We start from the raw sequence: 72089 nt of genomic DNA on the forward strand, positions 1-72089 counted from the left end.
ATAAAATAATTTATAAAAAAGAGACATAAATATAAAGACGAATTCTGTACACTACAAAGATATCCTTGTAAATTAATTGTTTGTAAGTTGGTAACGCATTATAAATACAATTTTATGGTTTGTAGCTTTTAACCCTCCAACTGGCGGTCATTTTTTCCTGTAGTGGCGGCATGTTTTCGAGCCTCGTGCAAGGGTTTTTAAAAGAATTTATTAAAAATATAAATTAAAAGTAATATATATAGAAGTATATATTTTTGTGTTCAGAATTAAACATATAATAATATTAGTATTTAAATTTGGCCTTAAAAAAATGTTGACTAAAAATTTTTTTTCCATGAAATTCAAAATTTACATTTTTTTTTTTAAATTTGGGGGGGACCATACCTAGCAAACCAAGTTATAGTAAGAAAACTATAAAAGTGAGAGAGCCATTTTGTGTCAAATTTATTCTAGTTTCAGAAACACATAAGCATTATACAAATTTATGAAACTATAATAACACTATATAACAAAAAGCAGCGATGCGCATAAATTGTGAAATAGGGTGTATATGTAAGAGTTTGCTAATAAAAGTTTTACTAATACAGTTTTACTTCAATACATGTTATATTGCATATTTTATTACTCAGAATGAAGTAAACTATACAGCAGTAGTAAAATAAATTCCATAACTTTTTTTTGAAGAGTCCAAAAAAGTTTCATTTTGTCATTACTCAAAACTTTTGCGACAAATTTTCGAGAAATTTATTTATTCTAAAATATATTTATTTGCACTACTGCAATATTTAACAATTCACCACACACTAAACACAACACTAAAACACAAATAAACCTACTAAAACTTACTAATAAACACGACTCGTCACATCAACAACTCAGACGGCATCGACAACATGGCGGTCACATCTTTTACATTCCAAACTACGAACTAGGTACGTTGTAACTACAATACAAAGAGGAATAAAACTATAGTATTCCTTAGGCTTTTTTTCCCCGAATCCAATGGTGCATGAATCGAATCACGAAATGGTGAATTATGGTGTATTCACGTTGCCGGAATATACTGTAATGAGTGATTATGCAAGGGAATGTTTGTTCATCAAAATTTAGATGAACAACAATCCACAATGGGTTGTGTTTATCAAAATTTTGATGAACAACAGTTGGAGGGTTAATAGTAAAAATAATAATAAGGTAAATATATTCGTTGAAGGTGAAGTAGTAAAAAATGTTAAATAATAAATAGACCAACATCTTTCTTTGAATATATGAAACGTTAATACATATGTAAGCAACGTTTTCATAGAGAGATTCGGATGTACTGCATCCCAGTATAAATATATTTTGACATGTAAATACTTTTCTAATAGCTTTAACATTCATTAAAGGATAGATTTTTATCTTTCATCTCCACGTAAGATACTAAGACTAAAAAAAAAACCTTGGGATCATTTTGGGTTCTGTGTGTTCGTTATATTTCTAACACTCTAGTCGTTAAAACTCTTGTATTTTTTTGGTACAGTTTTTATTATTGCTACTATAAATGCCCTAACATATGATAAAAAGTATTTATGAGTACTACTTAGAACTGTCTCAATCCATTACTTAGTTACATTTCATGCGTTACAATTGATCAATTAGTATTAGAATTCCAGAAACCAGACTTCGATGTAATCAAGGATATAGCCTCGCAGTCATACAGGGTTATCTATAAGATTGGTGAAAGGAAACATTACATTCATTACAGCCCTATAGAAGATACATAAACTATAGAACCCTATTTTCCATACACTATGTACTTTTACAACCTTCAGATTAGATTACAGCCCTATATGACATAGGGACAGATATACATAAGGATAGGGGTCACCTTCCTAAATATAAAATCTCAACTTCAAATAAGGTCAAATTCATACGTGTTTTCAGCCCACAAAACATAAAAAAGTTTAAATTATTTCCCTAGTCTCAGACACGTGACAAAGTATATCAAACCCATTCGGCAAATGATATGTTCATAATTTTTTTCAAACATTTTGATCATATACTTCAATATTTCATCCGCAATTGTCCAAAAAAATAGTATAAAATCCTGTAAGACCTAAATGGATCACTGCGGAAGTTCTTGATAGCCGTTTTAGATTGCAAGATGCTCATATATTGCAGTTGAACGATCCTCCGGAGCTCTGACTCATTACAATCTTCTAAGGACACAACATTGTAACCTCATCCAAGCAGCGTCAAATCTAGGCAGACTGAGGAATCCATATCTAGAAACCGTAAACCAGCGATAAAAACTTATTAACAGCTGCAGACAATACAATAAACCACAAAGTCATTGTGCGAGTGAACTGGAAGTCGATAGGAGGGTTAACGGTGATCTTAAAGAGATAACCTCAATTTTCAATTTCTCCTTTGTCAACGTATCACAGCTTTTATATGAATCAGTTTCATCAAATCCTGCATCTGTTGCACACTATTCCACTGCTGTCTTAAAATACACCCCAGACTCTTACTTTTTTGGAATATTGAGACTTCTGAGATAATAAAATCTATTTAATAATTAAATAACAGCAGTTCAACTGGTATCTTTAGATTTTCATCCTCTATAATTAAAAAAATGTTTTCAGAAAGGCTCCATTACTAACATTTCTTTTAAATTCCTCCATCTCCCAAGGTGTGTTCCTCACAGACTTAATAATAAACAAAGCCACTCCCTTGGTTAAAAATGGCTTTAATACATTTGACATAAATTCGTATAGACCAATCTCTATTTCTCCAATCTTTGCTGAAATATTCTAAAAGATGGTTCATACCAGGCTTTATACTTTCTTATAGAGAAATAATGTCTTAACACCTTTTCAATTTGGATTCGGGCGTAATTGCAACACCTCATCTGCCACAGCATACGCACTAAAGAAAATTCTGTCTTCCCTCGATGCTAGTGAACACACTCTGGGATTATTCTGTGATTTAAGCAAAGCCTTCGACGTGGGCGACCATTGCATCCTCCTAGATAAATTAGAAAGATATGGCAACCGTGGACTCTTTCTGGACTGGTTCCTGTCATACATTTTTGGTACAGTTCAGGTATTCAAATCAGACATTTTGAAAACATTTACCAATCAGACATTGCTGTTATAAAAACTGGAGTACCTCAGGGCTCAGTGTTGAGAACCTTGTTTTTCTTTTGTATATCAATGATCTCGCGGACTATCTCATTAATAATCACAATAAAGTTTCACTTACGTTATCTCTCTTTGCCGATGACACTTGTTTAATTTTTTATTACACCGACTATGATTCTTTTTGCCAGCACTTCTTCACAACCTCATCAAGACTCTCAGATTGGTTCTCCTTTAATAAGCTACATTTAAATCAATCAAAAACGCACATAATTCAATTTGATACTCATAGGATATCGAATTTATACCCGCAAGTTTATCTGAATGTCCATCGTCTTGATTGCATACCTTCAACCAAATTTCTTGGCCTCCTCATTGATTCTGAGATAGGACTCTCACGTAACCAAATTAGTTAAAATGTTGAATTCAACTACATTTGCCCTGGGGTAAATTTCCACGTTTTCATCAAAAGACATTCTCAAACTGGGTTATACTGGCTTATTATTATTCAAAGTTCAAACTGTATTAAATACACGATTTCAGCTCAGTCCAGAACATAACAACATGAATAATTAAAACAAGGTTTGTAGTCTCAAAACTGTCCTTGATGAGGATAATCGTAACGCTGATGCAATGAAGCCATGGAGGCTCCTCTTCAAGAAAGTAGACGAGGCCAAGGTGTTTACTTCTCAGAGAAAACACTTGAGTAAGATCACATCATTGAAACTCGATATTGAAATATTACAAACGTAATCTGTTCCGTCTGACAGACTGAGTTTTAGGATATAATACTTAGAAAATCTTTTATCAATCAATGTAGAACTTATTAGAATATACAAATATTCATTTATTACACTACCTTGCCACAAAATGAGATATTACTTTGTACATTAACAAACTAGTAGGAAATTATTTTGTGAAAGCATCACTTCTGACTATAGTTGTGATTGGGGATTTTAATAGAATAATGGATATTTTCAGTCATTCAAATGATACGTTACTTAAAATTTTACAATATACAAGTGTACTTATCTAATTTCACAAGTTAGTATATACTCGTATCATTGCTATATTTATATAAGTGGTTATTTAATATTACAAAACAAACTGTTGTCAATAAATTAAGGAAAAATTAGGCCAATAATTTCCAACTTGACATGATTCAATGTTTTAAGAAGAACTCAAAATAATTGTCATTTATATCGTACCATTGTTCTAATACAAGTCACAAACCCACTTTCAGTCATAACATGTAAAACCACTTAGTATCTATATAGAGTTTTATGGAAGAAAAATAACTTTAGTACATACGAGTATGTTTACCACATAAAACATTTTAAATCATAAATAACCTAAGTTGTAATCTTACCCTTATATAAATAGCCATAGATCACCAAAAGCAGGATAATATGGTTTTGTTCGCATTCTTCCATTCAATACTTCTGTTTAACCCTGCTAAAATATTTTAGAAATAGAACTTGTGACAAACAACATCACTTCATAGAACACTATATTCTGCGTTATTTGCCTCTTTTGCTCATGTAAGGACGGGTCCACAATGTTTAGTAATATCTTGGCAGGAGCGTATCCAAAACTTTATTGGAAGGCGGGGTAACTTTCGGGGTTAAGAACGTATATAGTATATACTACTCAGCCCCACATGAGTACAGTGGAGTAGCATAATTATTAACTTTGTTGCAATTATTTATTATAGACTTCTGGAGCTGAAAGTGTTAAGAATAAAAAAGTAAAAATGATAAGAATATGTATAGCCTACATGTGTATGTGTTATTTTATAGATTTTAATGTTGAATGGTGTTAGTTATATCTGACATACAACTCCCATTAGGAAAACAGAATTTTGAAGGGGGTATCTCCCTAGGTATGATCCTGATTGGTAAAATACAGAACTAAAACTATGATGTCATCTGAATTAAATATTAGAGACACATCGTTTTACTTAGCTCAAAGGAAAAACAAAATACATTCAATTTAACTGTTTTAGTCAATAAATATAAAAAGCCTAGTGAGAGTTCTAAGACACTTTTATATCGTTAAATATTAAAATATACCACAAGCATTTAAAAAAAAACTGCCTCTGTCATTTATCGGATAAAATTATGAATGGTGAGTATAAAAGTCTAAATTTGCTGATTTAAAGACACATATAACTGCTGTGGCACCATAAACTCGCCAACATATGATATAAGTATTAATATTTGAACTAAAACTGTAGCATGAAATTATTCTTAAAGTTCTGAAATGGTAGAATTTGGAGGAGTCAAAAGAATAAATTTTTAAAAACTGTCACACGAATAATTTTAATATTTATTTTTGTTTTTTTATTTATCAGTTAAAATGCAAATTTTAACCGAGTGCTGTTACTTTCTTGGGAACTGTTCATCTGCAGACATAAATAGTATCAATCAAGTTGACTAATAGTCTAATAATACAGCTTGACAACCTACAACAGAGCTGCACTGCCAAGGCAATCCCAAGAATCAGTAGATTATCTCTTGGCTGCTATGTATGTTTTTAGAAGTTTATTTACTTGATTTACACCAAGGCTAGCTTAAAAGGCAGAGTTATTAAATACTAAACATTGGTCCAAACATGCTTTCTTTCAGAGTTTCATTACTAAAGAGTTAGTCTAAAGAAATAAGTTTTTACTGCAGCATACAAACTAATTATAAATACATTAATTCTTCATACAACAGGCTTTTATTTTTGAAGTTAACAGTATATGACTACATCTATAAAAAAAACCAGTATGTAAAGGTGTGTAAGAGCACTTTTATTAATTATATCTTTGTTGCCACAGTTTGTTTGACTTGTTGCTCCGATCAAAAAATTATATACATATACGTATTATCAGGACGTTAGTAGGTCTAGGAAGCCTACTTCTGTCATAAAGCATCTACTTCCTTGTAATATACTTCTGGTGTATATTCTGGTCAAGTAAAAATCCTAACTTCCTGCATCCTTATTATTCAACAGACCAAACTTTGTTGCAAAATATTTCCGCTGTCCATCACACTGTTTTCGAGATAATATGCCGGCAAACCCACCTGAAAGTAAAGCAAGAGCATAGATTTTTAAACACACAAAGAGAACTTTTTAGACCGACCTGAATCAATTGCTTTGTTTAGCTCAGCTAATCAAAGAACATTAACACAATTTCTGAGATAATATAAAGAGCACAATTATATTGTAGGTATAAAAATAACTTTAAGGTAAGAAGTGTATTAATTTGCTCAAAATTAACTTTTATTTGCACTTCATGATATGAGTAAATGTGATTTATGATATAATCACGGGTTTTACAGTTGGATGAGAGCCATATATTAGTTACAATATCCCATAAAATATATATTATTTCTGAGCTCTAGGGAGTGTTTAACTCCCAAATCCCCTCTCCCACTGCACCATCACATAATTCTAAATTTACTTTAATATAGTATTTCACTCTACTACTTCATTTACTCCAAATTCCATAAAACCAAATACAATTAACAACTTTGTTCACTATCAATGAGTTTTTATTTAACTTGGTCATAGCAATAAAATATTAGTTGTATTAGTTGTAGGATTTCAAACATTCAAGTTTAATCATAATATTTTATATAACCAGTCCTCCTTCATCATCTTGTTTATACATATTATAGTATGGATTTGAATGGCTACCAAGTTTATGTACATACAAAAATGCTATTAATTCCCAAAATCATAAGTAAGATTGATCAAAAGTGTGATATGCAGGATCCAGCTCAAGGTCAGAGAGAGGTCAAGAACTACCTCATGATAAGGCACTGACAGAGACAGTCTCTGTATATATAGTCCCATCTTCATCTGGTTGGTTACAGTTACAGTTTGTAGTCTGAACTGAACAACATGAACTCCTCAGTCCTGGTGAGTTCTCACATTTTAATGTAATCAAACACTAAACACTAAAATGTAATGGGTTTTTCTAATATAATTCACTGTTTTAACAGTAAACAATAGTTGTATACAATAAACTCTTTATTTCGTACAGTTATTTTTCTTGTTTTTAAATTGATATAGTACTGTGTTCGATAAAACATAATTCAAATTAATATATTTTATAGATTATACAATATTTATACCAAAATACATAAGTTTGTAATATATAATAACAATGTATTAAAAACACTAAACATCATATTGTAAATTAATAGATAACAAATCATACAACTGATTTTAATTGCTAAATTATTGAACTAAAAGATATTTGCTGTAATTTTTTACAAGGGAACCTTTGATAAAGTTTAATTTTTGTATACAAGTGATTGAGTAAAAACAGAAGTTTAATTTTGTAAAATATTTGTAATATTATTTTATATATAATTGTCCACCAAGATCGATTTGTATTATAGTTGTAGTTTTTAATTTATTATTTAACAATCAATAATATATGCCATAAATACTGACCCCACCCCTCAAATGTAATTTAATCTAATTAAGTAATTAAAAAAGTGATTAAATAATCTCTTCTCGATTGGATAACAGCTATTATTGAAATTACGAAACTCACATTTTTAACCACAAATGACAGGAATAAATATATAAAATGATTTTCCAATATTTTTACATAAATAATAGTTGTGTTACTAAATGACTTTATGTAGGTAATTTATCAACAAAACCTCTTCCCAGTCAGAAAATATCGTCTGTTACAAAACCATAAATCTAAAATTTTGAATTTTACCTCCACCACATACATAGTGCTATTAAATATCCCCTCATTTAATGTTATTTACTACCTATCTGCAGACAATTAAAAATACGATTTTCCACAAGAGTAAAAGTTTTTACAGACATCCTCTGTTTAAGGTTATTTCAGCTCTAGTGGTACTTCTGGCAAGGTCCTCGCTACAGGAGGCCCAGCCAGAAGGAGCCAGGGAGGCGAGAGGTTACCAAGGAGGTGGAGGCAGAGGCCAAGGAGGGTTTGGAGGAGGCCAAGGAGGCAACTCCAGGTATGGTTTCAACATAGTGGATGCTCAGGACAGATACGGGTATGAGGCCAACTACCCTGGTGGCCGTGCCAGCTTCTTCCTCTTGGGACCAAACAGAGCTCCTGGTTAGTCCAATTTAAGTTAAATCCATCACTCTTATTAAGGATTTTTATAAACATATGTAAATTACTCTGAATAAAATATAAAGACTAACTAATTTTTTATACAAAGAGCAATCGTCTACAATGACTATTGAACTGACAGAGCTATAAGTTAAATCAAGCACTTTTCATTTTTTTTAATTTTGTAAAGGTTGAGATGAAATAAAAACAGCTTAGCAAAACTATGTATGATAAAAAAACCTTTTAAAATTTATCAAACAATTTATTTAATAAAAAAAACATAAAACCTACTATGCTATTGACACAATAGTCATATAACATACAAAATATCCTGAAACAAGGAACAAATAAGTTTAATAAAATAACAAGTAATATTTTAATACATAATATGTTAATAAACATAACTTGATAATGAAATGCAATAAAATATATTCTTCAATATATTTTTGTTTTTGAAATATTTGCATAGTTTTTAAAGATATTAATTTTTATTTATTTGCTTTCATCATCACTGCTATATAAACAAATAGCATACGTATCTGAGGAGAAGAATCCATTAACAACTTGTACATATGTTTCTTTTCCAGGCGCCCAGAGAGGAGGATCTCAAGGATCTCAAGGAGGTTACCAGCAAGGTGGTAGCAGCAGGGGTGGCTGGTAAATTGCTGATTACTCATTTGAAAGTTGACAAGTACCTTCAATCTACCACTTCCCACAAGCACAACTGGCACTCAACATCTTTTAATTCTGTGGGTTACAAGCACTTTCCACGCATATTACTCAGTTTTATTAAACGGATTAGTGTAATATTGTAATTATTTAAAATCATGAAAAACATATCTGTGATCAATAAATTGTCCAATTAAAAATAAAACACTGATATTTTTATTTAATAAAATTACCTTATATGAATAGTTGTTTCTGCCTCCATATAAGCCAGTGTTGGTTTCTAGCAAAGGAAACAGCCTCTGGAGTTCTGGAGTGCCAATGTGTCGTGTCTCCTGACACTATGGCGCAGTGTATTATGAACAGAATTTATTGCAAGATAACCGAATCAAGCACCATTGAGCGTTGCTGCTGCTTGGATGGGTGACCACTGAACAATCCTGTCCTTGCAAGCAGCTCACCTTCCCGGCAGTTGATGGTGGTTTGGAAGTCACCTTTAAGCCGTTGGTCCCCAGGTTGTGTTAAAGAGGGCTTCTAACCCTAACTTCATCTGGTAAAATAAGACATCCTTTACCATTACATTTAACCATCTAGGTGTTCCATGTAATGTAACTGTCTTTGGGACAGTTAGGGTTAAATTGACATTCGGAACAATACAGTACAGTTGGTTAGTGTTGAATTGTTGAAAATGCAATGCAATCAAACACTCTGGGTAAACTTTACATTTTGGAATGAAAACGTTTACTTAAAAAAAATGCATTCCAGTTAACTATGTAGATCTATTTTATATATAAAATAAAGTGATATTGTTTTTATGTATTTTTTGCAATACCAAATAAATAGTTAACATTGTAGAAAAAGTGGTGATTTAAAAACATAATAAAATTTATTATGACACATCCAACCCAAATCATACTTGGAAGCTATAATTGGCAGATCATTAGCAAAGAATCATGTGATATCTAAAATGTGACATATTTGCTATACATCTAACCTAATTACACTAACACATACAATGTAAACGTTTATTATTCAAAACTACTATGAAACCCAATGTAATGAACAGAAATGTGAATGTATCATGTGGGGAGATATCTAGAGAAAGTTGTTGATTATAAATTGGGCATGAATCTTCATTTTTACATAGGCAAGAATTAATTCTACGATGGTGCATGTCCATCCATAGAATTTGGCTGAGAATCATTGAAGCCTTGCTACTCAGTAGCCTTGCACAATGTCTCATCTGTCTGCAGGGGGGTGTAAATTTTTCTTTACTGTATGATTGCTATCTGCCTGTGTGTCCTCAGGATATCTTTAGAATGAAATAAGTTATAAATTTGAAATTTTACATGCAACTTCAGCAAAACATGCTATGTGATACATGATGTGGTGAACTCCTACCTTATAATAATAGAACTTATTCATCATTAGCATCAAGTAATGGAGCATAGGTAATTTAATAACTGAAAAGATATTAAATAAAATATGGGTTTCTTGGGAGAGTGACCTATCTCTCTGGTGGATGATCTGCCCTAGGCAATTTCACTACCCAGACACCATTGACCCAATGAATGTCCACCCCACCCGATCATGCAATCTATTGAATCTATTGAACTTATTCCCTCCCTCACAAATCTTGAAGATCTTCTTCACCTGCTTTCCTGCACTAAAGCTCAACTGTGAGCTAGAAGGCATTGTCTGTCCTGCAGGATTATTTCCCAGAAACTCCCTGAAGAGGGGATTAACATCCCTGTCGACCTACCTTGAACCTGAAGAGAAATAAAATATACACAAGTAACACAAGACTAAATAATTTTTTTTCTACTACTTTCAGCGAGCTATATTAGGATTGTTATGATTTAAATATATACATTCCAACAGAAAGCTCTTACATTTTATTTCAAACATGTATATGAATATTAATGAATTAAAATTATGTTAATTGTAACTTGTCAATATCTATTGTAGCTTGGTTATTTGCAACATTATAACAGATTGATATTACGTTGTTCAAATTTCAAACGAGTTTGTGGTAATTGGCAGGCAGATACAGTCAAATCCCTTAATGTAGTGGTTGAATATGACATCTGACATCAAATCACATGTAAACATTAAAATTAATTAATAGCGAAAAGATTAATTAACTTTATATCAAAGTAAACTCAAATTATTAAATTATAACGGTTTTGAAAGAAATTCATGTTTTATGAACAGCATTAACGAGATATTAAAATCTAAGTGTAGTAGTTTAGATCTAAAATTGTAAGTTGAGGGACCTACTTCCATTTAGTTTAGATAGTTTAACAATTGTTATTGGAGTTGGAACCAAATTTAAAGGCATTTCTAAAGAGAACCAATCATAATCAGATTAAGGAAAGTAAATAAGGTTAATGTACTCTTATCCTCTACAATAATATATGGGTCTGTTCAATGATTTTTTATTTTAATTTGATTTTAATTTATTTTTAAATTGATATTTAATTTTAAAAATAAAATTCCCTTTAGTCATAAATGAACAAAATAGTCACTTCCTGAAGCAATAAATTACGTAAAGACTACAACATTTTCAAACTTTTATCTTCCATCATTTTTATTTGGGTATGATTACATTTTCTAAACTTTCTACATTAAATGCCTTCAATTTGACTTGGAATGATACAAAATGTTTTTGCTTTTTTGTATTCAGGGAAGTTATTTTTAAAATCTATGAAATTAACTTAAAAACTCTTTTCAAGCTCGAAATTGATTTCACCACCTTTAATGTCATTACCTTCTAATGTCAGTATAAACTGACTTATTTACTTCTCTTACTTTTTAATCAACTAAACAGTAAAGCTTCACTTTTAAGGTTAAGTTAAATTGTTAATTCTAACCAATTATATTTATACTAAAGCGTTTTATACAAAACATATTATTTTATTAAGAGTGTATTTCTTATATTTTCATCCAATCACCAAAATCTATAAATTTCAATGACAGTTAATTCATTTCAGTGCCCATTCCTTCCAATGTCAACTGGCTTAGTTCAGTGTACAGTATGTATATATACATATAAATTTAATGTAAATAAAAGTCATTTGACAGGTATTAAGTCTTCCGATCATTATGTTAGTTTGGTTATTTAAACGCATATGTGAAAGATATGGCCAAATACAAAATAATTTAATCGTAAAAAGTAAGGGTCTGTGGTGTAATGGTAGCACATTCACCCGGCAAATGAGAGATCCGGGTTCGAGTCCTGGAGCAAGTACTTTTTGTGATTCAATGTTTATTGAAATTATGTGTGTGTGTGACTTGTATTTGGAATGTGTTGAGTACGATTCACAAGACTTGCCACTCTGAGATGCAGCATGTCTGTCCTAGATAATATGAATTACAGGCATGATGTCAGAATAGCATGCTCACACTATAAATAATAAATTATTTAAAGACTATCAATTTAATTTTATTGCTTTCTTGTTCGACAACATATTTTTGATAAATAACTCACATATTGAGAATTGTAAGTTAATATCCTCAAAATATAAGATAATCTTATGCTAGGCTCATTTATTGAACCATGTATAATCTTTAGAGAAAGATAAGCGTTTTGTGCACTGGAACCTATTGTTGTGGACAACAAAGGCTGAGGCAAAGCTCCTGATTACCAACAGCAACAGGTACTGTTTCCTTATGAGTGTATAGACAAGTTTACCAGCACAATGTAGCCAACCAATATCCTCGGGAGGAACAACTTCCAAACTATTGTTAACAACTTCATTAACAACACACTCTTTCACTAACATCACATAAATTATTTAATTATTTTAGGTAAAGTTTGTTGGTATTTTATGAGTATGGAAAAACTGCTTGAATTTCATAAAAGATTTTTAACATATTTCTTAATGTTACGTAATAAAAAATGTAGCCTACATATTATTAATACTGTGTTTTGTAATATTACATAGCATAATTTTGTTATTTTAGTAATAGCTTATACAACTTGCCCTGACTGCTTTGCATCAAAAACGCTTCAGTAATTTTCTCTTATTCGATAAAAATTAATATCTATATTTATATAATTTAGTTTGCTTTCATTATAAAATTTCACGTCATTGTATCTATGATTTGACTCAAATAAGAAGCATAAGAACAATATAAATTAGTATATGTTAAAATAATTTAAATCTATAAATACAATTTGTTTTTAAAATGAACAATGAATTTAGTTATTTCATTCTATGACTTTAAATGCTGTTTAGAAGTAATATTTGTTGTTGATAAGCTAGACTTCTAAAACAGCAACAGGAAGGAACGGGTATATTATTAGTCTGTAGCCTGTAACTTTATAGATTATTTAAACATGTAATAAGCTGTTCAATACAAGACATGATCAACACTGTTCACCACTATTTTTAGAGTATAGAATTCCAAAAGTTTTTTCCATTTATATCTTGCAGTGTTTAACTGTGAAGGGGAAGAGACATAGAATTAGAGATTATTCAAATGTACACATGACATGATTATGAGAAATCACTCCAAATTAATTAACAATTTTTGTTCATAAGGCAAGTCCTACTAGAGTTTTTATGGTGACAGTATTAGATTTTTTAACATTTTATCTACAAAAATAATGGAAATCCCTCTTCATTCATTTAAAAGATACATAAAAAACCTAATAGAAAACTGTTTATACTCCATAAGAGCCTTTTTTTTAATTAACTTATTAATTATTGTTAATTGTTGATTTTTAGTGGTTAATTTTTTTATCCTTTTGCCTTTACCAATGTTAATGCAATATATATTGTTTTTGTTCATATTACGAAAAATGGACTCTTGTGTCTAAACTGTAGTATTAGCATTTATTGTAAAAGGATAGTTTTAGTACAATAACTGTAACTATCTTTAAGAAAAAACATGATGAATGCTTGTACTAAAAATTTGTTTGACAATAAATGATCTGATATGATATGTTGACTACCACTTATTAAAAAATGGAGAAATTTATTTTGTTAGTTTATCCATCATAACATAGTAAATAGGGACATAGATAGGTAGTTTCATATACTATATTAAGTATCTATATTAAGCATCTATATTAAGTAGATGATGGGATCATATAATGGTAGAAGAAACAGTTTTGTTTTCTCAAACCCTTTTATACATTTCTCAACGTTTTAGTCTGCATTTTCCAAAAATTCCGTATGTTTTATGCAGAATGTTCTAAAAGAAAATGCTAATTTAATAAAACTCCCCCTCCCTAATGAAATATGATTTGATGGAGTCGTGCCTTCTCCGAACTCAACCATGATTACGTTATTGAACTAATCAAATATTATTGTCTTTAAGTCTAATCTTGAGATAGAAAAAGAACAAAATTGATAACCTGTAAAAGCTTTGGTTAAAATAACGAAATATTATCTTTTTCTTCCATAGGATAAGAATGAGGTAGAAGCTTAATCTACCAGGGCCTATCAGCCTATCACGGAAGTAGAGCAGGGCTTAATTTCAACCATAGCGGTCCGGAGCACAGCTTCAGCACTTCTCACGGTACGGAGCAGAGCTCCAGTTTCTTTCATTAAATTAAAGAGACCAGTAATTATTAGGACAGCGGAATCATGTAAATATTTTTTAATAATGATTAATTTTAAAAATGAATTTCTATTTTTGTAAAATTAGAATACACAAACTGTAACCTATTCTTTTTTAAGTAGCATTAAATGTTATTATGAATTCAAAAAGGTTCAAAACCAATTGAGATTGAATTAGTGCTGCTTTTTTACAACATAATATCTAATTTAGTTAATCTTCTTGATCTAAGGACAGGGTACTTAGACACTAGTACCTAAGCGCTACTTGCGTCTACAATTTCTTGTAGATTGTGAACCACATATCTTGTGTTATAATATCTGCAGGATGAGCTATCTTTCAAAATGAGTTGTCCAATCTGTGAATATCCGAGTCTGTACTTAAACTTTCTTTCTGAGAAGATTAGTGAGCATCTACGAAATGGCTGAATATTTAATTTGATCTTTCAGGATAGTGGATAATTTATTTTTATTAAAGTTCCGACAGGTCCATCCAAAAATAATGTTATTGTCTATCTCTACATGTAAAAACTTAATTGAAACGTTCTGCAGACTTAAAACTTGTTACGTAGGTTAATTTTGGTCCAAGAAAGAACACTATTGATTTTGGAGTTACAAGGTCAAGATTAGAGACAAAAATAAAGTTCTAAAATCTTTACACTGGGTTATGGGTCACCATTATTCCAAGAAGTTGCAGAATAAACAAATTAGTAGACAAACTGAGCACAATCATATGACATTTTATCGTGTGATTTATTAGTAACGCATGTGAAAAAGTTACTTTGTTGGATTGGTTGGTAAGACTTGTTGGGTTCTATCAGGTTTTTTCTTCTGTACTTTGTTGTTTCAGTTTACTTTTTAATAGTGCTAATTTCAGTATTTAGCTCAAACCACAATACACTTTAAAGAAAGTCCATAAAAACACATACAGACAGGTAAAAAATAAATCATCTCTAACATATTTTTCATTATTTTTTAATTATTTTCATGACCTGAACCAACATGTAAAATATTGGCCACCCTGCGTACCTATATGATAAATGCTATTTACTAGAATGATAAGATGTTATTTTAAAAGGGACTAGTTATGAAACAGTCCTGGAAGTCAAAATGAGACTTACTTCTTATCAACATGTGTCCATAAAAGCTTTCTTTTAAGAGATGCAGGTCTCCCAGAGTTAGTCTAGGGAAGTCATTTTTTTCATTACAGCAACCAAACTAGTAATAAAAATTGCCTACTTTCTTATGTACTAACAAATTCATACAAAATATGTGACAATTAATGCAAAATGGTTTCCTTGCTTGCTGTTACCTTAAAAAAACTTTTGACCCAATGAATTTTTCTGCTACGAGTTAAATTTAGCTGATTTCAGGTGACCCATGACACAACTATAGTTGTATATTAGAAAGCAATAATTTTCTGTTTTATTTTTATGGTTTGTGATGTTTTAAAATGAGTGAGCGTCTATAAAAGGGTTTAATATTGAATTTGACCTTTCTTTCCTTTTTGAGTTGTATAGTTTCTATTCAATTATCTGCTTTAATAAAACTATGTTATGATAATAATATTAAATCTTTTAATTTTTATTCCAAGTTAAGATATACCATGAACTACTGGAGTACTGTGGTATATAGTTATATTGTGGTAATCAAATGTTTTTATTTTAGGTGGAAATGCTTTTAGTTTGCTGGCACATCCAAGAATGTTATATAACAGTAAAACATTTTCAAGTATATTGTGCAATTGTTTGAGTAATACAAGTGTAGTGTCTGGTAACCAAATGCCTTTGGGACATCTCATATTAAATGTATTGAACAATTATAAACATTACTGAGTACAAGTAAAAATGCTACAAATTTTAAATCTAATTGGCTCAAAATCAGAAGTCAGATCAATCAAAGGTTTGATATACCAAAAGCTGATGGCAGGATACAGCTCAAGGTCAGAGAGAGGTCAAGAAGTAGCTCATGATAAGGCACTGACATAGACACTCTCTGTATATATAGTCCCATCTTCACCTAGGAGGTTACAGTCACAGTTTGTAATCTGAACTGAACAACATGAACTCCTCAGTCCTGGTGAGTTATCTCATTTTAAATTAATCACAAACCATGTCTTTTGGGTTTTTCTAATGTAATTCACTGTTTAAACAAATTTTGCACAGTAAACTATGTATTATGTTACAGAAAAGTTATGTTTCTCATTTTAAAACATTGATATTTTACTGTATTGGTAACAAATAATTAAAATTATTGTATTTTGTAATAATACATTATTTATATTAAAATACAGAATGTTATAATAAAAAATAACAATGGACACATCATTCTTAAATTGGTAATTCATTAAAAGATAACAAATCATGAAACTGATTTTAATTATTACTTATTCAGCTAAAAAATAGTTATTTATAATTTTTTACAACATATAAAACTTGAAACTTTATTTGATATACAATTGGTCACCAAGGTCGGTTTTTATTATTGTGGCTAGTTTTTTACATTTATTATGTAATAAATTAATAATACCTACCTTAAATCTGTACCTCTCCTCAAATGAAATTCTCCAAAAAATTAGACAATATCTTTCGTGAAAGGTTTTAACCATAAAGGAATAAATATATAAAATAATGATTTTCCAATACTTTTACATAAATAATAGAAGTTGTGTTACTAAATGACTTCATCTAGGTAATTTATCAACAAAACCTATTCCCAGTCAGAAAATATCTTCTGTTAAAAAACCACAAATCTAAAATTTTGAATGTTAGCTCTACAATGTACATAGTGTTATTGAACAGCCCTTCATTTAATGTTATTTTGTTCTTTACTACCATCCTGCAGACAATTTTTATAAAAATAACTACTAAAAGGGCAAAATCGCTGACACACTTATCCTCTGTTTAAGGTTATTTCAGCTCTAGTGGTACTTCTGGCAAGGTCCTCGCTACAGGAGGCCCAGCCAGAGGGAGCCAGGGAGGCGAGAGGTTACCAAGGAGGTGGAGGCAGAGGCCAAGGAGGGTTTGGAGGAGGCCAAGGAGGCAACTCCAGGTATGGTTTCAACATAGTGGATGCTCAGGACAGATACGGGTATGAGGCCAACTACCCTGGTGGCCGTGCCAGCTTCTTCCTCTTGGGACCAAACAGAGCTCCTGGTTAGTCCAATTTAAGTTAAATCAAGCACTTTTTATTCAAAAATAGAGATGTTTATAAATAATAATGGAAAAAAGTAAAAAAATGTTTTAAATAACTAAGCTTTTTATACAAAGGCTTCTTACTCTACTTACATTACTCAAACTTCTACAATGACTATTGAAACAACAGAGCTATGAAATAAAAATACATTCTGAGACAAATAAATGCCCATTTCATAACATAAAAAGTATTTTTTGTTTACATAATATTATGATGTTATAATGATATTAAGAACTGAATCTCGATAATGAGGTATAATCAAATATATTAATGAAATTCCTGAATTGAAAATATGCAAAATTATTAAAAATAAACAATTATTAAGTGGTAACAACCAAGTTCTGATACACGCACTATTGCAGTATAAAAATACAGAACTATTCTTAAAAAATTATACATTTTTTACATTTTTGAAACGTTTAAAGAATACTTACTTTAAGAAAGTGGTAGAATGAAAATGCATATTTTAAAGAAGAGTTCTTAGCTTTTTGATATTAGTTATTCAAATCTGTTAGTAGATGTTAGTAAACCTTGCATTATTCAACACATTTCAATATTATTTAGTGTTATCCTGTTTATTATTGTTTTATATTTATTTTTAAAATATAAGCAGGTATATGTTTGATCTCTTTAGGGCTGTTATTTAAAGAAACAGCAGCATTTTATCTGTTAAAGAAATCAATAACAACTTGTATGTATGTTTCAAGGGGCCCAGAGAGGAGGTTCCCAAGGATCTCAGGGAGGTTACCAGCAAGGTGGCAGCAATAGGGGTGGCTGGTGAATTGTTGACAACTCTTAGAAAGTTACCATGTAGCCAACCTTCCATCTGTCACTTCCCACAGGCATAACTGGCCACCAACATCTTTAATTCTGTGGGTTACAAGCACTTTCCACACATATCACTCAGTTTTATTAAACTGATTAGTGGATTTGTAATTATTGAAAATCATGATAAATCTTTTTAATTTCAAATTTATATGTGATCAATAAATCTTTGAATTTTTTATTTGATAATATATCATGTATGACTCATTTCGTATACCTGCCTGTAACCCAGTTGTGTGTTATAATTAGTGAATTAGCCTCTAGAATGCCAATATTATATGTCTCCTGGCATATGTACATAAACATTACTGGTATAATTAGAGGTAAGGATAACAATATCTACAAACTTTACAGTTTTTACACAAATTACTTGATATCTACTTCAACCACTTCTTCCTGACCTTCTTTTCACTGAATTTAATCCCTACATAATAATATATAAAATACTGAAATGTTATCAAAATAGCATACCACACCATGAATAATACATTTTTTTACTAATATATTAATTATATTGCTATTTTGCCTGTAACCTTTAGAGATTCAAAAGATTTTATATATATTTTTTAATTGTTGAATTATTGAAAACGTTGAGTCAATATATTTGAAATATATCTTTTGCTACACTCATTTAAGGAACAATGTATAATCTCTAGAGAAAGATAAGCTGTTTGTGCATCTGAACCCATTGTTGTGGACAACAAAGGCTGAAGCCCTGATAACCGACAGGTGCTGTTTCCTTTTGAGTGAATGAACAAGTTTACCAGCACAATGCAGCCAACCAGTATCCTCAGGAGGGATAACTTCCAAACTAGTGTTACCAACTTAACTAGATCAATACCTACAGAGTTAGTTGATATCTGAATGTTTTAATTCCATATGGATTAGTATGTACAAGGAGAGAACTTTGACTCACATAAAATATAGAAGTAGGTATCATATTAAAGAACAAACTCTGAAAAAAAACACACTATTAAAATCTATACAAAATACACTTGATTTATAAAACCTACCTTATTTCAGTTTATTATTAATTGATTTTTAAATTTTATTTATGTTTAAGATACATGAATTATTCATATAATATTTCGTAGAAATAGATTATGAGATAAACTTTTATAAACCAGGAACAGGAAGGAAAACATTCTTTATGGGTTTTTAACATAACTTTATTGATTATAGAATACGATTAACAAGTAAAACGTTTCAAAAAATAACACTGATATATTATTTTGAGCTTTCTTACTACGGGTATACTTTATGCTTAATATACTTTCCCATACCTAAAACCTCTATTAAATTATCATTGTAAGTGTTAATTTATGATAAAATAACTATACTATAAATTAACTATTAAGTATAATACTGATTAAAAACATTTAAAGCACTACAAGTTCTCAGATATATTTATTACTATGATACAATAACAGTCTTCAATAATTCAGAACTACTACTTCAATAAGTCTTCGTTAGTACATTATCTGTTTGGTGCATTGGAAATAATTACTTTCAAGAAGATTCTTCCAATTCAATTTCCTTAATGCTTTTGTCGTTACTGACTGGTTTCAGAGGTTTCAATAAATTATTATTTCAAGATGTTATAATTCTAACATCAAGATGTAATTGGTTTTACAACTTTATGTAATACAGCTTATTCATAGAAGAGATGTATATATTGTATTAGTTAAAATATCTAAAAAGTTTATTATGATATTCTAATAATTGTTACTTGAAAGCTTACCCTCCTTATGAGTACAATTGAACAATCCTAATAATAAAAAATGTTTTCTTTTACTTTAACTTGTCATATAAAATAGGTATACCATCGTAAGATGAATTTAACAGCAAATAGTGGACTGAGTGTTAGCAATGCTTATCACTCAAGAGACTGGACAAATTCCTTATTTGCCTGTCTATTCACACAATAATTTGACAATGTATAACCGAAATGACCAATAGACTTAAAATTTTGAAAGCTTCACTTCTATATAGGCAACGCTGAGTTCGATGATGGTGCATTGCACAACATGGGATTCGGTTGAGCATTATCATATACTTTTACATTGGTAACTATGATGACAACGGGAAATAGCAGAATAGATAAAAGTGTACACAAATTGAGTACAATCATATGAGATTTTGACATGTAAATTTTTTTATGATACTTCATTTCTATAGTTGACAAAAATAAGTTATGTGGTGGTTTGTATCAAGCCACGAAATTTGGCGGAGTGTTGTTGAAACCTATCACTATTACTCATCAGACCGACACAATTTCACTTTTATCTGCCAAAGGGTAAAAAAAATTAATTTTTTGCACGTTTGTAGGTCTGTCTATTTGTCTGCAGGACATCTCAAGAATGAAATGAGCTATAGGTTTGAAATGTTGCATGCAACCTCAGCCAAGCCTGTTACGCAACACATGTGGCGTAGTTATATTGTCAGACAACTAACAACAATTAAATAAATTGGAAGTCACCAATTTCAGGGTGAAATATCATCTGAGAATTTGTGAATTTGAGTGATTTCTTCTTGAGAGTCAGTACTAGCTAGGGTGACTAACATAAACGAGTTTCAGGAATAATTGAAATGAGTCTTTAATACAGGGGCAAAGTTACAATATAGTACAATTAAACATTTTTACTTATATAAGACTAAACAACAATGTTGTGTAAAAATTAGTGACAGTACAACAATTTATTTGTTACTATAATACAGAACAATTTTAAATGCCATATTCAGAAGAACAGTAAAAAATACTGGCATTGTAGAATCCATACAACCACTGGCAGATTAAAATTCTCTGCCACCACTTAGTCTCTGAGATCGTTAAGATTTAAAGGATTTTTCAGAGTATATTTTGGTCTAATTTAATTATTTTAAATAATTATATTGACTAGAATGTACAGAATAAGTAATGAACTTATTAAATGTGGAACTTGGGAAGAACTACTGTTGGAAAAGATTAAGGGAGTGGATGAGTTGATTGGGTTTAGACATCATGAAGAGGATGGGAAACAGGTTGCACAAGAAGACAAGTGAAAATAAATAAAGGGTTAAGGAAGACATGGAAAACGGAGCACTCAGAATGCCCTCTGTGGAATGAGACTCAGGTGGCTCAGGTAATAAATACTTGAATGGTAACAAAGTTACATGACACAGCCCTTACACTAGACCTTAGAACTAAACAAAATAATCCTGTCGACATCAGTTAACTAGCTCTTGATTGTTGCTGTAAAACTAATACGATCAAAGACGCAGTTCAGTAGTGCTGAGTACTGAGGAGTAGAATCACCAGATGGCTACATGACCACACATTTTACCACCCATAGAAGAATTCATGAGATGGAGGGAGTGGAAATTACGTCCGTCTTGCTTCCTCTTACTACTACTTGTTAATACATTGTATTTAATTGTAAACTCTTTTGTAACAGTAACTAATGGAAATTACGTGTTTTGTAACACTCTTTATTGTGTATCTGAGTGAGTGCAAACTGGTCAGTTATTTTGGCAATATGGTAAACATATATCACACCTGACTGCTGTTAAATTACTGCTATGAATTATCAACAAATTGGTTGTACAGTGCTTGATATAATATAGATCTAGTGTAAAATTTAGTGTAAAATATCAAGCAATCTTCAGCTTGGCCTTTTGAGTCAGCAGACACTTATGAGTGGTTTGATGAAAATAATTATCTTTTGGTTGGTGAAACAAGAATTACAGGGATGTACCCATACATTCTCATTCATCCCATCAATGCTCAATTATAGAATCATTGAAAAACGTAAAACTTTAACAAGAAGTGGAAAAAAACAAGAAATAAAAATGGTTAGTCTTTGCAGTAGGCTCGTACTCAGACTGGTTTTTTCGGAAAATTTTACTGAGGCTCAGCCATACGTCTATTTGAATGGACGTGTCGAAGGACAATGTAGTAGTGGGACATAACAGGGCCTGCCAAAGCTTAGTACGGCCCTGCTTTGCAGCTGTTGTGACCAAGTTAGTGTTGGAATTCATTCAGTCACAAAATTTACAAGCAAAATAACTAACAAATACTTCCTAGTTAAGCATTACTTAACCATTAGTATTGTCTGACTCTAATATTCATTGGAACAGAGTACATAATCTTCAATAGAGCATTTCCAATCAGGTTGAAACTTTGCAGGAAATTAATCCATCGGCGTCTCGTTTCTTGTAAAAACGCAAAGCTCTTCTGAGTGCCAGCCTTGTCAGGTTCTGCTTGGGTATCGGAGTTGAGCAGTGTCTGGTTAGTGTAGACGTACATGTAGCAAGATGGCGAGGGGGAAACGGTGTGTACTTTGTGGAACATCTTGGTAGGAATGAGAGTGCTCTCTCCCGGACTAACCGTTTTGTTTGGCCTATTTTCATACTCAACCACCACCTCACCCTCTAGCACAGTCAGGCTTACGTTGGTGAGGTCTTCGTGGATGTAGTTTTCTAGATGCAGACCTGCACAACATATTCCATATGGAGTGAAAAAAATTAATAAATCAAACTTGTTAAAATTCGAAATATTGTTTCTGATAAATATATGAAAATTTACATTTTACTGTCTCAAGCAGCTTATCCAATACCTTTTATAGCTAATCTACATTACTTAAATCAAATTCAAGTCTTGTTTAAGATTTCTGAACTTTTTTATATGCTGTCAAATTTTCCAATAATAATCTGAAAAAACCATAATAGTTTTTTTACGTTAAGTGTCTAATTGTACCAAGAAAAATAGTAGGCTTCGAAATTTTGCACAAAAATTATTTTAATATGTTTTTTCAATGTTTCTCCACAAGAGGTATATAAAATATATATTTACCTCAAAAATTAAGCAGTTGTACACCTAACGGGATACATGATAGTATGAGGTATTTATTTAAGTGCAGAATCAAATTTAACAAACCACCAAGACAGGCAAAGAGTAAAAACGCAATAAAAAAAGTAAAATAAATTTAATAAGGAAATGCATAGCAACGTTTACCCTATCAGCAGCACAACATGCTTTAAGCCAGGTATATATCCGATCGGGTTCACAATAGCAGTTGTGAAGGATAATATGTACCCGATGGGGTACACATCGTCTCACAAACGTGTTAAATTGTTGAGTGTTTCTGAAACACAGGGTTTTAAATTTAAGTTCTCAAAAACATTAATGTAAACATAAATTATATTACAATTTTTTATCTTGAGAACAAGTATTTTATTATTAATTTGTTTTAAAATTAATTATGGCTAAAAACAAAACTAAAAATATGAGTTTGAAGCAAATGGTCAACACATAATTAAAGTAATAAAATAATTTCAAGAATTTTCATTAACTGAGTTTTAAATAACATCTACACAACTCATCAAGGTATTTGATATATAAGACATGATTAATATTTTTAGTGTTTATTTGGCTTGGAACAATAATATTTTTGCCAGCAATTAAATGTCCTATTACAATTTTGCATTTAAACTTTGATTTTATATACAAAATATTTCATGTTTAGCCATTATTTTTAAACTAAAGATTAACTTAAGCTTTGGTTTATCTATAAATAATTTATTTATAAGTAATTAATAAATCAATAATTTAATTGAATTACTAATTTAATGATAAATTTATAACTTATATTTTACCATTTTTGTATATGATACGACTTTGGAATGTGTTTGTTGAACATGATAAGACATACTAACATCTTGAACTTTAAAATTATCTAACATTTAGATTAAGTTAAACATTTTTGTACAGCCACTGTACATTCTACTGTGAGAAATGGTCCTCAAAAGAGTCAATTCCAAATTTTATAACAGTGCACAACTTTTACATGATTGTGTCTTATATGCAGCCTGAGAACTCTCATATTTTACATTCATCAGAGGTACTGATGGAGAGATTCCATACGGGCCCTGGCCTGGCGATGAGCAGTGGTCTACTTGTCATTTCGAGGAGTGGGGGTAACACTTCCTCAGTCTGTATCGCGGAGCTGTGCGGTGCGGACCTTGTTCAACACTCTTCTTGCCTCTGTGATACTTGCACAGTTTTGCCGCCGTTACTGTTTATAGGATTTCCGTGTGATATTTCTGAAATGGCGGGTGTAAACTTCATGAAAAAAGTTAGAAGTGGTAAAGTATATCATAGCAAACCTCGAGAAATCGTAGCAAACGTTTATGAATACATGAAACATGAGAAAGAAAGTGGCACCTCAATAAACATAAACAATCCGTGTAAAAGCTGCAATTGGCGTGCCATTGACAACTATAAAAAAAAATAGTTTCTAACAGGAAAAAAGTAATTCAAGACAATGCAGAATTCAGCACTCCGAAAAAGAATCGAAATCGTACAAAACCTAAAACCGATCTAGACAATTTCGATATAGGTGTTATTAGGAGGACTATAAATAAATTTCACAGAATTCATGGCGAAATACCAACAATAAAATCTCTGCTATCTGTTCTGAAAAGTCTAATTAATTTTAAAGGTAGTTCTTTCTCTCTTCGAAGCATTTTAAAGAAAATGAATTTTAAGTGGAAGAAGACTAGACTAATGACAGAAAAGTATTGGTAGAAAAAATTAACATTCGAGAGAAAAGAGGAATTTTTTCTTTAAATTACTCAGTACAGATCTGAGAACAGACCCATTATTTATATGGATGAAAGTTATATCCATACGACTCATGCAACCCCTAAAGCCTGGACTGACGACAGTTGTAATGAGGGATGTAAAGTATTGGAGGATTTTAATTGTTACTATTGGAAGTATGTTAACTACACTGCCAATGTAAAATTTGTCTAACATGTGTTTAAATAATCGTACGCAGCACGCAGATCCAGCTCACTGACAAGTGACAGTGGCAAGCTTTGTGGCGCGGCGGCAGTCAGCCCCTCCCCTCTTTTGACGGCTTCTCCCACTCCGTACCACACCACTCCCCTGTTGCGCTTCTCAGGGCCCGTATGGAATCTCTCGAAGTATACCTACTCAAAAAATTTAAGAAATTTACAATTTATAAGATGTAAAATTATTGCATATTTGATTTAATGAACCGTCATTTGGATCTAAGAAAGGGATTGGATTACTCTCTGTTAAAAACTAAACATTTCAAGATCTAACAAAATTTAGTGCAGAATCCAGGTTTATTGCCAATAACTATTGCTGACCTTAGAAATGTCTGGACACATCTTGCTGTATAAGATAAGTGTTCATAACTCCTGAATTCACTTATTTCCCAACTGACATTATCACTATAACAATCATTGGTTAATTTTTTTTATTTACCATAATGTCTACTTTAATCAGTATTTAAATAATTCACAGTGCTAAAATTTACTAAACTTATTATTTTTTCTAGTAAGTAATTGTGTGTATAAATCACAGATGATACCTGGGAAATCAGCCACGAAGAGGACGTCAGTATGGTTGGACCAAGAGTACACCTGCTCTTCTAGCTGGGTGATCCGTTGCCGCCAGGGGTTAAATTCTGTGAGCAATGGCATGAGCCAGGATATGGGTCGGAATGGGGACCAGCTGACCGACAACAGGTCCGCCCGGGGATCAAACATACGTTGCTGGAACCTGCGGTTCAGCGAACACCAAACGTCCATGTGTACTGCAAGGTTCCTGATGGTGGGGTGGTCTCGCTGGATGTTGTCTCTCAAGCAGTGAGCGTACTGGTGCATCATGTCTCCATGTTTACTGTACCGTTCTGTATGTGTCCATGCCTTCAACAAATTAGCTAAGTTACATATAGCCTTTTAAACATATACTTTAAAAAGAAATGATTTCATTATTTGAGATGTACAAGATTATGCTTCAATATTAATATTAATTTTTTATAGCTGCACAGACAGCAGGACCAGGATTAGGGGTTGCAGTCCTGAACCATTTTTGTTATCCCGGGAGCTCGAGATTAGAAAAGCAAGACCTGTTTTCCACATTGTATAACGTAAATTTCATAACAAAATATATTCAAAAATTATTTATACTATAAATTACTTTATTCACTATGTAAAATTGTACATATCTGGTGACAATAAATTAATTGGTACTATTTAAAATTATTTTTCGTCAAATTAAATATAATTACATTAGTTTAGTTACAAGTATACCTAAATAACCAATATGTAATATAATATCACAAGGTAAGTCCTTTCTTTAAAAGTAGTAGCACACTTATTGCTTTACTTCTACTTTTAATTTAAGGGTGAAATCTAATGTAGATTAATTTGTATGACAACTATACTTTTATGATACAATGATCAATAATGACTTATTTTTATTCAAATATCCTGACTTTTAAACACAAGATCCCAGAATTGCCATGTTGAGACGCCGCCGGGGTTGTCAGGATTAAAAACCCCCAGGATATCAGGATTCCAAATCTCGGGATTGCAATCTCTAGCCACGACCTAACCCTTCCCTCATACAACTATGAAATGTGTGGCTGTTTTTATGTATATTAACAGTCAAATAGGCTTGTCATAGTAATAAGTTATTCTAAGATGCTAGTTATCTAAAGCAGATTCTGGTGTCCCAATGTTCTATATTTTGTTGGGGAGTATAAGATTTGTTGATCTTGATAAAATCACTCATTAAAGACTCTTGGAGATTTTTCAATTCTTTCTTATTTGGTGTGTGATAATGGTTAATAATAAACTAATATTTGAAGAGTTGTGTTTTTACTAATAGTTTTGAAACGAGCAATAATGATGGTTGAACCAAAGATGATGGTTTCATTGAGAATCTGTATCATCGGTTAATCTTACCCCTATATACTCAACCCACCAGAACGTTTGTGTGACAATAAATAAAATTTCATTCCTATAGCAAATTATTCCATTGATTTCAAGAAAAACTATGTTAGGTTGTTATACAATGCAAATTGGCTTCCTGAATTAACGTTTTATTGTGAAGACTGCTGTAGGCAGAAACAGATTTGTTACAATTTTGCTCTTGGTACGCATGTCTATGAGAACCATATGGCTTCTGGTAATACATCTGAGTCATTAATAAAATAATTAATACTATAAAACAATAATGATTTATAGTAGGGAATAACGATTTCAGCAGGGTCCAAGTAGATTCGAACCCACACACGTGCAGACCCCACTTACACCAGTGCAGGATTAGGACTGGTTGCATTTCCACCCTACTACACCCTCCCTCAATTACACCCAGATTTTATTATTTGTAATGTTCTCCTAAAGTGATTAATATATGAAGATAGTAAACATCAGAAAGAGACAAATGATTTCAAATAACGTATAACACTGACATTGTCACATAATACTGCTTACTATTGAATCTTAAAATTTTACAGCATTACATGGGATGTAAATGATAGGTGTTGCATTAACCCATTGCGGATCGTATTGTTTTGGCGCGCGGGCACGAATTAATTTACGGTCAGCGGCCGCACAAACAGCAATGGTGCGCCACAGTCTCGTTCGCTATCGTATACTAGAAAATTCAGCTGTGAATGTATTCGTTCAGATGGAATATGGGCCTGCTAGGGTATCCGTGATGTAGGAACGATAACACACAAGCAAGGTTCCAGGGTGGCAGGGATGATGTCTAAATCATAGTCTAAATAAAGCGGCTCGGGCGAAGCGATTACAACATCCGGGCCATTGTCTAGACTAAACCCGCCAACATGTATGTCTACGTCTTTTCGTTGTGTCACTAACCTCAAAAGTATTATAATAACAACTGAGGAAAACACCCAATCAGCGCTAAAAAGCAGAGAGTAAACTCATATGAATGATTTTTCAACTTCGACATACAACTGCGATCTGTAGGATAATTATAAAACTTTTGAAAACTCTAAACGTAAACCGTTGTTAAATACTCTTAGTTGACAAGTGAAGACGATCACCCGATCTATCAGACATTAAAAGAACTATTTGGAGGGAAATTTAAAAGCAGACCGCTTTTGCAACCTGAGCTCGTCATCGTGCCGTTAGGCCCAGCCGCTGCGTGACGAGCCCAGCTCGTCAGTGATCCGCAATGGGTTAACCCAACCCTTTATGCTTGTAGAGGTTCGTGCATGCAAGGCCATGACCTGGTCTTCAGCCGCACTCCCTATTTGATAATATCATAATTACAAACCTGAGGATCGAGAAAATGTTCTTCCCCTGTGTCTTTATTAACAACTCTGACCACAATAAGGATGGTCTCCCAACTGTGCACCATCATGTCCCAGGAGTAACCGTACAAGCCATTGGTCCAGTTGTTGTAACCCTAAAACAGGTTACTCTCATAATTTAAAATATTTCAAACTTCCACAACCTAAGTATGAGAACATGGTCTTTAATCAAAGACCAAGAGAGAATGAAATCAATTTTCTTCTGGAACAAACTTTACTCTTATAAAGTGTCAAATATGAAATGTATAATCTTAATACTTTTTTAATGGTACCTAGTATAATTTGTTACTTTTCTAACAGATTTCACAAAGAGATTGTCTGACAAATTGTACAATACATTCACAATTTTACCATTGTCAAAGATGCTACTTAATTTAATTGTATAAAACAATTCTGGGGTTAATGATATACGGGTTTATGAGGTCAATAAATAAGATATTATTTTATGAATAAACAAATCATTATCACTACATTTTCATTTACAGATTTAAAGTGAAGTTTGAGGAGGAGGGTAGAAACTGAGAAGTATTCCACAATAGTTGAGTTGTTTAATTTGGAAAACTACCTCTTTACCTTATTCTCATAGATGTGATGGTAAAAACCCTGCCTGATTACAAACAAGGTGTTTGTCTTACATAAGGATTCTGGGTGAGAGATTCCTTCTCTGAATCTGACAACGACTGAGATATCTTGATCATACAATATTCTCCTATAGGTCTAGAAGTCTTATAAATCTTCCTAGATTCAGTTGCAATGTAATTTTTCTTTTTACGGTTTGATTCAACCTATTTCTGTCAGACTGTGATAATCTGATGCATGGCAAAGTAAATATTCTTGGGCACTTGAAATGTAATTGGACCTTGAGGCCTAAAAGTTGTGGTATTTTACCATCTAGGGGTCAAATATTCTACAATATTGTTCAGTATGATGTTAAAAGTTTCTGTGTGAAAACACAATTTTCAAATATATGTCACTTTGAATGGCACTAGAGGAACATATAGAATATTATTGAAATATAATGATATACAAAATGTAATACTATGAATACCATACTAGGCAATTTATATTTTAGAATATTACAATTAAATATTAGAATGACTTAATATTTAAGAACTGGTAGTAATGATGGTAGTCTTCATTTTAGTCCATAACAACAATGTTAAACTTCAAACACATTTGCACACTTCTTTTTAGTAGAATTATGAGAAATGTTTGAATTAAAGTTATGATGAGAACAGACCCAGCAGCCAGACAAATCTGATGACTAAACCTGGTACTACGATTGACATGTTGACATGATATACAGTGTAACAATAGTAAATTCTTTTGGATGGTCAAACTTAGTAACCATTGACCTTTGTATCTGATGTAAATGGCTCCAGTCATCACTCTCTATATGTACATCAAGTTGTATTTATATTTTCAAAAACATTCATTTGTTAAAATTATTCTATACCTAGCACATTTTGAGGCCAGTTTTACTTTACCAAAAACTAATCATACTAAACTTTTCTAAATAAAAATTCTGTCAATCTGACTGTCTATATGATATATCGAGAATGAACTGATCAATTGAATTGAAATTGAGCATGAAGCTTCGTTCAATATAGGCAACACTGAGTTCAATTATGGTGAACCATAGGATTTGGCACGTTATTGATTCCTAACACTCAGAAGGCTCAGGACCACAATTTTTTTTGCCTGCCAGGATGTTGCATAACTTTTTGTCTGTATAATTGTATGTCTATCAGTATGTATACAAGACATCTCATGAGTGAAAAGAGCTGTAGACTTTAAATTTTTCAAGCAAATTCAGACATATGCATGCCTCCTATTTTGTTATTAACTAAGCATTGAGAGAACCATTTAAATTGATATGGTAAGCAAATAATTTGTGCCGACTGTCATAAAAATTATTATGACTGAAAATGAGTAAGTTTGCTTCTATTAGATGTATGTGTTTATGGTGATTACCTGTGTAAGAAAGTGGGAATAAGGCAGGAACCCTTGCAGTGCTACATGGGTTAACAGCAAGGCACAGGTAAACTTCTGGCTCCCTTTAATACCACTCTCATCTTTATTTTGCTCTGCTTCTGGAAAATAAATGTTTATATAAAACTATAGTGTAGATCTTATAGGGTGAATTTAATGAACAAATATTTAAATTTCCGTGTTCAACACATCTGCAGAATTGCTCAAACTCCACATCAGCACTGACTGTTAAGTAATTTTCTCCTCACTTTGCCTTCATCGCTTGTTGTACACCACAATCTCCTTTCTCTGTTTAGTTCCCCATTGTACAGAATACTGCACCTTGTATTATGTTTCACAAGTATTTTTTACCAAACTACTTTGTATTTGTTAATAGGTGCTTAAATTTGCAGCCTATTCTCAAATTATAAATCATTTTATAAATCATGCTTTGATATATAATTTTAATATAATATCTAAAAACACCTTTCCTACTCTTAAACTTTGTATTCATGAACTTCTAAACCATCTAGCTAATAAGGGGTTACACACAGGCCCAGATTAACACCTTTTTGCGCCCTAGGCCATACTTTTGAACTATGCCCCCTTATAACCAACCACTACCGCAAACCCCTCGCCCACATCACTCAGACCCACACTAAAAATAAAATCTTATCTTCTCCTTTGGGTAAGTTACTTTAGGTTACAATTGATTACAACAATGCATTAATTTCAATGGAAAATAAATTCATTGTCATCATAGTTCTATATGAACCAAACTTAATTTAAATATTAAATTAGGCTGTTTGTATTTTGTTACCTACCTCTCAGCTTTTTACATTAAGATTTTTACTTTCAATTTCTAGTTTTTGTGTCGTTAAAGTCCATAATTTTGCGATTGCTCCAAACTTGTCTATAAGCTTCTCGTGTACAATCGTCCTCATTTTGATCTTTTCGGTGATGTTATTAATTATGGATAAAAATGTATTCACTCTGAAGTTGTCTCATCTGATAAAGCAAACTTCACTGGCTCGGGATTCGTCAGCTTGAAGATTCCTGGTTATTTTGCATTTTTTCTTTGCAAAAATCTACTGCTTTGCTTTCATACACATCAAATTGCTCTCTAAATTCTCCAAAAAAAGTATTAGTGACTTGAAAATTTCTATGACGACTGCTACATCAACGTCTTCATTTTGAACATATTTATTAACTTTATGATGCCTAAGGAGAATAATAGTTCCCCATAACTGAGCTATTACAGCTGTTTATAATCAATCTTTTGATCAGACCTCTTGCTTCCACTCAGGTACCAGTTTTTTTTATATGGGTCACTCTCCAGTTCTTCAAGCTTTGATGATACTAGACCATTCTTGTAAATCTGTCACGTCATACTTAGTAAACCACCTTGTAGTGGAACGATTTGTTGTTATTAATTTAGTGTTTTTGTGCTTATCTAATACTGTCCATCTGTATGTTGAGTTACAAAAAATTATAAACTCTTGAAGGAGATGAAAGAACTTTACCCCTTCAAGGCAAGAATCTACTGTGAGAGTACCAACTAAGTTTAGAGAATGGGCCGTACAAGGGACGTATGATGCAAGTGGACTGACTTCCAGAATTCTTGCTTGCAGACCAGAATATTTTACGCGTTATTGTAAGATTACCCATGGCAATTTAATTTGTCCAATCCAAAAAGTTGCAGAGGATCAGTGACAGCTGTAAACATATCAAAAGCCTTGTGTCAAACTTTTGGCAAGAACTTAAGAAATTTCTCAACTGGCTCTCCACCTAAGAAGAGATCAGATTGCAGATTTCGAAACGTAGTGCTACTGATTTCTTGTTTCACTGAACGATGGCAAATGTCCGGAAAAATCCTGTTTCCTTTACTGATCCACATGTGAAATGTCAAAAGTAGAATCCACAACAACTGAAAAGTATTGAGTTTATAGCCTCATTTTAATAGTAGCTTAGTACTTGTTGTCCAAGAAAATCAACAAATTCATTGCACACAGTGGATGAGAGATACAAAATGTTTCCTCTCACATGATTTCAAATTTTCTAATGTGGTCAGCCAAAAAGGGTAAAACCAGCAAGAACTTCAAGCATCATCATGTAGTACCCATTTGAATTGAAACCAAATACTTCTTCTGACTCCGAAACGGCAACCCACGAGAAGCTAAACCTTTACCACAACAATAACTCTTTGTAGTATCATTTTCCAGTGATCAACTAATTTATTTCAGTAAGTCTAGAATCAATTTTACCCAATTTTTCACCTCTTTCTTAATCCACGGTGCAAACATGTCACAAAACGATGTTATGGCTAACTTTTTTTTTACATACGTTTCTTAGTGATTAACTCTTACATCCACATTTTTCAGAGAAGTTGTAATGGTAAAAACTCAAAAGGTTTTGACACCTGCGAATATCTGTGCGCACACTCCAAATTCCACCAAAGCAAATCAGCTGATCCCTGAAACTAATCCCAGCTGTCTGAAGCTATTTAAGGGATATGAGGCAAGATCAAATCAGATAGTATTGACCCAAAAATACCATCTATATTTAATTTTATTCCAAATTCCTATTTTTATAATCAAAGATTTCTCTATGATAAAAATGTTTTTGTATTCATGCAAGGTAGAGGTTTTTAACTCTTATTTAGAGGAAGTATAAGGCTTTTTCACATAGTAAACTTACTATGTCCAAAAAACATACTAACTAACTCTAACTCTAACTAGTAAAATTTATAAAACTCACAACAGTACAGTTATCTAATAATTTTTTAATACTGATATTATACTTGCCTATTTTTTGGGAGTAAATACACACATTTGTATTTGTTGGTTCTAAAAGAGTCTTGAATCTTGTTAGTGATGTCAACAATTTTCTTGGCCAGTTTGTGTGACAGAATAATGGCATCGTAGCTAAACACACATATGGAAACATTCCTGCAATAACAAAACAGTTTATCAATGTTACAATTTTAAGATTAAGCTGGAAATCAACATTAGGTTTTGGTCTGTGAACTCAAACACAAGTATCATAAGACACATTTACCTGAGACACGAGACATTCTTAAGCATAATTGAAGTGAGTAATTGTTATTAGAAGCAAATCACAATTCCACCACCTGTGAAATTTCACTGCACCCAGCCTAAAGTGTCTCAACATCTAAAAGGATAACATTTAACCCCCTCGTGTTTAAGAGCTTCCCTTTATACTGGTTATAGTCCTTAGGAAGAATCTTCATCTCTATAACCATTGATAACCCTTGACTTCATCCTGAAGCAGTAGACACTTGATAATAAACTGCATTTGATTAATTCTTGACAGTTAAAACAATGGTATAATGTAGGTATAATGAGTGTCAATATTCTAATTTAAGAATTGATCAATTGTATAAAAAGAATGGTGAAGCAACCATGTTGTTAGCTCTCTCTTCATGGCATCGCAACTGTTCTGAGATTTGATGCACTCAGGCAGAGCATTAATAGCTTGGATCACTCGTATGATTGCTTCTCTGAATAAAGGGCTGTTCTGAATACTGATAAAGTAAAGTCTGAAGTCCAGCAGTCAAGTTTTTATTGTATACATACATTGTCACTTGAAGTACATATAAAGTCACCACGGTGATTATGCAAAGCTCAATAAAGGCATTTCTCTGAATTGCAGGCCTAATAAAATTCAGATGTAAATTTTTTGTAGAATAAGAGTTCTTTTTAGGTTTGCCTTACTAAAGTTGCCCCATGCTGAAATACAGTAGCGGAGGTAAGATTCAAAAACTGCATAGTAAGCAGTTGATGCAGTTTTTAAATCACTTATAGACAATCCTTTTTAAAACTTACAGTCCTATGGACAGCTTTTTGCAAAAGTAGTAAACATGTACAATCCATTTGAGACTGTTGTCAATTTTAATACCCAAGTGTTTGGCTACTCCAATGTTTCAATGTTTAGCAGTATCCCCACTTCCTATTTTCTGTGTCCTATGAATAGCTGCTTGCATTTACTAGCATTTACCACTAGATTATTATGACAGGACTGAACAGCCATCTCCATTGCTATGTGAACTGATACCTCTAGGGCACTTAGTGTGATGTCACTGAGGATTAGTGCTGTATTGTCCGCATACATCATGGTTATTGAGTATTCCTTCAAATACCTGCTGAGGTAGTTGGTAAATAAAATTAAAATGACAGGTCCTAAGATAGTTCCCTGTGGTATCCCTCTTAAGACTGAAAGTTTTATGGAACTCACTGTTCGAGTACATCCCTTCTCTGTGTATGTTAGTTCAATTAGCTGTTGCCTGTTTGACAGGCAACTCTAAAAAAATCTACCTGACATGTCACGTATACCATCTGCTTCTAATTTATTCAACGACTGTGCATTGTGAAGACAATCAAACAATTTGCTAAAATCTACTAGTAAGATTGTAGTTGTGTCGGTGTCCTCCAGTTGATTAATTATAAACTCTAACAGGTCTATCACAGCAGTGGTTATAGAATATTCTTTTATGATTCTATGCTCATACTTAGTAAGTAAATCATACTTAAAAAGGTGGTTATTAGTCTAGATAGAACCACCTTCTCAATTAACTTCACCCATTAAACCTAGCAGTTCTTTAGGGTTTTTTAAAGTTTTATATTTCCTTTCCTGGTTTATTATTGAAAAAAAAAACAGCTTTTAATTCATTGTCAGAGTAAGCAATTTGGCATCTAAAATATGTTTATTTTATGTCATAGTCCTTCTTTTTCAAGGCTACCTCTTGCTTATGTTCCAGCAGACCAGTTAGATAAGCTATTCTTGTGCCTCAAAGACTCCTCTACATTACCATGTGATCTGTAGGTTCCTAAGACATATACTGTCTGCAATTTAGTTTGAACTTTAACCATGGTAACCTCACACAAAAGCTCTTAACTTTACTAAGCTTTGTAATGGGAACTAGTTATACTATTGATATTAGAGATTTGTTACAGAAAATTGTTACACCTTCTTTTCTATGTTCTTTCTGACTACAATTTGATACTAGTATGTGTTACCAATCAGTTTAGTATTGTGAATTATGTCAGATTTCAGTCCATGTTATATTACATTTAATATATGAGGGTTAATTTTATGTGTTAATTAATATAAAGGTGATTCATAATGTCAATTTTATTAGACAGACAATTAACATTCTAAAGTACGATTTTTAGATTTTTTGCTGCCTGCCCCTCCAAAGATTGTAATTTAAGGTTTTGTATAATCTTTTTCATATGCCTTTACAGTTTTCTCCTTTTCTTTGCCATGGCCCTCAAAAATTATACAAAGCTGGTTCCTAAGTTGTCTCTCTGTTTGAAGCTGATTTTCAATGTCATTAACTGCTTTTACCAGCCCACTTATCTTATTTATAAGAGCCTGCTTTGGTTTTCAAGCTTTTCATTAGTCTTGATAAATGATTTTATTAGAACTTTTTATTTCAAGGATTTGTTGGGCTAATTTTGAATTTTGAAGGATTTTATTTTGAAGATCGAGCCTGAGCTTAATGCTTTCAATGCTTTCTATATATTTCCCACCTCTACGGCTCGGGTGAGGGCATTCTCCAAGTCTGGTTCCTCATTGAGTAAGTTTTTATTACTATTATTATTTATTTTAATCAGTGCAAGCTTAAAATGTTTATTTTTTAAATTTTCGACTAATGGGTTGCTATAAAGGTAGATGTTTACTTAGTAGGCTGCTAGATTTCAACTTTTTACTACTGCAGTTTTGCTGTCTCCAAAAAACATTTGTTGCTAGATCCTTATTTATTATCAGCTGTAATTGGGAGTGCCGATGGCCGAGCGGTCTGTCGTTGGACTTTGGGTCTGAGTTAGAGATAGCGCAGGTTCAAATCCTGTCTTTGACCGTTGCACTTTTTATCAGTACCATCAACCTCGTACTGTATCGACTCTCCCCCTTATTTTGTTTGATAAGATCCTCGCACAGGCCAGTGGCCCATGAGGACGGACAGAATAAGGCTTAAAAGGGGAGATCGGTCTCTCATTAAAAAAAAAAAAATTGTTTTAGTACAGTATTTTAGCAGATCAATGATGAAATCTTTTATCTGTGCAAAGATCAATTTGGTAGGTAGTCATTTTATATGAGGTGTAACAAGAAAAGGGACTGTATGAGAGAACATAAGACTTCAATGTCAAAATTAGAATTTGAAGTAAGTCACGTTGTAAACCACCATATCAGTACAGACTATCAAGGTAATCAGTATAATCGGACTATAAGGTTTTTGTAAAATCCCTCCCCCATTTCAAGTTAGTCGTTCTGATTCACTCAAGGCAAAATGGAAGTCCTATGTTCAGATTATATTATTTGCTGAAAGTAGACACTGTAAAACATTTGATAAGTGTTGGACAGTTTTAAAAAGTAAGTAAGGATACCACGTTATTGAACTTGATGTTTTCTTTTAGGAAATGGATAAATCCTTATAGCATGGAGGTTACCAATCTTTCTACTTTGTTAATTATTATAAAACTTAAAAATTCTTGTATTTAACCTTAAGTTTAGTCCTCAGTTTGAGATTGGTAGATGATGAATTCAAATGTACAATACACACACACATACCTTTAATGTCTTCTTCTTGTCCTACAAAAATGGTATTTGGTTGGAGTATATATTATATTTCTCTTCCTTTACTTTTTACCTTTTAGGTTTATTTATTGTATAGTATTGTTTAATTACTACCTCAAAAATGCCAGGCATCAAATTGTAGGTGAATATTACCTGAATAATGGTACAATTTCCAAGAAATTGAAATGCATACCTTAATAAAACATTTATACCTTTCAGTAGTTAGGTGTTACCTAATTACTAGCAGAATAATGCATTTGTTGGAAAAAATCAAAGGATTAGAAAACATAAGTCCACAAATCTAATTGGTTTTTGCAGAAGATTCAGATTTGAGGTTAAATCAATTATGGGAGGTACAAAGGTTCTCTTAGCAATAAGTGCACACACCAATAGTGCCAGTTATGTACTGTATGTGTAGCCTACTCTTTTCTTGTTAAAAAAAATTCTTAATGTACAATAGCAATAACTGCAAATGTAGAGATATTGGGGTTAACAAAGTGGATTGATAGGTTTAGTCTACCGCGAAGGATGACTATTAGAGTGCATGGAGCTCCTTTAATATTAAAGGCTGTTGCTAGCCTAAACATGAGAGAGTATCTTCCCCTATCCACTTCAACTGTAGCTAAGCTGAACATCACACTGAATCAACCCTTCCCACCATTGTTACATTGTTACTCAGTAACTGCACCATGCTTTGGGATTGTGTCTTAAACATTGTAGTGCACTCAATTGTCCTCTGTTGAGACAATGTAAATGTCTAGTCACCAAGGTTACACTGTATTTTGTAGTATAGGTGTCTCTGATATCAAAACTATATAAGGAGTTCGCTTCATGTTAGAGTGGGAGTAATTGATATCAATTCAAAAGATTAAACAAATATAAAACAAATGGTTCTACCAACTCCAAGTAAAAAAATGTTTATTAATTTAGTGCTTTAAAAAGTATTGCAATTAAAACTACATTAATATATTCACTAATCATTATTTTTATTAAAGAATTTTATTAATCTAGAAACCAGTTGTTAGTTAAATTATGAAGTTTTTATAAGCAGCTCCAATGATGAATCATAATCTAGTTAATATAAAATTTTAGTCCTTATAATTACACAATTTACATACCAATTGAAAAAATTCTGGAGTTCATTATGTGAAACGATGCAAGAAAAATTAATGCTGCTGGTCTTGTTTTGTCGAAATACATGAAAAACCCAACAGTTAGGTCCAGAAAGAATCCAAAAAAGTGAACAATCCAATAATCAATTTGTTCTTGTGATAGAAACAGTCTGAAAAAGATAAAAAAACTTCAGATAACAATGCAAAAAGGAGTTTTTATTAACAATTACGCATTCCAATTATTCTAGTTTATAATATATTATGAAAAATTGAGTGTTTGTATAATAATTTCTAGACAATATTCCACCATTTTCAGTTTCTTTATGATAAAATGATTGATACTAACATAATTGTTATGGTCTAATACTTGATGTTAACTGTGTCAAGCTAAAAAATACAACCAGTAAAAAATGTATCAATTTTACTTTTTACCTTTTTGTTAATTTTCAATTTTATATTCATACATAACTAGCACAACTGACAATTGATTTGGCTCGTCAAGGAAATTCCTCTTTCAATTACACAAAAGGGTTTGTTGTGCATTTAACAATGTAAACTGGCTCTTGCCTTCTATAATGTTACTTGACATAGGAAATTTCAATTTCAAATAGCTTTACTCAAACAAAATGTATATCAGTGTACAATGAATAGTGTCATTTATAATTTCTAATGACAATGTGTCCTTAAAACTAGTCCTTATGTAGGCCTACTACACTATCCTTTGACAAAATGTATCTAGATGATGTAAAAGTAAAATTCGTAAATTGAATATAAAACTCCATTAACTAAATGATGCCTTAATATATTCTTAAATTTATTAATGTTATTTTCTGTTATTATCATATCTGGCGATGATTTAAAAAATATTGCTCCTGTATATGTAGCTTCCTTTTTGTAAAAGCGGAATACTAACAGAGGAATCTGGATTGTGAAATAGGAAAGTATTAGATTGTAATTTATGCTAATTATTGCAGTTATACAGCTCCTATTACACTATGAAGTTTCATCCTGTCCTATAATGAGGTAAATGGCAAACAAAGGAGGAATCCCACTCAAAAAGTGTTTTGAAGTAATACTGTAGTAGCTTACATCTGGATTCAAGGACAGGTTTTGAACTATATGATGCAGGAGTCAAAATCGCAGTGAACTTAGGAAAACAAGCCATGGTATTAGGTATACCAACACAAGTCATGTCAATTCAAGAACCAGAAATTCTAGCTGTTCTAAAAATGCTGGACCCCCCTATATTTATGAGTCAAGGATAGTTTGGAAGTATGAATAATTTAAAATAACTGGCAAAGAAGAACAAGCACTCCTTGGATGGATATCAATCTCAAACAGAGCAGTTATAGGAAATTATGTGGAAAATGGATAAGGGAGGACTCTTTATTTACTAACAATCAAAAGTATTAAATTTATCCATTCTCATTCACTCCTAGATCTAGGAAAGTAGGATAAACAGCTGATAATAATTATGCTAACAAGATCTTTTTCAAAAACATGAAATTTAGATGGGTTTGTGATAAATTGATGAATGCAGACTTTATTCTCATTATCTGAATATATTTTCTAGCAAAAACTTTCAGTTTCAACTAAGATATGATTCTGGTCGTAAGTTTATATGGCTGTTTTTAAACTTAGTAATAGGAATAGTTTATATATAAATAGTTTAATTTCCAAAATAGTCAAAATTTGCGCTTCTGAAATTTCGGAGGTTTTACAGCATATTTTTAATTCATGTTTGGATGAGGGAGTTTTGCCAAATAGTCTGAAGATTATACCCATTCTGAAGAAGGAAACTGTAAAATTATTTGAACGCTATCGCCCCAAATCTCTGATTCCTATACAGTACTTTCAAAAATGAATATTTAGTTCATTGGCAACACTGACAGAACATTTAGGAAAAAATAATCTTCCTTACTCTCTCCATAGTACAATCTCATGGGATTTAGCAGAAGTCTCAAATTTGATGGGTGAACCTAAGTAAGGAAGATGCAAAAGCCTTGTAGGTTTAGGTGCAGAGCTATAGGCCAATCCTGAAGAAATAAGGTATATTTTTATCTTTACTCATGTGGTTCTCAGTGCTACCAACATATACTGCCCAAATTAGCTACTTCATCAACAACATTACTTTGAAAATAATGGCACTTCAAACTTTGTTCGGTGGGTGTCCTTTCAGTTGGTTCTATACTAAATAATAAAGCATACAACTAGTACTTCTTTTCTTGTTTATAAAACTAACTGCAATGGTAACATCTTCTTACAAAGAACCTCCCTTCAGAAAGTTTCAAATGGATAATCGTGTTGTATAGTTCTATAAATTCAGTCTCAAGATTAAGGAAGATTGCTAGCAATTATCTTCTTTTATGGTATATCAGCTATATTATAAATAAGCCATTTATTCTATAGCATAAAGCATCCTCAGAAAATTGGTAGGGATGCTGTGGTAGTCAACCAGTAAGATGTCCAGCTTATCGGTTTACCTGAGTGGATTGAACACGTTTTTCACATTCAGGATGTCCTATGTTGAACATTACTGAAGGTAAATGAATTATCACTCTGTGTAAAGGACAGCTAAAATCCATATTGACTGCATGAATACTCAACACCAGCAGTCTCTATGCTGTTGCAAGTCTTTACTGCCGTAGCCAAACAAGTAGTTTCCTCGCTTTGTCCAGCATAAAGATAGGACTGGTACGGAAATTTCCCTAATCATTGCTGTTAATAAATTGTTATATTCCCTCAATCAATTGACAGTTCTATATATCCAGCTGCTACTGCAATCCGGTCTATGATGTAGCTTTAAGAACTTACACTAGAACACTGTTGAGGCCTGGTGCCTCATATTGGCCTGTATCAGTTGAACAGTCTATGTCAACTTCTCATGTTAGAGAAAGGGGATTCCAATTTGTTTACTGTGATATCCTCATGTTCCTGAACTGGATGTGTTAAAAACAAGCACTTGTTCATAAGAGGGTCACCTATGATTGGGCCAACTGATTAGACACTGAGCTGCCGTTTTGTTCTGGATTGAGATAGAGCTCTAGTTTTCACTGTTCTTTTTCTTTATCAAGACCTTTAAAATGTGTCCATTAATGGGTTTTTTTCATTTAAAAATGTTGAGCTACCCCCCTTCCCTCCAAATCCCATTTTGGGGAAATAAGAAAGGTTGTAATAGTGACTAAACATCCACTTCTATTTCCTAGAAAGGTGTCTGAAGTTCCATCCCTCCATCTTTAACCATCAAAAACTAAACAGAATGTATCCATACTTTTGACTCATGCTGTATGTAATTTATAGTTACTCTTACTGTTAAGCTGTTAAGTGTTGTTTGAATAGTGTCATTGCTTGATTTATGTTATCTATCTTGAAAATGGTAAGATCATGTACTAAAGTAAACTTAATATTTTAAAAATACATGAAATATTACTTAATATTGTATGTAAAATTATAATGTACTATATCAGTAAAATCATGTTAAATATAAAAATTGCTACATGCTGCAGATTAGAAGATACATTGTTGTTTTGTATCATAGTAACCAAAAGTTGACAACAATTTTATAATCTGATTAAGATATAGCCACATTTAAGTTTATTTTATGTTGGTGATTAGTAATAATTTTATTATATTTGTATTACAATACGGTACTGTACAACAGTTTGAGGCGAGACGGAAGTTCACTGTTGAGACCAATGATGAAAGGATTCTAGGGGATGAATGTTGTAATGAATACCCTTCCAAAAAAAGTCTCAAGTGAGAGACTTATTTCTGTAAACACGGGTCTCAGAGCTGCTAAGGTTTTGGAGACAATTTATGAAACAAAGAAGTAGAGAAAATATGAAGTAGAGTTCACAAAATATGGAAATTTGTTCTCCTGGATTAGGCTTATAGGCTTTATTACATAATTTCGAACAAGAGGTAATATACTCTATTTTAATATAATAACAATTACTATATAATTTTAACCTATTTTAAGTGTGCTATCACTCAAACTTACTTGAATGGGTCGAAAAGCCAATGTGAAGCCAGATTGTTCATGGAGTACCCACTGAGCCAATCTTGATCCAACTTTTTCAGTCCAGCGATGAAGTACAAAATAAATACTTGGAAGCGCAAAATAGCATAATTCCAAAGGGGCACATGGCCATTCTTTGGGGATTTGCCTAGTAATCCATCTATTGACCTGTGAAGAAGAAATCAATTAGCATTAGAGCTTTAATTACTATAAACAACAGTCTCTCAGCAGATATGTCGTCCAATCCTAAAATCTGTTGTCACATAAAATGTCAGTTGCATGCTGCATAACATTGATCAACAAAAACAGTAACGAGGGTACTGGTCTTGTAGTATAAATATATCTGTGGCAATACAAGCATTTTTCTATCAAATAGTTATTATAGGAATGTTAGAGAAATATGCTTTTTTTAATAAACATTCTAAAAATAAGTGATAGTTACTGAAAGACATTTAAATCTCCTTATCCACTTTAGAATAATTTTACTTTAAGTGCCAGGTCTTAAATTCAGAGACAAACAGTTTTTGTAAGCACCATTCATATAACTAGAATTTCTCTGAAACATTCCATTAATGCTGGATTGAAGAGCTCCGAGAAATATTTGATTATTTACTTGGACTATTTTAGGTAAGTGGGAGGAAACTTAGAGTTGAAGTCTGTAGTTGTTTTAGTGAAATGTAATATGATAGAACCCTATTATTATATTTAATCAGAAGAAGGCATGTGGTACATATTCATGTTCCTGGTTAAGAGGTTGAAAAGTTAAGAAAATTTGTTATTGGCTCTCATTTTAAATTTTATGTATGTAGAAGCACTTCTGGTTTTAATGAATTTTATTCAAGACACTAAAATAGAGTTTCCCTTTGTTGACACAAAATAATATATAGATAAGAAAGTGTGAGAAAACCACTTCAGTCAAAAAGTGTCTACTTCCAGCCCTTGTACTCAACTTCTGGTCTAAGGTATTTTCAATACTGCAGTAACGTTTTGTTCCCCTGAAACATCAAGAAAATATGTAGGTCTAAAAATTATAATTTGGTAAAAAGGCATCTATTTCCTTTCTTTAGTATACCATAATATTTTTTAAAGAATGTCATTATAAATTTATTCACTATTGATGTAAAGATAGAATAACATGTATATAAAATTTCATCTTTCTAGGATAACAGGAAGCTGAAAACAAAATATAACTCATCTAAGGATTGCAATCCCATTTCAATCCTTATAGGTGGGTGATATTACTTTGTCTGTTGAGAATATATGTATGCATCAAATTTTACCTTATTAGGACATCAGGAGATTGGAAAAAAGTATGTTTTTTCTAGTGAATGCAGCCTCATTTCGTCCCCTATGAAAGTGTAACCTTCACAATGCTTTTTTACTATTTAAGTCGAGACAGCGTGCCAAATTTTAACTTCCTGAGTTATTGAGAAGTTTGAGAATTAGTTGTGAGTGAGTAAGGGCTTAGCCTTTTATGCAGAGATTACAGAAAAGTATTACACACGTTGTATTCAATAAATGTAACAACAAGAAAAAATACCCAGTATTTAATTCAATTTATCACGAGGAGGTCATTATTTAGTCATTTCATGCTGTTACAGGATAATATAAACTCGAACCCCAAATATACTGTACAATATGGTATATTGTGCCTCATTGTCACTCAGGTAACATCACCTTTGATGTTACTTACTGGTTCTACAATCCCTCAGACTGGATCTAGAAAATATAATGATGAAGACTGATATGTTACCTTCTTCTCAAGAATGATCATTTGGGATTGGATCTAGTGTCCAAAAACTACAGAGTTTTTGCTGAGTTTTGGCCCTTAGAAGAATCATGACTAGGGCTCCTAAAGCAGCAAAATGAACTTCAGTAGTTAAGTTTGAAAACAATCTATCATCAGAGCTCCAGGTGATGTAAAAGATCAGGTCTGTCCACTATGCCATATGTGGGATTTAGGTGGAGATAACTATTCTATCCAAATACAGATGTTCATTGCTGATGCTGTAAGCCTAACATGGTCTGTCTGTGAAAAGGTGTCATTGACACTTATGTCATAAGTAGAGTCACTAGCTGGGCCCAGCAAGATGTGTTTGGTACAAGTTAGATGTTTTGGCCGATGATCAGGATTGAAGATCTTAGTTCTTACAATTATGCCACCGTGCCATGAATATCTTTTTAATTTTCTCAGTTCATCACATCAAAACATGCAACCCTAACATGCGATAAATTTATTTGTCATATGCTACATCAAAATTACTAGTTAAAATTCCATAATACCTTTGTTTAAGAAAAAAGGAGACCCTAGAAATAATTAAGAAAAATAGCTTCATAACAACTAACAAACAAGAACATTATATAACTTACTATTAAAAAGTGACCAGTCTGTGTATACAAAATGTATTAGTATAATTTTCTTTAAACAATAGAAAGATATGTAAGCTTGCATGAGAACACATTGTAATTCTGGATGGTAAAGTATGTCTAATGTCTAATGTGGTTCCTATAAAGCAGGAAAGTTGTTTAAAGCAAGTAATAATGAAGGCATCAGGAATTTACTGGAGGTTAGTTGACTAATAACATTTGTTTAAACAATGGTGTTACTTGTTTATGAGGTGCGCGACTACATGATGATAATTATGTAGTCATAGATAATTTGGCATTATTGGTGAGAAGAACAATTTCTTAAAAATCCAGGCTAGCCGAAATTCTTTGAGTTCAGATTTAAGTTTTGTTTAACTCGTGGATAGTTTATTTATTATTATTATTTACAACCACACATTAATATACATGATTTGAAAAAACTGGAAGTAAAATTTTGAAGGGAATTGCACATTATTAAACAAGGATAAATTTCAATAAAATGGCATTACAGTAAATTTGTTATTATAACGTCTGAATAATAATGTGGTAGTTAGACTTGAGGTTTGCATGGATCTTTAGTACATTCATATATTATTTGTTTCAGTAACAGAAAAGTTAAAACTATGAATTGAGAAGTATTCTAAAAATTTTCTTTAGTATTCTTCAAATATTTAAAATAAACCTTAATATAAAAAAGTAATTTATTGAGAAAATACATTGGAAGTAGTAGGCTGAGCTACACAGTTCAAAACATGTTGAAATTTGTTTAACTTGATCTTAATTTGAAAACAACTGAATTATTTTGATTTAATTTTAAAAGTTCAACTGAGAATCTTTTTTGCAATAACTTTGAAAACTTAGAATAACATTTGATTTTCCTTATTTTAATTAAGAAGAATATTATGTATTTCGGTAACTTAGACAATGCGTAACATGATGTGCTAAGAACAGCATTGATGTGTTGTTTTAACGGCAAATTTCAATATTCTTTCAATTAATTAATCTTTAAATTTGATTGACAATTCAAAATCTTTCAATAGATGATGCAAAGATTTACCAGGTATCCTTCTTTGTCTAACATATGTTTCAAAATAGTGTATGCATAAGCCATTGAATTTTCAGTCACAAACTATCTTCTTACGTAAAAACATTTTTCATGCCAGTATTTCATCTCTTAAGGAATATATAGTAGCAGTAAGTTGACTTTTTTCACACCCTATCTATCCAATATTATGTAATGTTACAGTTAACACATAGAACATAGTTGTACAGAATGTTCAAAATCTCTACCTTCTGTGTTATTAAAGATTATTCCAATACCAATAAAAATGTATGATCATTTGTATACATAATGCTACAGTTACATACCAGCAATAGTTAGCACAGGAGAACAGAAACATGACTGAGAGCAGACCATAGAGGTAAGAGTGATTGTTCCAAGCTGACTTGTCCAGAAGAAACAAGTACCAATAAGGCAGTGTGAAGCATAGACAACTCATCCTGAAGTATGCTCCAAGCATTATACCTGCAGCACCTACAATCAATTCAACAAGATGAATCATACATGGCTCTATAGTAACTGCACTATTTTGTCAACTATAATATTTATCACTATAATCTTGTACTGTCATGTATCATACCTATCTGTGCTTTTACTGGAAGAAGAGAGCACTTTTTAAATGTAACTTAAGTGAGCTCCAAACAAACTTTAACTTTTGTAAATATGTTGAGCAATTTAGGGATGTCCTCTCTGTCTGAACTGCCACAGACACCTCCATTCTGTACTTGAAAGTTCAGAGAATAACTTTCTCAATATTGTAGCAGTTGTGCAAGCAGCCTAAGATGTTCAACACATCTGAATAAGGTAGTCAAATGCTGATAACCTCTTCATCCTTAGGTTCACACCGCTCATGTCAAGGCTATTATCAAGTTTTCTGGTTCACTCTGTATCTAATAATTTCTCATACAACTAAAATCTTGAAATATTTTGACCTCTCTGTGAAGAATTATCTTCTATGAACAATCTGACAGGGATAAGTAGTAGCAAACAAAGATTTGTTTCCTCTAAAAACTTATAGGTATATATGAATGCTTTTCAAGTATTATAAAGTGAAAACATATAAGTAATACATGACTGAGCGTGTGGCAGCAATGAAAGTTCGATAGTGTCATCTAACTACTAAAATAGCAGAGTTGCTTAATTATAAAAATCATGAATAAAAAACTGAACCATCCTCTCACCATATCTCTCAGCCTATAAATTATTGCTCCTCAAACTTGCTGATTGAACTTGCACAGCTGAAAGTAAGGCAAGATAGTTTGGAACGTTGGAACATGCATTTAAGGACTTAACAGCACGAATTCAAAATACTAAAACCTCCTAACTCAGAACTACAAATTTGTTCAAAATGTCCAAAATACTATACCACAAAATAATTTAAAACACTATAACGGTTGAACGAAATAAAACACCATCCAAGAGGGGAAAGAACTGTTTCTGTGTTTCATGGCAAATGACTAAATACACATAATTTCAGAAACAGCAGCATAGACTATAAAAGAACTGAGGGGGATGACAGCCAACAAGCTGATAAGACTGGGGGGGGGGGCAAACCCTAACAGAAAAATAGAATATCTCCTTTGTACCAAGTACTAAGGTGAGAACCAGTCAAACCACTAAAACGGCACAGCACCTGGACAGCAACGTTGGCAACGTAATGCTATGAGCACTTTCACACCTGTGCTGTGCTGGCGATGTGTCGGGACATGTTGACCTGCTGTTGATCTGTAATCCTCTAGACGTATCTGTTGCCATGCAATCACAGTTCAGTCCTGCTCTTTAATTGTAGGAACAAACATGAACAAATTATTTGTTAAAAATTCAATCCATGACTGAGATTCAAACCCAAGTTCCTGAGGTGATAACTAAGACACTAATTATTCAGCTACTATATTACTTACACAATAAGAAACTTGAATTAGCTCAATTTTACAGATATAAACCAGCATTGTAATCTTTCTGAGGACTTGGCTGTGAGTGTAACAACTTACCTAACCACATTACAAGGTAGAGTAGGCACATCCACTCCAAAGGTAGAGGTCGGAGGAAGTCGAAGAGAGGAAAGTGACAGTTGTGAGGGTCTCCCCACTTCACGTCAGCTTGTGAGAGACCTCTCTCCTCCAGTATATCGACCATCATGAGCAAGCCTTTAGGTAATAAATAGAAAAAAATGAATAATTGAAATCACTTTATGATATGCTATACTGGTGGCTTCCCATGCAATTTCATAGACTTTGGATGTGAATGAACACTTCTGGTTGAAGTGAATTATATTTCCTACGCCAATGTTTGCCTTGTTGCCATGATCATGAAAATTACTTTAAAAGTATATATTCATGGCTATTGCAATTTATTCCGGTCTTAATATTTTTGATTATGGCATAGTTGATTTTGCCTTGTTTCCCTGATCAAGGCAATATACACACATACACAGGTCTGAGAAGCCTACTTCTCTCAAAAATCAACTAATATGGGTTTTAAACAATCTTTAGATTGATAATAAATGTCAGATAATAATTTTTTATTTGATATCTGCATTGCAGTACTGACCAAGTACTGTGTACTTAATATTTTTTTAGATGTACAGTTAAAAGCATATTTTAACTAAAACTCTAATTTTGTTATCTCGATATTTTCTTCCTCTGTGCTCAAGAGTGGTTTCAGAATAGGTTGAAATAAGACGTCTTGTTACTATCAAGCTTACCGGTTTTAATACTAGAAATGTAAAAATATTTTAAATAAAGGTTAAATTAGTTAAACATATGGTTGTGCCTGTGCCATCATAGAACAATGTTTACACATAATAATTTATTACATTTAACAGGCTCTTTCAATCTATACTATTATAAAGGAATACTTTCCTTTTTCTATTTACCTGATTTTTTTCCATGAACTTTTACAATGTCTGCTATTCGGGGCGGGGACGAATCCATCAAATCAGAGATCGTTAAAATCAGTACAGCCATTCCTGGGTTATAAATGGTGTAACTAACTGGACGTTTTTATGTATATAGGTTATATTCTGTACATATTCTAAATGACTAAATATTTTCTAAACTTTTAAATTACACAAGCAACACAGAAACAGTGTATGTTTGTGTATCTCTTTGAAGTCTCCAACAAGCCAAAGGATGTGTTGTGTTACAGAAAATCCTGCGTACTAAAAATTCTTTGTGTTGCCAAAAGTACGTTTTGAATACTGAAATCATGACAAGTGCAAAGCAGTATTGCTTAGGTACTCTACTATTTTGGCCATGGTACTCTACCCATTAGATGGACATGTACTACAGTTCCCAGGAGTCTAGTCTCTAACAGTGTTAGATCTCAGACGCTGCACTAAGCGATGAAATGGAGACAAACTCAACATTCGCAGGTATGTAGAATGATATTACAATAATACCAATTACAGTGCTCAAACATAGTTTCCTTCAAAAATGCTTTGTCTCATTAGTAAAATCATTTACACATGCCTACAAAATCAAATCATTACAATAAGAAATCCTAAACCAACGGCAATGAAAGACAATTAAAAGATTTTTAGAGTAAATTACTTAAGGTACCTAATTACTTAGTGGTAAGACTAGCCATTCTATTACACCTATTCAGAATCAGACTTACAGTGCAGTAATTAGTAAAGTTGTATTTAACCAAATAACTTACCAAACAAAATTCTGACAACGGCTAGACAGCTTGGATCGGCTGGACGAAACATTAGTTTACAGAACTGTGAATAAGAAGTAAGATCATCAAGATGAAATCCTAGGCTTTTCTCCAACTTATCATAAAAGCTTGAATCCTTGGAACTCTGAACAGTGTTTTTTGCACACGGCAATGATTTATCTGTTGATGAAGATGAACAATTTTGTGTTTGGACACCCATAATTAATTTTCTGAAACAAATTAGAAAATCAACATCAGGAATGGGTCTATGGGTTGGAACTTAATGAAGGTCAACATTAACTTTTATAATTTATAACTATGTAAATTTTCAATAATTGATGCTGACCCTATATTTCAACCTAAAGATCTTCTGTGTGTGAATTTAACCTAGAGTCTATAGATTTCATACATATAGTTTTTTCTATTTAGAACATTATCTTAATAGATGTAAAGCACATATTTAAAATATGAAATGCTAAAGGGAATTCAGAACATTTTGGAAAATGTTTATGCAAATACTACCTGTTGAAATGTTCACTTTTCCAATACTTTGAATTTGAAATATGATGCATGAAACATATGGAACTTTATTAAACCTTTCAAAAGTTATAGCTTGGGATGAAAGGGAGGGAAGAGTCAAGGTAAAAGTCCGCACAAAAGTTTTATTGTCTGATCAGACTATCTAGTTTAGTTGGTAATAAACAGTAGAATTTTAATCATGGCCAACCAGATATATCATAGTTATTATAACTTTTCATCAATGCTGATGTGTGTAACATATACTTGTAGAGTAAAAAGAATCCGATTAAAGTGATATATATTCAAGTAGAGGTTGGTTATAGTAGATAATTGCTTCTTAATACTAGCATAAGTGATTTCATGGTGGATAAATACTGATAATGAATGACCTTGAATTGGGATGGATGCTCCTCCATATTTACATCAAATTGCAATGATGTTGATCACACTAAAGATATTGAACATTTTTACTATTCAACAAACACTGCACCAAGCATAAAGTGAAATGAGCTAAACTGGACATTCACATTGAATCAACTCTTCCAACCAAAGATGTGCCATATGTAGAATTATGTTACAATAATGGATGTGTTTAAGGAAATGTCCTGATGCACCACACCCCAACATTAAAAAACTAAAATAACATTTAACTGTTACTTTACAACTTTATAGATATAGGTACATATATATATATATATATATATATATATATATATATATATATATATATACGAGTATATATTTCATTGTTATATTATTAGAACACAATTAATTTGTTAGTAAAATTTAATTCAAGACATAATTTTAGTTTAATCCACTTTATTATTTACACCAATTTTATAAATGTCCATGTATATTTAGTCTTAATATATTCAATTATAGCTTGTATCTTATTTTTTTAAACATACAATAAGATGTCATTTAAGTGAGTTCATTGCAACATATTTTACAATTAAATTATATTGGTAAACTATGGAAGTTCTAAATCTTTATACTGAATGGAATTAAATAACCTAATAGAAATAAGACTGACAATTCTTTAAAACCTACTTCATTAATTTTTTGTTTAGATATTTAGCCTTAAATATACCACTTTGTATTAAAATAACCCAGTTTCTACCTAAATAATTTTAGAATTTTTTGAAATTTTTAAATATTATACAAATATTTTATTTAAACAATCATTAAGCTGAAAATATTGTAAATATTGAAGTGTGTTATAAATAAATGATATATTTTTACTTTAACTTTTATAAGTAACATTACATTTAAAAAACCAATCAAGAAATAAATAAAACGCACTTGAAGTTTTAGACATGTTTAATAGGATTATTTAAGTGAAAGATAAAAGCAGATACCACTATATAAAATGAATTAAAACAAAAAATGTTTAATGTTAAAATCCAATATGTTCTCAAAATATCACAGTAAGATTTACTGTTGACTAGCTTATAATAAAGTAAACATTAATTTTTTTCTGAAAATAAAAAACAAAAACTTTTAACTCAGTCTCTGAAAGCATTATCACACATTTTTCTGAAGATTAACTGGGTTAATAAATTATCTGGATCTCCTTGAGAAAGAAAATCAGAGAGATTCATCTCTAAAACAATTAAAAAAAGAAATGATCGATTGGTAAAATGGCTTAGTGCTTGTAGTAATATTCTATTTATATGCATTTTTAATTGTTCATATACCCTTCCTTCTTATTGTTGGAAAACATAACAAGAACAAATTCTAAAAATTTCAGGTGTTCTGGATAATATTCAAAACAGTAATTTTTTCCCTAAAAATGATAAATTTTGAGATTACTCAAGATGATAAATGCTTTTTGAATAAGTCATAATGATTTGTGACCAATTAAAAAGAACATGACATTCAACAAACACAACACAATACAAATTATTTGTATTATTATTTTTAACACATTAAATTTTCATTTAGGAAAGTTAATTTGTCTTTATATAATTTTTCCATGCAAAATTTCAAACATAAACTACAAGCATTAAATAGTTGTGTCAAGAAAACATAATATTTCAGCTACAGTATTAATAATTTGTTAGAACTCAGAACCCTGATAATTCAGCTGCTCAAAGCCAACCACAAATTCACAATATTAAATTATTTTACAAAATATGTAGTTTATTTGTGTGTTGCAAATGCAATTTTCAGGGAATTAGTTAATCTATCAAAATTAAAACCAACTAAATTGAATATTAACTTGTATTTTTCTACAGTATATTTCATTTTGAAAATAATATAAAGTTTGGAATTATGTAAGTTTGAGTTTATTATTAAATTTGTTTGTACTACATGCATGAAACTCAAGTGGCATTATTTAGAAAATCAGATAAACTCACCAATTGAGGATTTTACCAATTTTTTTAGAATTTACATCCAGGAAGGAAAGAAATGTAACAGCTGAAGCCGCCACCAAGAGAACAGAGCAGAGCAGCAGACTGCACCACCACGGAGAACAAATAAACAGCTGATTTCCTTTTACCAGCTGATCGGGTAAGACAGCTGCTGTTGCCTAGCAACCGGTGGTCAATAGAGCTGCTGCTATGCCGGATGTGTTTTGTTGCCGTGGCGACGGAATGCGTGGGTACGCTGAATATATTAATCTCTTCAAGCGCCTTATAAATAAACATAGCGTTATTTTGTATATTAATTAGAATATTAGTAGATAGCGTCTTCTGTTTGCATCCTTACTTATGTCAATTCTATTGCTCGTTTAGAAAGTACACTACTTCGAGGAGACGTGGCAAATCGTTAATAAAATATGGCCATTGGAAGAAGAATAGTTAAATAGAGATTTTAAAGTTTGCCGCACCATCATTGAAATTTTTTAATGCATATGTGTTGGGAAGTTTATTCACTTTAACGTTGTCAAATTGTAAAAGAAATATTAAATGTTACCTAATTTATTAAATTGTAATTTAATGTAATCACCTATACATGAAAAATATTACCTGATTGAACAAATATTTATTTTATCGATTAATACAAGAGTCAGACAGAAAGTTAAGAGCAATGATCAATAAAATATTGTTTCGTTTGTTAGTCGGTTCATCACTCGTAGGAACAACTATTCAAGATGATTTAAGAAATAAAATGCACCTATTTTTTCATCAAGCCGTGGTGAAGCTATGTTTAATAATAACAAACCCGTTTAGAGTGCGTTGGTCAATAATTAAAAATCATCGTTACGGGTTAGCCTTATCGGTTGTGAAGTTTAGCCTATAAGCACTTAAGAATCTTTCCGTATAAATATTTCTTACATGATTACAGTGACTTTGATCAGATTATTAAAGCTGGTATCTCATCCTAACCCAGTTACCTCCTCGGTAAAACATTTGTTATTCCATTAAAAAGTACGCATCGCCTAATGTTAAAACGTTCCTTTTATTTTTTCAGAAGAGGCCGATCCCCTTTCAAGCCTTATTTTGCCCCTCGTCTTGGGCTACTGGCCTGTGAGAGGATCTTACCAAACAGAATAAAGGGGAAATTAGATACGATACAACGTTGATGGAACTGATAAAAAGTTCCATTGTCTCATCAGTTGCACAATTAATTGAGAAGTGCACAATCATAAAAATTCTTTCTTGGTATGTAGAAATTAAGTTCATGCAGAATTCACAGTTAATAGATGAAATATTTTTCGAGAGATCTTACTGCACGGTACATTCACATTCTTTTCATTAAGTTAGGTTTCACACCAGTGTTTAATAATAATACTCTACATACCAAAATATGATGTTACATGTGTTTATACAATTTATTTATGCTGCTATTTTCTAGTTGCCATCATAGTTACCCATAAGAACAGTGTAAAAATGTTCGCTATGTTGAGTGAAATCCTATGGAATGACATGCACCATCATCACAGTCAGTGTTGTCTACACGGAAATAAAGCTTTATACATAATTTAAGTGTATAGGACAGTTTGTTTTCGAGATATCGTGCGGACAGACTGTCAGAAATTAAATTTTTCCAGTCCGTCGAGTGAAATACTTCGGTAAAGCCAAGGCAGTTATGGATATTTTACGTGATAAAATGTCTTCATAACATAAAAAAGTCTAAGTAACGAATTTCTCATCACGTTTCCATCACCACTGTGACGCAGTTAAAAAAACTGAATGGATTGTAGTAACTTATAAGCCCGCCTCGAAATGACAAAAAATAATACATTTTCTCCCGCCTTTATTACTTACTTACTTGTACTTGTACTTGATGTCATGTCCAGTTGGCCTGGTAACGGCGTTGGACGAGTCATTAGTGCCCTAGGAAAGGGTCACAGGGGGGGGGGGTGTTAACTTTCTGTTAAAAACTCTGACAATGAGTAATAACTTTTTTTTATTAAAAAATCTTTTAGTTCACTCTTGAATTTGTTTACAGGAATTATGTTTCTAATGGAAAGTGGTAGTTTTTGATAAATTTTAAGACCTGAGTAGAGTGGTTTTGTTTCAAACATTTTTAGGTTATGCTGCTCAGAATACAAATGTTTATTTCTAGTATTGTACCTATGGGTGTTATTAACAAATTCAAGATGGTTGAACTTAATGTAGTTTGCCATTTCATAAATGTAAAGACTAGGTATAGTACAAATTTCCAGCCTTTGGAAGTGTTGCTTGCAATGGGCTTGAGAGGGCAGTCTCAGCATTGCTCTGATTGCCTTTTTTTGAATAATGAAAATTTTGCTCAAGGCTGACTCCTTTGCTCCCCACAGGGCGATTGAGTAGGAGATGTGCGATTCGACCAAGCAGTGGTAGACATTTTTCAGGAGTTTCATATTTTTGAAAGCACTGAGGCTTCGAATGACAAAGGTTCCTTTTGAGAGCTTGCTTTCTAATGCCACCAACTGCTCAGTCCAACACAAACCCTCGTCCAACATCACCCCCAACAGTTTTGCTGTTGAGGTCGTTTCCAACTCAACATCACCAATGCAAATGACAGGGGCTCCTGAAAGCTCAGTTTTGGATTTTCTTTGCTGGGTCTGAATGACCATGCATTTTGTTTTTTTCTGGGTTGAGTTTGAGAAAATTTTGTGAAAAGAATTGGGCAAGATTGTTAATTTTGGTGAAAGAGTCAATTTCGAGAGCCTCCCTACTTCTTTGTTTGGTGATAAGAGTGGTATCGTCTGCAAAAATGAAAAGATTTTTTTCGGGAACGACATCTGCAATGTCGTTTATATAAATCAAAAAAAGCAATGGTCCTAGAATTGATCCCTGAGGTACCCCACACTGGATCAGCTCAGGGTTTGAGCGATAATTTTGAATTTTGTTGAATTTTGACTCGTGTTGGATCTCTACCACCTGGAATCGATTTCTCAGGTATGAGGAGAACCAACCCAACTCTGGATTTTGGATGCCCAAGGAATTCAATTTTTGGATGAGTGTGTCTGCATGGACACAGTCGAAAGCCTTCGAGAGATCGGCATAGCAACCATGAACGATCTCCCCCGCATCAACTGCATCGATACATTCGTTTATGAAATCAATGAGTGCCAATTTTGTCGATTTGTTCTTTCTAAAACCATACTGCCTGCCAACCAAGAGATTATTATCTTCTAGGTAGGCAGTCAGTTGGTCACAAACTGCTCTTTCGATAAATTTGGAAAAAATTGGTAGGAGGGATATCGGACGATAGTTGCACACCTCCAACCCATCCCCACCCTTAAAAAGTGGTCTGACCTTGGCCACCTTGCAACCGTCCGGAAAAACGCCCCCCGAGAGTGAGGCATTTCTCAGGCCGACGAGAGGTACCTTTAACTCGTCTTTGCAGAATTTTACTGCTTTCATACACACACCATCAAGTCCTGTTGATGTTTTAGGAGAAAAAGTTTTAAAATTTTTTTCAATTTTTTCTTCATTTACCAATTCAAATCTATTAAAAATCTTGTCGGTTTTTATGTTTGGATTTTTATGTTGTTTGTTGCAGTCAAGTTCCTGCCTGATGGTACTGGCAACATTTACAAAATTACTGCTAATTATATCACAGTTGTCTTTAGGATTTTTTAATACATTATTCCCTTGACGTAAAATTAAATTTTTAGCATGAGTGGATGTAGAGGCTCTGTGCTGGTTTACAATTTTCCAAGATTCTTTTGGTTTGTTTGAGGCATTTTCAATTCTCTGGTTAAACCAGGCTGCTTTGGTATCAAGTATACATTGTCTATATTTATTCAGTGAGCCTTTGTATATTTCTTTATTTTCAGTATTTCTAAATTGTAACCAGTGATTGTAATGTTCGACCATTTCAGCTTTAAGTGTCATCACCTCATCGTTTTTCCACTTAATTTTAATATTTTCTTTTAGAATAATTTCTTTTTCCGGACATGAGATGTTAAAGTAATATAAAAAAGTGTCAACAAATTTCTGATATTTTTTGTGTGGGTCTTTTTCATTTAATACATCCATCCAGTTTTCAGTTTTTAGTCTAAATTTCAGTTCCTACAAATTTTCATGTTTGAGGGATCTAATCTTTGATTTTTTATTTTTCAGTTTGTCTTTATGGTTTATGTTTACCGTAATTTCTATTGCTTGGTGGTCAGATATTAGTGGTTCAATAATATTGCTGGTAGTGTGAACTAAATTAGTGAAAAAGTTCTCTTTTCTAATCATCAGACGTTTATGTCCTCAGTGGTTTGGTATCTTGTACGAACCGTTCAATTGCATGTTTAAGCCAATTTTTATTACTGTTCGAGTGGCTGGTTTGATTAGAGAAACCCTCTCTTGCAAAGTTAACCTAAAAAAGGACAATTTAAACGTTGCTAAGGAATGACAAAAGAAAAGTACTTCAACACAGCAGCAGATAGCGTCAAATTATCAAATAATAGCAGCCGGCGATAAAGAACCATATTACTCACTCTTGGTCATATCAGCCGTTGATTGGTTAAGTTTCAGTGAATCACGATAAAAGCTTTGAATCACCTACAATTGCGGATTGTTATTATTGGTAGTTTAAGTTCTGAGAAAATAATGCTTAATATATGCAGTACTTAGAAAATCTCGTTAAACTTTAAAGAACCCATTTGTATCAAATATTGGCCTAACCTCGTTTTCAAGAATTGTCACTTTCGTCGAATTGTTTCATGGACTCTTACGTTTCATAATACGAAAATTCCACGTCTAAACGTTTCCATTTTGTTTAAATATGTCAATCCACTGCAAATTTGTACATAAAATCTGATAGGTCTAAGATGCAGAGCGGATATTTGTTAAGACAAAATCATACTTATAACTGATTGATTGTTACTGACGGCCATTTTGTTTTCTAAAACTAACCACAGACGCCAGGTTATAATATTATATAACTTCCACATCTCAAGGCTGCTTACTCTGGTCATTGACAATAATAATAATCAGCTGATCGTGCGGTAAGCGTTAAACACCTGGTGCGTCAATGAAGGTCACTTGACAGCTAAGATATGAATATTGAACATTAGGAGTTACAGTAGAATTAAAAATAAAGTTATAAGCTTTTATTTATGTACCGAAAATTGCAAAGCAATACCGATTACCAATTGATATTTTTCTACGATTTGTATAAATCGTATCATACAGCTTAGTCTGTATAATCTTAAGATATTCTGAACAGTTTGAGGAGGAAAAGTGAACTTAGTTGAATTTTTCTCAATTACTGTTGCTTAGACATGTGTTTGCCTATCAAACAAATGATTGATAGTTTATTAAAATATATTATTAAAAGAGGTTGAACCCAAAGGGACGATTCCTGATTTGAAATATTTTAATAACACCATCTCCACGATAAAAGAAAATCTTGGACAGGCTAAACAACAGGAATTTTTGAATTAAAATAAAAAAATGTCTTATTTCTGTTTTAATATATTAAAATTCAATGTTTAAATTAATAGTGAATGTCATTCCACAGTCAGTTAAAACTGTCTATCAGCCCAAATTTAACTAGTTGAAATACTTAATCCAATTAAACATTTATAAAATGTGGACTATTAGCAAAAAGCGCATGAAATTAAATTATAACTTTGGAAACATTTCTGTAATGTTGTTTCTCTCTCTTTTTGTTAAAAAACTTCTTGCAATGCAAACTGTTATATGGCTGCTCTATTATTAAGTGTTTGGGAACAAATGAGAGAAATTGAATAAATATTTCAACATTCTTGTTTTTTTTTCTTTTTGGTGATTTATTGCAAATGAAAGCGTCTTTTCTATGTTGACTACACCAGTAGTCTCTTTTTCGGGAGCTAACGATAATATTGCAAATGCCTCGTGTAAGAAAAGTTTAACTGTTTTATGTCAAACCCAATAAAAATCAGTGATAGAAAAAAGTTCTTTATGGTCATATTTAATATTTCTCTTCCAAAAATCTACACTCTGAACAAAGTATTTGCCTAGTACGACAATCACTGCTCTGGGTCCTGGAAGTGGGAAGGAGCAGGAGTGGAGGACACGTCGAGCAATGACGTCACTGACTTAATAACATGTAGATTGCCAGCTGACCAGTCTACTCGATAAATCTGCTGTGATACTAAACTAATTTAATTGTTACTCAGCTGACCACCCCATTGCGGTCAAACCGAAATAGATATTAACTCATTTTTTACTCCTTGAATACCTTTCCAGTGACTCGACCTCTGCACAGACCTTCGCGTACTTGTGAAACTACCACGCATTCCTTCTTTTTCATGTTATGCTAAACTGGTATAAACACATGAATATGTTGGGTTTGAAAGGTTGACATTTTAACTGTGTTGTCAAAAACAGTCACAATTTAAATTCTATGTCGATTAAACAGTCAATGAAGACGGTCGCATAAACCTCATGAATACACCTTTAATAAAAACCACTATTTTAATATCCAAATGTAATTTTGAACACAAATTTGGTCAAACATTTTGACATAAGAATTTATACGTAATATAACCTAAATCTATTACGAATTTAAGTACTAAGGTACTCTTACTAAAAATGTCGAACTTGTGACAACGCATTAAATTTTGAAGGACCAATACGAGAATATGAGATCTGGTTATGAACAGTCATATAATATCAATTTTAAACTTCAATTGTAGGCATATAAAAAGACTGGTCAGGTACAACAGGACAACAAAGATTACCTAATAAGAGCGAAAATTGTAAATAATTTCAATTTTTCGTAAGCAGTAAGTAAAATGACGAACTGGGTTTAGCAATTGTCTTTAAATCAATATAGAACTATTATTAACGGACGATATACAAGGAAGGAGTGCCCCAGCCTCGTGTCTCGCAACAGTCTTTGTTGAAATTGCATGCAAATTGTCCAGTCTATAACTCGTCCTGCTCACGGAAAAAAACAGACAAAATCAAACAGAAAATAAATCATCCCATCTCTCAGATAGATAGGAGATCAATTCTGAGGCGCTTTAGTGTTAACAAAATATCAAGTACATATTTAAATATTTTTTTCGAGATATCCCCTAAGCTAAGATGTAGGTTTTGCCAACGGTCAGCCAAATCACATACATAATCATTAAACTCGATATTGTCTACGTAGAAATGAAGGTTCATGCAAAATTTCAAGTTTTTAAGTAAATTTTTCTCGAGATATGGAGCTTCACTAACACTCACTAACACCGACGTGTGATGTAATATACAAGCTTATTTCTCCGAGTTGCAAATTTATTCATTAAGGACAACGTTTATTCTTTATGTTATTACCAATATTTAAGTAAACTTAATATTATAATTATATCGGACGAGTTTCTCGACGTATTAAAAACTGCGTAATTCGTCTGCAAAGAGCAACAGTATCGCAACAAAATAGAATTTACTCTTAATTTACCTAAGTGTTTTCTATGAAGTATTAGAACATTTGATAAAAACCAATGGTAACTTACTAGTGTATACCGACAGACCAAATATTTTGAGAGGGAGCCAGTTTGGCTCTTGGAAAACTTAAATATATAGTCAATACTTAATTTACATTAATTCAGCTCTAAGCAAAGGGAACCTATACATATTACTATTTAAGGGTTTAAAAAAATAGGCAGTACAAAATTATTCAGAGGGAACTTGATTTAATAGGCATAGTTTAAAATCCAGAGGAGTGTATTCTAAGCGAACGAATCTTTTAAAGCTTAAGCTTTATCAAAAGGCCTTCGGCAAGAAAGGCTTTTCAAATTTTTCCTGAAGATAGTCAGAATTGAAAATGAGCGTTAATGGATTATTAAATACTGTAACCCTTCAGGTATAAAGATATACTGGAACATATCTAGATTCAAAGGAGGAGATTGGCTAATATCAAAGATTACGGAAAACAGATTGTCGCATTTTACCAACTAAAGAATTGTTAAGGATTTGTTAAAGGAATCCATAAGGAATAGACTACATGCATTATACGCGTAATTCTAGCGCGGGAAGGAGCGAAAAGTACGGCAATGGATCGGATACTTGTCACAGTAATCACTAATTAAGATAGAACTAAGAATTTTCGTACTTGATTATTTCTAAGGTCCCACTTGGATATAGTGGGGAATCTTCACTAGTACATTTGTGTTGCCAAATTCTTTTTTGTATGAGTTTTCCACTAAGGCCGATTTCTTCGTGCCTTAACGTTTTGTGATTTTAATATGTTCACTCACTCTTGTAGATATTAAATACGTTACCTCCTAATGTAGACTGAGCCACAACTACGGGGATTTCCTAGTCCCTAGTCTTTCGATGTACTCAGCGGACTCGTGTCCTTCAATGGGCTTAAACAGTTCTTCAGATTTTGGGCTCCCCTAAATACAGTTTTGATACAACTATTGATGAAATATGGAGGATATTAAGGAGACAATAAATAGATATATACATGTTACCAATGTACTCGTTATTCCACAATCTATCAAATTCCATGTAGCTGTGCCCTGTGTAAAAAAATATTTAATATCTACACAAAGAAGTGAAAATATTAGACTTGCAAACGTCAAGATCCGGAAAACCGGGTATAGCAGAAAACATAAATTGAACTCTTTACTTTTGCCCCTCCAATAAAAATGGTTTTATAGCGGAGATAAAACTTTACAGCTGTTTCAATTTCATCAGCAGTTTTATTTGATGTTCTGAGTTAAACGTTGACAACTGAGAAATGGTTTAGGTTGAACAGTAATGATTTTTAATACATATTTTGCCTTATTCGGGCTTAAATCAGAGCTAAACATAAGGATTTTATGGTTTTCAAACTTAGAATGACGTAGAATATTTTAATGTAGTATGGTATAAAAAATATAAGTATTGGTTTATATACATATATATATTAGGAGTTATTAAATACCGAATAAACTATATTTTAATACTTTTGTCACTTACTGCTTACCTCTTTTGAGTGAATTCGCGCATTATTTACACGTACATTACATTATTTATGTATCTTTCAGTTATTCACCATCCAACTATATCAAATGAAGTAAGATACTTGTAGTCTTTTTCTGGGGTAATGTTTTGTGTCTCTTGGCATTTTATTTGTATGATGTCGTTTTTTTTAATAAAAATTCAGAAAAACATTTAAACAACAGTATTTATCAAAATCAGTATTTTTGTGTCAATTTTTCGCACTAGGATACGGTTTGGTGTGACACATTTTTATCTAACTTTTAAAGCGGTACTCTAAACAGTTTTATGAGCTCAACAAAAAAGTCACACTACTTTGAGAAATTTAATGATAAGGATGGACGTTTATTAAAAGTTAATTACTTTATAAGTCATCACAGATTTAAAATCACTTACCATCACATTCATAAATATTCTTTTTTTGTTAGGCTGATTTGATTCTAAAACCCTATTATTAACCTCTTTGTGGATAGTTTTATTTCGTTAGTTTTTCACTATTAAGTAGGTTTTCATAAAACTCATAGTTGGTACTTAATTGACTTAGTTATGAAAAGACAGTATTGTAATTGTTTTTTTTTTTTATTTTTATTTGTATCTAGGAAAGGATATTTTGTTTGTTTTTTGGAATAAACATTCGTTGTTCCAACAATGAAGTTAGGTATAATAGTAAGTCAGCTCATTTGAAATATATCTAGTCTCTGGATTGCTGAGTAACGTATTTGAATTTGTTATAGCAACATGAAGATTAAATCAGACATATATCTGTAAAACGGCATTTACAGCAGTTTTATTTTATTGTTTCTCATTTATTTGCAATGATCGTTCAGTACGCGATGTACTATTGTGTGTTTCAAATAATGAGAATTCCGATGCCGTCAGGTGAGTACGGTAACCGTAACCCAAGAAGGTTTGACATAGTTTCCCAGGGTTGTGTGTGGGCAGGGGAGGCGTGCCTGGGTCATCTGGCGGGAGATTAGGCCGACCACTCTCCATCGGACAATAAAATAGTCACCTTGGGAAAGGACAATATGGTCAAGTGACGCGTGGTGCTACCTGTTGCTGGAGATGTAGTTTCTGTCCATCCACCAGTTCGACTACGAGTACATTAAAGAGACGTTCCATAATCTGTACTGGTTGTTTCAAAACACATCTACTGGGTTTAATAACTGCCATAACTGCCAAGAAAGATGATTACTTTCTTTTCCTGAAGAATATTAAAGATATTAAGGTTCTCCAAATGAAGGTTTTTAAAACACCTTTTAGAGAATGCGTATCCATAGGTAAATCATAACCAGGGAATTGCTTTGCATGAGATTCAGAACAATACCATAACTAAGTACACAACTGAATGAAAAATTAATAAATCCAAATATATTACAGTAAGAGATAAAGCCCCTGTTGTTATTCGCATATACGACATATGTTCCCGAAAAAACATACGCTGGTATATTTACGATATTTAGTTAGAATTGTGTAATCCATATTTCCATCAGAACTGAATTCTTAAGAAATTAATGTTATAAGTTATGAGATTTATATGATAATTTTAATATAATTATATGATGTGGATTATATGTATTATGTGCTCACTTTTATTATTCGTAAATTGAGGACCTATTCCATTCAAAACGTGCAGGGAAATTTTCAATGAAAAAGATCAATTAATAAAACAATTGGTAACGAAAATTGGACACTATTCCAATTAATTGATGTATTGATAAAAATAGAAAACATGACACACTTTATGCAACTTTTCATAAATATTCAAACGTAAATAATGTTTGCAACTGCACATTTGTTATCTTTAGTAGTAATTTTACATCGTGTATATAATATGGGAGTGCCGATGGCTGAGCGGTCTAAGTCGTTGGACTTAGAGTCTGAGTTAGAGATAGCGCAGGTTCAGATCCTGTCTGTGACCTTTGCACTTTTTATCAGTACAATCAACCTCGTACTGTATCGACTCCCCCTTTATTCTGTTTGATAAGATCCTCGCACAGGCCAATGGCCCATGAGGACGGACATAATAAGGCTTAAAAGGGGATCAGCCTCTCCTTACAAAAAAAAATTGAATTGTACCCAGTGTTATTAATGCAGTTTTGAATGGTCGTCTTAACAGTTAATTTTGAGATAAAGGTTATCTACCAAAACATTTGTTAGGAACCATGTAAATTTATCCTATATATGTATTATAAATATGAAAAAAGTTATAAGGGTATTGTGTTGTAGTTTTAAATTAATAAAAAAATATGTTTTGAATATTGAATACTGTAGTACATTTATCTAATAGTTCAATCTACAAAATTCTCCCTCAAGGTTAATAAATAGGTATTTTCAAAATGTGAAACTTGCCCTGTAATATATAACTAATAAAATGGAAGTAAGTTTTGTATTCATCAGCCACGGATGTATTTATTACACTTGACTGAAATTTAAATAATTTATTTAGACTTAAATCTTTATTAATAAAGTATTTTTAAATTAAATTGAATTGAACTGAAAAATATGTACCTGATATATGCCTACTCCCTATGTATATAGCATGATAATTTTGCTTGCTCACATTAGCATAAGACTCAATATCATATAGCAATCGTACAACAACACAAGTGATTTCACAACGAAAGCTATGTATTTCTACTTTATGATTCCTCTACATTGGTTTAAAATAGTTAAAGTAGTACTGAAATGGTCTATTCAATTAAGTACATGGAATGCAGATAAATGCGATTTAGTATTTGGTTGGAAGGCTATTTATTATTAGAATGTTTTCACTGTCTTAATTCAGGGTCCCAAATAACTGCTTTCGAAACTTAAAGTACAACTATTTGGTTATGGTTCAGGAGATTGCAATATTTTTCAGTTACCATTATTGGGCGTATGGGCGTGTTGTTTACCACTTAAAAATACATGTTTATGACGTTTATTATGCCTATTATTCGGCAGAAATTTTTGGGCGAAGCCTTGGGTAAGTGCTAGTTAATTCCTATTTTTAAGTTTGGCATCGGCATTTTGCAAAACGATCTTCGGTTTTACTCTTTTAAATAGCAATTTAAATGTTTTCAAATTGATAAATGTTGGTGAAAAATCAAATTAAGATAGTTATATTGAAATAATACGCGTAGAAGAAAGTGATAACTAAAGTGCAGTGTATTCCATTCAGTATTACATAAACGAAGTTCTAAAGTCAGAATATGATGAGGTGCGTGTAATCCAGTAATATTCGGCGATGTGTGACTCCCTCTGGCGGAGATTAGTGACACTCTGGAGGGTTTCTAGAGGGTGTAAACCGCAGGCTCCGTCTGTTCACACGAGCCCTTCTCTACTTGTCGCCATTTTCCGCCTGATTAACCCTGATTAGTAGGTTTGGGGGTCACAGCTGCACCCTTCAATACCACAGTCCCTTGTACTCCCGTCCATCTTCGAGCACCAAACATCGCGAAATCCTATCAACTGAGCGAAGCACAAATCAACGGCGTTTTTTGCCGACTCACGTTGAAAGAGTCTAAGAACATTTTTTTTCAAATCTATTACACTTAGTAGTTCAGCTACAACAATTCAATTGACCAACCAAAATCTAACCATAAAGAATCAAGACGATGTGACTGTGCATTGGGAGTGTAAGGGTTGCGAGAGGAGAGAAGGTTCCTCTATCACATTATCTCATCTCTGCACATACCTCAGTAACAAATTTCTATATCATTAGTTTATACACATAGCTTCTGTTTTCCAAAAAACACATTAGCATTATGTGTAAACAAAATGGAATAAAGTTGTAGAGAATTTTTTAAGTTTTTGCCATCTTCTTAGATATTTTCTCGAAAGCCGAACTTTACACAAGACGTCATAATATAAGCAGTAATCATGAAAAGGAAATGAAGCGTCTAAAGTATTACAAACAAGTTGACAGAACGATGTAAAAGAAATCTGAATAACTACATTAGAAATGAAACATACGCGCGCGCTTGAATTCATTTTCATACTGCAGAGGAAGAGAAGAGATACTGGTTTTCAAAACGTTGTGTTTAAGTTAGCTTAGTTTCATTAATGATAGCAATGTTCAATTTATGTTAGGTTTTCAAACCACAAGATTATATGATAATGGCCATTCGGATTCAGCTACAAGGTTGAAATTTTGAACAATATCTCCCTCCATATAAAGATATTTTTGAAGACATTAGTTTTAAACACATATTTACCATTGCATAAATGCACAGCTATTGAATTAAATTACCAATCCTTCAGCCAAGCTTAACTTTCAGCCTAATATGTGGTGCTTAAGTAGTGTAATGCAAGAGAACTATACAAACACGTATTTCTTAAACACGTATTTAATTGTTTTTTACATGAATTTGAAAGGAAGGCTCTATATTACTTAGGATACTTAGCCACATCGTTTTAAGAGGTTAACAAGCAGATTAAAATTCAGGGTTTTGAAATAAGGGGTGTAAAATTTAGATACAAATTAGGCATTGCCCTATATTTTATTGGGGTTGAACATTTGCAAAAAAGCCTTGACGTATATTTTTTAATCTTTACAAAATTTCACAGAATAGACATCTAGATAACATTTGTTTGGTGTATAGACCAAGATTTATAATTTACAAAAAATTTACTAAGTTCTTTTAATTGATTAAATTGATAAAAATGGGAGCCATTAAAGGGTTGAGAGTTGATGTGGCGAGTACGGAATACGTTAAATTCCGCTGAATAATTGTATCCCATCGTCTAGCTGAAAGTGTTTTACGGATTTTGTTAACATTCAATATAAAAATTGGCTATTTTAAAGTTTCGACGGGTTACGTTCATAATCGTGAAGTCCTAAAAGACACACGACATTAACTTTTAACTTTTTCAGTACCTTTAGTAAATCAGAGAAAATCTGATTGCTGTAAATAATTTTTATATTGAACTAAATAAAGCCCGCTAAATATGGAGGGGCAAGTTTTGGAGCGATAGTTTTGAGTGGATAATGAAAAAACTTTGAGTGAGGCCAAAATGCTAAATTTCACATAAATCATCAGTAGACTATTTCCGACAGCCGAATATTACACTGATGGTTACAAATAGCTCAAAATTTGCCTGATTTTGATATATGTTGTGGAATAATGCCCCTCGTGTTAGTGTTCTCTATTAAGTATATACCTCTGTGCCGACGACCTGATGTTTTATATGATATCGATATAAATAAGGAATATATGACGCCTTTGTGGATGCTACCTAGAAGAAAGAATAATAACAAAATCGGAACCTAACGAGATATTGAAAAAACCCACATTTTTAAAATTTTACCTAAAGAGAAAAGAGTAGACCAACCTTATTGTTACAAAGTTTCAAAATGTATGGCCACCGAAAAGCTGAGCTGGAGCATTCTAAATATTTACAACATTTTTATTTATTTTTTAAATTTGACAATATTTATGTGCTTAAACGCAGCAAATTAAAATTACATATACAATTAATTGACCCCAACGATCAGTGGGTTGGATTTTCATCAGTTGTTTACAAGTCTCAGTTAAGCGGAAGTAAGTTTTATCATTTCTTCAGATTCAGTTAGATCGTATTTCTTTAAAATCAACCCCGACGGTTGTAGAATACAGCAATAAAAGTGCAGTCCACACAAATCTTCGCTCTAAAGATTTCATATCGTAAATAAAAAGGTTATGTCAACAATTTTGTGCTAAATGCTAGTGTCAGTACACATTCCGCTTTGTGAGTTCGACAATTTGCAAAGGTCAGAACGCTTTAATTTCTTACGTTGAAAACAAGTATAAACTGTCGTTAATCAAATTTATCGAGTTTACTCGTCCAGGAGCAATAAAACGATGTCTGTATGTCTGTGGGGAGACTAGGGTGAGTAACCTAGTAGTAAGTGACCTTCGAACCGGCGCGGTGCGGCCGGGGACTGGGGGTGTCGGTGGGGTGGGATGAGGGTGGCGCCGAGACGCTTTACGAGTCGCCGTCTGCCCGGGCGCCTTACGACCGTCTCCCGAACCGCACGCCAATCGATACCACATAATTCTACCACTTAAATATTCAGCCGACGACGACACTACTTTATTTCGACTCGGTCCGTAAGTTAGTGCACGAAGGGATCGGTGGTGTGGTTTAGAGTTCAGACAGACTGACCTCAAGTTGTAACCTCCCTAAAATGTTGTGCCAAAATAAAATTGGCTTCAGAATGTGCTTTTGATATCGCATGAAATATAAAAAGTTGATACTTACGATATCAAAGTAATCCCAGGTGTTAATCCTAATTGTCTGAACCAAAACTACAAAAAATACATTTTGAAATCTCTTTTAGAACATAAATTAAAACCCCAAAAGCTGATACGTATGAAGATATTGAGAATTGAAGTGATTAATGTAACACTTGTTAAGACTTTCCTTCCATATATGCCTGTCTTTTCCAGTTTAAAATATAAAGGGAAAATTCAGAACATTTTTCCTCTGGTCCCAAGAAGATGGACTCTGTAAAAAAGCGTAACTGTATTATTTGGATCAAAAGAACAGAACTATAAAATTGACAACAGAGGAGGGTTAGAAAATCTGTGTGCAACCAAAACCGTTGCACGCAGTGGTTTCTGCGATATTGGTTAAGGAATTCAGGAAACGAAAACCTAAGATACCTATAAATGATGTAGTCATTCATGAACTGTGGACTATTGAGCAGAACAACTTTAAAGGCCAAGAAAACTATGACACACAAGTGGTTCTGTGTTCAAGTGATCCAAGGAGGTCCTAGGAAGGAATTTGAAAAAACGTGATTCACAGAAAAGGACTTTATTTGTCCTAAAAATTCGGTACCTTGGGTTAGGAATTAAATTTCAACAAAAATTTAGAAATCAGATAACCGAGTTACTGAAAACATTTGAAGGGATTCAGTAGAAACAAGTTTTTTTACAGATGTAGGAGAATAAACAAGTATTTGCAGCAAAAAGTCCAATAGATACTGGTCATAGACACTTGAGAACCTAATGAAGTTGAAAAAGGAATCCTGCAGAAGCTCTCGAACAATAAATATGAAGAGGATTCAGGATTATAACAACGATTCTTTAAATCAAAAGGCTTGCTAGTGTCTTGAAGCATTATTCGGTATCTGGGTTTACAGAAATTTTGTTCTTATGTTGCTTTTACTTTTGCTACCTGTTGTAAACCAGTGCCTCTTAGCAAAGTCGTATTTTATTTCTTTGTGCCACTAAGAGATTCTTACTCTCTGAAGTAAATAAATATGTTCTTTTCTTGTTTTTTGACAGGTTCTTAATATGATGTGATATCTGTTCATTAGGATGCCGTTCATAGATTTTTATTTTGTGGATCCTCTAGTAAAGTTTCACACGGTTCTCTTTAGTGACTCTGGTAATGATATTAAACCCCCCGAGAATGCCCTCTGCTTGACTATTGACAAGACATTAGAGTTGCAATTCTTAAATCTATTTTCGTAACCCTTGATGATTGGTTTAATATTGACGTCAGGAGGACATTTCCTAATTTTCTTCTATCACACTTTAGTAGTATTCGGGAAGATTGAGTACTTTGAGGAATAAGCTGTAGATGACCATTTGCGTGAGAATCTGAGTAATACATGAGGGATTCATATTACGTTCTTTTATTATCTTTTTTATTTAAACTTTGAGGTCATGACTAGTGGGTCCGTAAAGATAACTGTGTTTTTTTACCATCTAAAGGTTCATCCTACATTAGATAATTTTAATTAATCTGTACAGAGTGTCAATTACTCCTAAAAATATTTTGGCATACTCTATGATTTGTAAATCAAGAAATGCCATTATTTTACTCGTACACTCCGATGATAACTTCTAACTTCTGGCATCTAAAACCAGCTGTGACAAATTGGCAAGCAGATTCCGTGTCTGAGTTAATGAACAGTACCGGCGAAGAATGATTAGAAAATGCACTGGTATGCCCATTGTACGGAGCATTCTGAAGGTGGCCCAATTTGCATATGACTCATGCTGTGAGTCATAAGCCAAAGAACGGACCTTAAAATAGGTGCTTTATGTTTTAATATACATAACGGCTTCTGACTCAATGCCGTAACTTCAGTCCCTCCCCCACACAGTCTGCGTCGGTTAGATCATGGTCATTTTGGTCTCTGGTTTGCTCTAGACCAGTTGAGGCTCAGCAGAGTCGCTGATTCTTCCTTCTGGAGTTTGTATTCACTTTCCGTGACTCTCAATACGCGCAAGCCTCGACGCTTCATCGCACAACTGTGATCGTACCTCCCACCATCCAAACTTCCTATCATGATCAAAATAGTTTCCTTTGTTTTTGTTATTTAGTACTATGAAATCGTGTACGCAAAGATCTAACCGACCATAAGAAGACATAAATAACATTTTTTTTAATAAAATTATGTTTTTGTTAACGATTTTATTTTACGGGCTGAGGCCTAATTTCTAATAACTTTTGATGAAGATATTGTCATGTTTAGTACTTAAAACTGGATATGAAAAATACAAAATTTACTTTTGCAAAATATTACTAAACTGAGTAATGCTTAAGAATATGAAGCTGGTAATTAATATTGTTTCTATTTATTATACACAATACAATGTCTTAATAAATAATAAAGATTGAACAATACGATTTATTTAATAAATAGGCTACTAATTTAAAAACTCAAATTATTAGAAGTGCAAATAGACAACACAGATGAATTAATTAGTAGACTATATGTACGCCACAAAACATTACATTTCAAATTTTGACAAATGTTAGCCTTCGATTACGAGCTACTAAGTACAAGTGTCGGATGTGCTTGGGTAGAATTTTAAGGGAAACGCGCTGATCTCGACGAACTCAAGCAAAATATTCCATATACTCAATTCGTGCCAAATGTAATACAAATATGTGTTTCGCGTCATTACATTTGTGCGTTATAGTTCGGAAACCGTTACTAGAATTTCAAGTTTTATTTGTACTCTTTGTGCATAAAGATTAAAAAAGAAAATCCACAAACCTTCTGGCCTTCCCAAAATCCACAAACCTACCATCCCTCTTCGGCCCATCATTAGTTCTTGTGATTCACCTTGCAGGGAATTGTCTAAAAGTCCTCTTGGACATCTTAACGCCATTGGTAGGAAAAACTGACTCTTTCATCAAAAATTCCAGGGATTTTCGTAGAGAAGTCAAAATCCCTAAAGTTTGACTGAAACTGACAAACTGGTAAGTTTTGATGTCGGAAAGTCTATTTACAAATGTACCAGTTCCAGAAACTCTCGGAATTATTAAATCACGTCTCAAAGAAGACCAAACATTAAAGGATAGAACTAAACTTCCCGTGCCTGTAATTATGGAACTGTTAGAAACTATGCACTCAATGCAAATGCAATTATTTTGAGTTAGAGGGTAAAATTTACCGTCAAGATGAGGGGATGGCAATGGGTTCTCCACTGTCTCCTATTTTCGCCAATATCTTTATGGAGGAATTCGAGCGAAAAGCTTTGGCTTCAGCTCAGTTCAAACCGAAGATTTGGTGGAGGTATGTGGATGATACCTTTGTTATTTTTTCTCATGGAGACATTGAATTAAATAATTTTTTGAATCACATTAATAGTATTTCTCCTTCCATCCGCCTCACAATGGAAGTGGAAGTCCAAAACAAGCTTCCCTTTTTGGATGTGTGTGTATTAAGAGATAGGGATGTCCTTAAGACAACTGTTTTTCGAAAGATAACACCACACAGGAAAATATTTAAATTATCAATCCAACCATCAAAAATCTGTCAAAGAAGGAGTAGCCTACTCGTTGTTTGATAGAGCAAAGAGCTTGTGCTCAGATAAAGATGGACTAAAAGAAGAATTTAAGAAAATTGAATCGGATCTCAGAAGCAATGGATACCCTCAATTAGTAATTAATAAGTGCAAACGAACCAGAAGAATCATTCCTGAGTCAGAAAAACAGATCTGTGATAAATTTGCGTTTATGTCAATCCCTTATGTGCCGGGATTATCGAGAAAATTAGAAGAGTAGGTAGAAAGTACAACATTAGAACCGCGTTTTTAAACACACAACACTCTTAGACAAAGTCTCGTAAAAACAAAACCAAAAAATGGCACACAGGATTCCAAAAACTGTGTTTACAGTATAAAATGTAGCTGCAATAGGGAATACATAGGCGAGACAAAAAGAAACACCACTAAACGTAAGGATAAAAGAACACAAAGAAAACACGAGAAAGGGTTTCACAGAAAAGTCAAAAATTGCACACCATTGTTGGTCCGAAGACCATCATATGAATTGGGATGAAGCCCACATAATACATCGGGAACCACATTTCTTCAAAAGGAAATTAATTGAGGCAACATACATTAAATTGGCAGACCAACCAATCAGTCAACCATCAGTGAGATTAGGCCGCTTTGGTTGCCAATTCTAAAAATGAACTAAAGAGAAAACCAAAAGTATCAAACGGATCGGATATTTGTAATAAACCAATGCGGAGTCACAATATGGTTTTTTTAAGAAGTTCATCTCGCATGAACCAATAATAACGAAAGGGCCCATTCCTGTTTCCCCTTCCCTTGTATTTCCGCCATCTTGTTTTAGCCAGCCGTCACGATTGCCATTGGCTAGTCCCTCTGGTCAGTCGTAGGTGGTCAGTAGACGAGTGAAGACGCATTGTGACCTGTTTCCATAGTTTACTTTTAATGATTAGTGTTTTGTATAGTTTTGTATTAAGTGCATGTCTTTAGTGTTAGTGAAGTTGACAACAACATGTAGGTTGTGATTCCTGACGTAGGCGTGCCACAACGCTTTAGTAAGATTTGTTTATTTTAACTTAGTTTTGTAATTATGTATTAGGTTAGTTCTTTACCTGAAG

The 72089-nt window shown here is 32.6% G+C and overlaps 3 protein-coding genes across 3 annotated transcripts; 2 read left to right on the forward strand and 1 right to left on the reverse strand.

Annotated features, from left to right (window-relative positions):
• The first annotated feature begins 6920 nt into the window (after positions 1-6920).
• On the forward strand, positions 6921-9091 carry LOC124358665 (keratin, type II cytoskeletal 2 epidermal-like). Its single transcript, XM_046810969.1, has 3 exons — positions 6921-7031; positions 7974-8220; positions 8805-9091. The coding sequence occupies exons 1-3, from the start codon at positions 7014-7016 to the stop codon at positions 8876-8878; spliced, it is 339 nt and encodes a 112-aa protein (XP_046666925.1). The 5' UTR covers positions 6921-7013; the 3' UTR covers positions 8879-9091.
• A 7389-nt stretch (positions 9092-16480) lies between these two features.
• LOC124358666 (H/ACA ribonucleoprotein complex subunit GAR1-like) lies at positions 16481-18661 on the forward strand. Its single transcript, XM_046810970.1, has 3 exons — positions 16481-16529; positions 17359-17605; positions 18353-18661. Exons 1-3 carry the CDS (start codon positions 16512-16514, stop codon positions 18424-18426), a joined length of 339 nt encoding a protein of 112 aa, XP_046666926.1. The 5' UTR covers positions 16481-16511; the 3' UTR covers positions 18427-18661.
• Positions 18662-19630: 969 nt separating this feature from the next.
• Positions 19631-47873, reverse strand: LOC124358251 (vitamin K-dependent gamma-carboxylase). The gene is made up of 9 exons (XM_046810544.1): positions 47726-47873; positions 46043-46208; positions 42290-42475; positions 38296-38459; positions 33385-33528; positions 30584-30702; positions 28573-28704; positions 25850-26186; positions 19631-22940 (listed from the first exon to the last, which is right to left on the reverse strand). Exons 1-9 carry the CDS (start codon positions 47871-47873, stop codon positions 22552-22554), a joined length of 1785 nt encoding a protein of 594 aa, XP_046666500.1. The 3' UTR covers positions 19631-22551.
• Between the last annotated feature and the right edge of the window lie 24216 nt (positions 47874-72089).

Source organism: Homalodisca vitripennis, chromosome 3 (genome assembly GCF_021130785.1).
Source record: "Homalodisca vitripennis isolate AUS2020 chromosome 3, UT_GWSS_2.1, whole genome shotgun sequence".
Classification (NCBI taxonomy): Eukaryota; Metazoa; Arthropoda; class Insecta; order Hemiptera; family Cicadellidae; genus Homalodisca; species Homalodisca vitripennis.

What these genes read in the sequence shown, in the direction of transcription:
- LOC124358665 (XM_046810969.1), top strand. An exon ending in GGGACCAAACAGAGCTCCTG is followed by an intron (nt 8,221 to 8,804) that starts GTTAGTCCAATT and finishes TTTCTTTTCCAG; the next exon opens with GCGCCCAGAGAGGAGGATCT.
- LOC124358666 (XM_046810970.1), top strand. An exon ending in GGGACCAAACAGAGCTCCTG is followed by an intron (nt 17,606 to 18,352) that starts GTTAGTCCAATT and finishes GTATGTTTCAAG; the next exon opens with GGGCCCAGAGAGGAGGTTCC.
- LOC124358251 (XM_046810544.1), bottom strand. Translation starts at nt 47,873, where the DNA reads ATGATGGTCGATATACTGGAGGAGAGAGGTCTCTCACAAGCTGACGTG. An exon ending in TATTTACTCCCAAAAAATAG is followed by an intron (nt 30,703 to 33,384) that starts GCAAGTATAATA and finishes TTTATTTTCCAG; the next exon opens with AAGCAGAGCAAAATAAAGAT. An exon ending in CTTCGTGGCTGATTTCCCAG is followed by an intron (nt 22,941 to 25,849) that starts GTATCATCTGTG and finishes TATGTTGTGCAG; the next exon opens with GTCTGCATCTAGAAAACTAC.